Here is a 72,089-nt window from a genome sequence, read left to right as displayed (position 1 = left end):
CTTGTGTGTGAATGTTAAAGAGTCTGTGATGCATTTTGTAAGAGTATGGACTTTCCCTGATGTCATTGTACAAACAGATATGGAATTCTAACCTCCATTGTAGTTGTCTTATATATTTTAAGGATTAACATTTTTTGGGTAGTCAAGAGATCTCGGTGAAAAGTGGTTGGTTTTTGATGGCCCTGGTCAAAGAGTGGCTGCGTTCTTCTGAGTCTTTTGCAATTAATTACATTTTACATGTTGGGTTTAAGATGTTGGAGTTGAATTTCTGGCACTGTATATACCAGGCTACTTTCCTCCTTAAAATGTCAAGATATTCAGCTGTTGGAGTATGAGTCTTACAGGGTAAAGCAGATACTGATTGTATCCTTCCTTCTGTGTTCTTTGGCCTGTTAAATGCTTTTCTTCAAAGCTCAATCTACAGAATTTCTGAGTTTATCTTGTAAGGTATTGTAAGGGTCTGAAAGGCTGCTGGTCCCTTAGGCCTGGTCTACACTAGGAGTTTATGTTGAATTTAGCAGCATTAATTCTACTTAACCGTGCACCCGTCCACACCAGGAAGCTAATTAGTTCGACCTAGAGGGCTCTTTAGTTCGAATTCTGTACTCCTCCCCGACGAGGGGAGTAGCGCTAAATTCGACATCGCTATGTCGAATTAGGCTATGTGTGGACGGAAATCGACCTTAGTAGCTCCAGGAGCTATCCCACAATGCACCACTCTGTTGACGCTCTGGACAGCACTCCGAGCTTGGATGTTCTGACCAGCCACACAGGAAATGCCCAGGGAAAATTTGACATGCTCCGGCGCCTTGTGGATGTTCTGCAGGACCGCAGGCAGGAGGACAGAGCCCCACTGCACTGTATCTGCAACCGCCCTCCCCCGCCACAAAGTCCCAAACCCCCCTCACCCAAAGTAACAAGAAGGAGGGGCGACAGGGGCCGTGAAAACTGTCACTGCACCCCTGCAGAGTGCACAAATACAAGAAGGCTCTCATTCCCTAAATGTTGAGAAGTCCTTCCCTTCCTGGCTCACCGAAGCCCCAATCCCAGTTTCATCCCCTAACTGTGTAGTTGATTATTAAAAGTAGTTTGCTGTTAATTACTATTTCCGTCAAGTTTTTCTACAGAAGATGGTCTGTGAAGGGGGGGGGAGGGAAGGGGGTTGTTAATTGCATAGGACAGTCACCTTTACCAGGGTACAGACACAGGGGCAGGATCAACAGCAGGTCACACACACAGTGCAGTCAGTAGGCACCCTGGTCGGTCTGGGAGGTGTTTTCCATGTTCTGTGTGGGTGGGGGGTACGTGACTTTGTGGCATGGGAGGGCGGTTACAGAACTTATGCAGCGGTCCTTGTCCCGGACCACAGAGCCACGCAGCAGGGGAATCTGTAACCGTCCTCTCCCGCCACAAGTTCACATAGCTCCTGCACATAGAGTCCTGAAAAGGAGGGATGGCAGGCTCCATTGAAACAACCAGTCCGGCACTGCAGACTGCTCTAGGAGCAGGAGCCTATCATTCCTCGAGTGTGGAAGCAGTGTTAACATCACTGCACACCCTACCCACCACAGTCTGCGTCCCTGTTTCAACCCTTTAACGCGAATTCATTAATAAAGAAAACGTTGTTAATTAACAATGTTCCATTAACTTTATTTTTAAACGTGTGTTGGAAGGGGGGAAACGTGGTGAACGGGGTATGTAACCGCAGAAGAAAGTCAACAGTAACTGAAGCAGGGGCAGGTTCAGCTTCTCTGTAAAGAAACTGAACAGTCACAGGTTACCCTGCTCCCTGAGGAACCTAGCTTTCAAAGCCTCCCGGATGCACAGCGCTTCCCGCTGGGCTCTTCTAATTGCACGGCTGTCTGGCTGAGCATAATCAGCAGCAGCCTCCCATCCCGCCATAAAGGTCTCCCCCTTGCTCTCACAGAGATTGTGGAGTGCACAGCAAGCTGCAATAACAATGGGGATATTGGTTTCGCTGAGATCCGAGTGAGTCAGTAAGCTCCTCCATCTCCCCTTGAGACGTCCGAAAGCACATTGAATGATGACAGTTACCCAAGACCACCCTCGACACATTTTTCCCCCCAGCATGCATTATGGGGAAATCCCAGAATTCAAATGGGCAGCGGGGACTGCGGGAACTGTGGGATAGCTTCCCACAGTGCACCGCTTCCAATGTCGACGCTTGCCCCGTTAGTGTGGACTCACAAAGTCGAATTAGTGTCCTTAGTGTGGACACACAAATTCGACTTTGTAAGGTTGATTCCACAAATTCGAATTAAGTTATATCGAACTAATCTGGTAGTGTAGACATACCCTTAGATATTGAAGGGACCCCAGAATGACCCCACTTTGTGTCTGATTTTAAGTGCTTAATTTCAGAAGACTTACTTTGAACAGAGTACATTAATGGGATGCTATACTTTTGTATGTCCTTTGGAATTTAAATCTCTCATGGTGTGTTTTAGGTAAGGAGTCCATATCATCTCTGATGGATAGTTGCTGAATAAATTATTACTATGATTACTATTATTCAGCAGAGGATGACAAACATATAGAAGATTCTTCTTATGCAAAAGACAGCACAAGAGTCAGGTCAGAAGCTGAACAAAACAGGAGAACAGGTATCAGTGCCCAAGTAGGAAGAGCTGTATTTAGGGCCTGATCCAATGCACAGTGAAGTGAACAAAAAGTCTCCCATTAACTTTGATGTGCTTTGGATTCTGCTCATAGAGAGGAAAGATGGTTGTGTGGTTAACACTCTAAGTTGAAATATAGACGACCTGTATCAAATTCTGCCTGTATCATAGACTCCCTGTATCATCTTGGGGAAAATCATTGTAATTCTATTTCCTCATCTGGAAAATAGATATACCACCACTTCTTTATTAGATTACAATTTTTCATTCAAAATATATTTCAAAGATAAAAGGCTTTTTTCTCAAAATGGAAATTTTGGAGGGAAAAGTCTGATTCCAACAAAAGGTTTTCTGCTTTCGTTGAAACACTGAAAACCCCCCATCTTGTGCTGGGTCTTTAAAAAATAATTAATAATAATAGAATCATAGAAATGTAGGGTTGGAATGGACCTCAAGTGGTTATCTAATCCATCTCCCTGTGCTGAGGCAGGAATAAATCTACCCAGACCATCCCTGACAGATGTTTGTCTGATTTATTGTTAAAAATCTCCAGTGACACAGGTACCTTCTTAGGTAACCTGTCCCAGTGCACTAATGATGGCAATATATTAAACTTGATCTTCTGCTTCTACTTTAGTCTGTATAGTCCCATTAATATTGGAATAATTAAAAACAAACAAAAATGAAATGGGCCAGAAGATTTTATATGAGCTACAAACTAAAAATTGTAATATATAGGAGGTCTGAAAAAAAATCCATTACAACAATCCACCTGGAGATTGCTAGAATACGGACCAATATTTAGGCAGCGAACAGTCAAAAATGTCATTTATAGAAAGTTTTTAAAAAAATAGTCTTCTTGTTCTGGCATCAGAGAGTCCAATTCTACCATCCAACAGAGATATAATCTCTGTTGACTTCAGAGGATACTTTTGTGTTTGAGATATCAGTATATGAAGCAAAAGGAAAATCAGGATCAAGGGAAACACTAGAGTTTGATCCCTGAAAACAGAAACAGGTTCCAAGTGAAAAGATTTAGTCTCTTTTAAAATAAAGCATGCCAGAGGTGGAAAACTGGCGGGCAGGGTCAAGCAATAAATAAAACTTCAGTTTTGTCCATATTCAAGATCAAAAGTTGTTTACACATTGAGCAAGAGATCTGTCAGGCTTTGAAAATATGGTGTCAGACATCATCCAAAAGTATAGGGAAGGAAATATAACTCTGGACATCATCAGCATACAAATGACATGCCAAACTGTGGATTTCCAGCTCAGACTCTCTGTGCGCTTAGCAAAGCAGCCTGTTCAATACAGCACTTTAGCAATATTAGAGTACATGGTCATATTCTACATTGGGCTGGTATTTCATTTCACTGAATTTCAAGATATTTAAAACAAAACAAAAAAAACCCTATTTATTACCATTTCCCATGCAATTTGTCTATCCTGTTCTATAATTCAATAAAGTTTCATGTATATGAGCATTGCCAAAGGCGACTAGTTTAGAAAGATTTTTCATGTCAAGTCTCAGGCATAATGAAGACAGGAGACTCTTAAAGAGGGAAAGATGCAGGATAAAAAAAATGACAATAGTGTTTTCACTTTCTTAACTTCCATTGACAATTAAACAGTGTAGTTTAATGCTTTGCAATGACATAGCATCTTTCATCTCAGGATCTAACAGACATTAATTAATTAAATCTTATACCATTTCCATATAGCTATAGACATTTTTACAGATTGGTAAAATGAGACACACAAAGGTTAAAGGGAGTTTTCTAAGGCCACACAACAGCTTAACAGCAAGATCAGGACAGAATCCAGGATTACTGATTCCTGTCTCCTTCTTCAGCCATTAGATGATACAATCCCTTATTCCTTAGACAAGATGTTGATTATTAAAAACACTATTGTTATGGACTGGTCAATGTCACAGAGGAACTATCTAATAGCTCTACTCTTGAAAAACATCATCTATGTCCAGTACTAATTAGAGTAGGTGACTAGTACTATTAAACAATTCTGAAGGCTCTCCGCTCTTAGTTTTCAGCATCACCTTCCTGTAGTTTGGTGAAATACTAAAGCTAAAATCTTGTTCATTGAATTTTCTTTTATGTTATAGGTTACTGTAATATTCCCAGATATATGAAAAGTTCAATAATTGCATTAACTGTTAATAAATAATACAAAAAACTAAACCAATATCAATTGCTAAATCAAAACCTTGCAATAGGTATTGTGGTTATATGTAGAATTACTGAACATTATGGTGTTCTCTCTGCATCTCTAACTCTAGCTAACATTATGTCTTTCCTAGTTTGGAAGAAGCATGCATAATTAGAGAATGATTCAAAGTATGTACATTACATTAGAGTAACACTATACAGGACTTAACAGAGTGAGGAGAGGCTGGTATCTGAAGGGGTTGGAGTTAAGGTTACAGTGTGTGATCAGTGGTGCATGATAGTTGTGATACTGGTAGGGAATGGGCATGTGCAACTCTCATTAGGATGCTTAACATTTCATTTCCTGTTCTCATATGGCAAAGTGAGAGAAAGATTGTGGCTTGGGAGAAAACTCTGTGTTCCAGGCTCAGACCAGACAAATCAGAGATGACGGTGGTGGAAATAACTATAGGAAGTTACATAGTCAATATTGTCCCCTTCAGTTGGAGCAGTGTAGCTTATTAGATCCTTGGTTACTTCAGCACATGCAGATAGTAGTAGTGGCCAAGATTATTCTTTTTTTCCCCTGAATTTGACCAAGTTCTTTTGGTTGTAGACATTGCCATAGTTATGCATACCTCATTCACCAGATAGGATTAATGTAATGCATCTACTTGGGTTTAAACTTGAAGTCCATATAGAAACTTCACCTAGTCCAGAGTAAAGTGCCCATTTACTTAGGAGTGTTTATGCTGAGGGTGTATATCACATTTGCTCCAAATATTGCCTGGCTTCCAAGTCCTTTTGCAGCACATCATTGTGTTGATTTTGATGAATAAGGTGTATTGACACCTGGTATTTTAGAGACTACCGCTACCTTTGTGCCTTACCCCCAATAAATAAGATCAATTGGGACACTACAAATGACAGGCTCTAGAATTGACAAGGTTAGTGAAGTAATATCTTTTATTGGACTATTAGTGAGAGAGACAGAACAGAAGTTAGTCCAATAAAATATATTTCCTCAGCCACCTTATCTCTCTAATATCCTGGGACTGACAGGGCTACAACAACACTGCATAGGTTCTAGAATTGTGTGTCTTGAGCATGGACACAAGTTGTCTCAGCAGAGGACCTTGGGAAGTCACTGTGCCCCTTGTCCTGAAAGAGCCCACGTTTGTTCTTCCAAGGAGGAGGGATAGCTCAGTGGTTTGCACATTGGCCTGCTAAACCTAGGGTTCTGAGTTCAATCCTTGAGAAGGCCATTTGGGGATTGGTCCTGCTTTGAGCAGGAGGTTAGACTAGATCTCTTCAAAGAAGAAGTGGGTATTCACCCACAAAAGCTTATGCTGCAAAACATCTGTTAGTCTATAAGGTGCCACAATATTCTTTGCTGCTTCCAACCCTAATAATCTATGATTCTAAGAACACTTGTAGGCCACCCTATTTTCTAAGGACCTTTCTGAGAAGATGGCTTAAAATAATAGACATTAGAGATTATAAAGGCCTATCAGACCATCCAGCCCTTTCAGGGCAGGATTGTTCTGAAAAAAAGTGTTTGAAGGGCATTGATTTTCATATAAGATTGGTTTTAGTAATACTTTAGTATAGTGTTTGATTCTTTGCAAAATATGATTAAATTCTGATGTGTTTTCAACTGTCATTTAAAATTAAATTAAATATTGCTGTGCGCCTAGAATGAATAGGAAAAAATACCACATACACACACACGTGCACACACGTGTACAAATACACATACAAAGCATGCTCACAATGTGTAATTCTAGCATTATTAATTTTGAATAGATCTAGGGCCTATGCACTGAAAGTCTGGAATCAGCAACTGAACATTTTTATTAACACAAACTCCTTCTGTCTTTAGAAAACAATCCTACAAGGACCAAATTTTGTAAATACACACTTCTGCTCTTCCAGATTTCTGCTTAATTAACTTTTTCCCCTGCTGTTCAATGATAATTACCCTTATTTGCCTTCACAGATCCAAGAGATTTCTGGGAGTTGTAGTTCAAGATAACAGGCGTGATCATTTCTGTAGCAGCGTTTTAACAATTATTTAAGAAGAGGAAATGCATTAACAATATAAATGTGAGCAAATGCTTTGTGTGGACAATTTAGCTTTACTTACATGCTTATATACTTAAAAACATCTTTAATCTTTATTTTTGTTCTTTATTGGAGCCTTATAGTTGTATAATCCAGACAGGATCTTTAGACAGCCTTTGCCATCAGGATATCTTGCATCAGGATGTAGCAATGGAGCCTAGGAAGCATTTTCCAGATAATTAGTCTGTAAATGAAAGGGGGGAAAAAAACCTCTTCAGTATTTACTATCTTGGGTAGAACTCTTTTCTCTAGCCCTGTTAGGTGATTCAGAAATTGTTCAGACTGTAGTGCACACTGTGAGTAGTTCCTCCCAGCCATGTGTAGAGGTCAGTGGGCTGAACAACTCTTTTCCTTGGTTCCATGGAAATGTCTGGTAGTGGAATGTCACTAGTAGGATTCTATGGTCTCAGAGATTGCAATATGTTGAGACACCTTATGACAAAGTCCTGGGAGTTAGCTCCTATTGGGAATCTGGGGATGAGTGGGCACAAGCCTGTCCACAGCTAAAGGCTCTTGGGAGCTAGCAGATGAGTCAGCACTCTCATCGCTTAGGTATCAATCAGGTCCCCTGGAGAAGTCTGACTGGGGATGTGCAATCTAAGGGCTAGTCTACACTTACCTGCCAGTTCGACGCGGAGAGTTCGACTTTTCAGAGTTTCTAATATAGACGCGATAGTTCGAACTCCGGAAGCGCTCCGTTCGACTCCGGTACTCCACCACTGCAAACGGCAGTGGCGGAGTCGACCTTGGAGCCGCGGAGTTCGGTTCCACGGCGTCTGGACGGGTGAGTACTTCGAACTAGGGTACTTCGAATTCAGCTACGCTATTCACATAGCTGAATTTGCGTACCCTAGTTCGACCCCCGTTCTTAGTGTAGACCGGGCCTAATTGGCTGATCAGGTTGATAGACTGGATGAGCCAATTAGTCCATCAGCTGATGGGTATAAGAAGGACACAGGAAGGATGTACTGGGGGAGGAATTAGAATTAGTTGAGCTTAGTATGTGTTCAGAGATCTGAAGGAAATGATATCTCTGTTCCTCTCTGGCTCTGACGGAAAGGGCAAAAGATAGAGAAGCACTATAGATAATATTGCTGCATGGGACTACACTGGTGTTGGTGATGGGAATGTAAATAAATCTCAGGAAGCTGTCTTTCAGTGGACAGTGTCTGAGAGTTCCTGGGGCATATGAGGGTGGGGACAGAGCATGCCCCATTACACTCCTCTGACATATTAGATTTTACGATGAGTCCACATTGTCATAGATCCTTCAGTGCCACAGAAAGATCCACGAGACCCATCTTTGGAGTCTAGACAATGTGTTTGGAATCCCCAGAGTTTTTTTTTTTAAATGTAGGAAAATTGTCTATTTCCCAGTCAAATGATTTGAATCTTCTTGGTGATGGGCTATAATCTACTGATGTCTTCAGATATGTATCTGCTGGGTTGTTTTGGACCATTTCCCAAATCTGATTGAAATTAACATTGTAGTTTATTTCCAAGGACATACAGGGACTGGATAGTTGTTAGCCTTTCAGAAAGGCTCTCACTCTGTTTATATACTGAGTCTTCTATCGTGCTCACCAGTTTTGTTGATTCTATGTGCTCCTGAACACTTGTCATGGCATCTATGCCCCTTGGTTACATTTTTTTTTAACATGTAGATGTTCACTTTTTATAAATCTCTATTCTTCTAGTACAAGCCAATGTTTTTACCCAGAGTAGAAGTAACTAATGCACAAGTTCACTTGAATGCATTATGAAGAAAAAGTTTTTATCAATAGCATATCCACCTACTTGTGTGTTGTACATCTCGCATCTTGTGCCTTTGCTCCCCCCTGCTACCCATGTTTTTCTTCCCTCCTGATGGCTGTTATGTTCTCTTCAAATTACTTCAGTACTATCTTAAAAAGAAATAGCTATTTTGTCTCTTTTTGAATGAGCTACACTGAAAGGCATAAAAGAGTAACCTACATTGATAAGAAACACAGATGCATCTGTCAAGCATTTTCTGTTAAACTTTTTCAGTTTCAGCAAAGAAAAATAGTACCTAACACATACCTATCTTTTTTTCCCTTCACTTTTATAAAGAAGCAAATGACCAAAGGTAAGTAATATGTCTGCAAGGCAAGCTTTACAACTAAATTTGCTTCAAGTTTATTCCGAGTACATCAGGATGGGTGTGTGTGTGAAAGCAGTGATAGTTAGTGGAACCATAAGGGCTCTGAGTCCCTGGCATATTTGTGCATCTGTTGTATTTTAAAGGTTTTTATTAATTCTACTGCAGGTTCAAAAATATTGAAGCAAGTCAGCACTTCCTCCATTAAGACAATTAAAGGAAGCCTGTAAACAAGGAACTGTTATGGTGCTCTTGCCAGGATTATTCAAAATTCATAGTGCTGAGTATGTTCAGCTTCCTACCACAGTCATAAGTAATCATGCACTCCATCCTTTATTATTACTCTTTCTTCCCTGTTAAAAATCTCTCATTACTCCCTCCTGAATTTATGTGCCACTTCAGTACTACCTGTCTACAGGATGATCAGTTTTATTAGAATTACCATCTTACTTCCGCTCAACTATAGTGCACAATTTGGTCTCTAAATAGTTGTAACTTTCTTCTGGAAAATTTTCTCTTCAGATCCATTAACAGATTGATGACATAGTGCAGTTACTGCAGGAAAACCCAAGGCCCATAGCATATGTACAACAACATACTTGGGACTATTACCCATTTTTGTCCTGTTAAATAATTCCTCAGTGTTAACACAATCCATTGTAAGAATTGAGCTCAAATTGCATGTTATCTTGGGGCAAGGGTATTGTTCATGCAGGTCATCAACATAGTATTCCTTTATTTGCAGCTGTCTCCAAAATTGCTTATGACAATTTTCTCCTTCACTTCTTTGGTTGTAAACTTAGCAAGCATGAGTTCCTTAAAGTCCATTCTTTCTCTCATCCTGACTCTTTTCTAATTTATAATTCCTGTAGTAAGTGAATGTTCTGCTTGTAGCTGACATCTTTGGAAACAGAGGTTCTCTTTCACAAAACAGATACAGAATGGCCAGCGGCAGTGACAATGTGGTCCCTACATGGAGAGACTTCCTCAGGATTCATAGATTTCAAGGCCAGAAGGGACCATTGTAATCATCTAACCTGACCTCCTGCATAACAGGCCATAGAATTTTCCCAAAATAATTTCTAGGGCATACCTTTTAGAAAAATCATCTAATCTTGATTTAAAAATTTTCAGTGATGAAGAATCCACTACAACCCTTGGTAAATTGTTCCAATGGTTAATTATCCTCACTGTCAAAAATGTATGTCTTATTTCCAGTCTGAATTTGTCTCCCTTCAACTTCCTGGCTTTGAATCATGTTATACCTTTCTCTGCTAGATTGAAGAGCCCATTTATTAAATATTTGTTTCCCATATAGACACTTATAGATTGTAATCAAGTCACCCCTTAACCTTCTCTTTGCTAAGTCAAATAGATTGGGCTCTTTGAGTCTGTCCCTAGAAGGCATGTTTTATAATCGTTTAATCATTCTTTTGGCTCTTCTATGAACCTGCTCCAATTTATCAACATCAATTGTATTCCAGCAGTGGTTGCACTACTGCCAAATACATACGTCAAATAACCTGTCTACTCCTACTTGAGATCCCCCTGTTTAGCATCCCAGGTTCATATTAGCTCTTTTAGCCACACTGGGAGCTTATGTTCACCTAATTATCCACTATCAAATCTTTTACAGAGTCACTGGTTCCCAGGACAGAGTCCCCTATCTTCTAAGTATAGCCCACATTCTTTGTCCCTAGATGAGTACATTTACATTTAGCCATATTAAATCACATATTGTTTGCTTGCACCCAATTTACCAAGCAATCCAGAAGGTTCTGAATCAGTGGCATGTCCTCATCTGCAAACTTTATCAGTGATGATTTTGTTTTCTTCCAGGTCGTGATAAAAATGTTAAACAGTGTAGGGACAACAATTGATCTGTGCAGGATCCACACCTACTCAATAATGATTCCCCATTTACAATGACATTCTTAGATCTATCAGTTAGCTTGTTTTTAAACCATTTGACAGATGCCATGTTAATTTTATATCATTCTAGGTCAGGGATCAGCAACCTTTGGCACGCAGCCTGTCAGGGAAATCCGCTGGTAGGCCGGGACGGTTTATTTACTGGCAGTGTCCACAGGTTCAGCCGATCGCAGCTCCCACTGGCCACAGTTTGCCGTTCCAGTCGATGTGGGCTGCGGGGAGTGGCGTGGGTCGAGGGATGTGTTGGCTGCCGCTTTCCGCAGCCCCCATTGGCCTGGAAGGGCAAACCGCGGCCAATGGGAGCTGCGATCAGCCAAACCTGTGTACACTGCAGGTAAACAAACCATCTTTGCCCACCTGCAGATTTCCGTGATGGGTTCCGTGACAAAGGTTGCTAATCCCTGTTCTAGGTTTTTAATCAAAATGTCATGTGGTATCATGTCTAAGTATATTACATCAAAACTATTACCTTTATCAACCAAGCTTGTAATTTCATTAAAAAAAAAATCAAGTTAGTTTAACAGAATCTATTTTCCATAATCCCATCTTGATTTGCATTAAGAACATTACCCTCCTTTAATTCTTTTTAACTGAGTCCCATATCAGCCACTCCATTTGCTTGTCCGGGATTGATGTCAGGCTGACAGGTCTAAAAATTACTTAGATCATCCAGTTTACCCTTTTTAAATATTGGTACAACATTAGCCTTCTTCCAGTCTTTGGAACTTCCTTAGTGCTCCAAGACCTATTGAAAATCAGTATTAATGGTCCAGTAAGCTCTTCAACCAACACCTATGAAACTCTTGGATCCAAGTTATCTGGACCTGCTGATTTTAAAATGTCTAATTGTTAGTAGCTTCTATTTAACATTCTCCAGGAGTGCTAATGAATGGAAAGTGTGTTATCACCATCAGATGATAAGACCATATCATCTGGGGGCTTTTCCCCCACATATACAGAACAGAAATATGTGACAGGATAAAAGGGTAACTTGGTCTCTATACCATTGGCCATTATATAGTCTGTCAACTGGCAGTTTTTGTGATGATGGACACCTTTCTGCTATGAACTAGACTGAAGTCACCAACCACTTTTTTTTTTCAAATTGACCAAAATAGCCATAAAACTTTGAGTTATATTACTTTAGACTAGACTGGAACTGGTGACTTAAAACTATCAATTAATTCAACCATGCCCTTGCTTGCTGTGTATCAGGATTTGTGACCTCTCAATCTCGTCTTCAGTAATAAAAATCAACCCTTTAATCAATGCCACCTTTCAAGGAGAAGAACTATAAATGAACTCCCTGACTCACTCACTTTCTCATCAGTGTCCATAGCACCCTACTTACCGCAGCTGTAAGCAGTAACATTTCATTTAGCACACTTCCTCCTTGGCTATCTTCTGCAGTGCCTCAGTCCATGCTTGGTCTCCCAAACTGTCTGTACTTGTGTTACTAACCATTTCTTATTTATGGTTTTATTCAGTGCACACTCTTCTGTTGTTGCTGATTATTTTTATTTGTATTTTACTGTCATTATTAGTCTAAATCTACCAGCCATAGAAGGACAATGGCATTGTAGCTTGCAAGTGTTACTACTGGTATGACATACCTGAAAAAACAAAACAAAAAAAAACCAAGGTTCCATCCCCAGTCACTTTGTTAATGAATTGTTAATGTTTCCTTCCATTTTACCAGCACATCATACATTAAAACGTGATACAGTGTACTACAAATGGACACAGTAATATGGGCAGTAACCCATATCAATAAAACCATGCATAATACTTCCAGGGCAACTCCTATTTATCTTTTCTAATCCCTGCTGGCAATATACTTTCAACTTCTTAGCTCGATCACTGCAACAGAAGACATACTATGCCAGATCATGCACAGAATGTGCTTATTGCTAGTATGTTATGAAAATAGATTTGGTACCTATATATATAAACATATCCTGTGCATGATATGGCATAGATATGAATTCTGTTGCAGTGATCGATTAAAAAACACCCCTGTATCATAGTTGCACTGAAGATATATATATATTCAGTGCAGCTATGATACAGGGTTTTTTAAATGACTGTTCAGTAGATTTCTGCTTTAGAAGCAGGTAGGGGAGGGAGTAGTAGATTCATGGCAAATTATAGTTGCATTACAAAATAGATTGATCATACTGTAATATGATGATAGGGTTGCTCTCCCAGGCAAGTGAGTGGTCTGAATTTCTAACCCTTTCATTTCTAACTGATGTTTCTGGAGAGGACGAGCTATAAATGAGGGCTGTGTGGAGAGATGCACTGGAGATAGTTCCTGCCATTAGTAGTATTAATATTCTAAAGTCTGGCTTTTAGTTGTTGTTGGTTTTGTAGTAAAAGGAGGAGTGTAAATGCAGAAAGCTTTATACCACTTCCTGTTTCTGGAGTCTGTTTTTCTCATCATAACATATATGTGGCAAAACTCAAGGCCCAGATTGAGTTCTGTTCAGTGAAGGAAAGGTTTGGGGGTGGGGTGTGAGGGAGGAAGTTACACTTTTTGATGATTCTCATTGTATATCCATAGCAGCTCTGGACCATCAGCATAAGATAGCTACTCTCATTTATGCCAATTGGCTATATTTCCAGTGGGACCATATGCCTCTTGAGATTTGGTGAAGTAAAAGTGCTTTCTACCACCTCCATATTCCATATATTTTTTTTTCAAAAGACCTTCTTTCTTCTGTCCTATTTTCTATGTGGTCAGCCTTTCTGTTGTCTCTGAGAAGCTGACATACAGAATCTACCCCATATAAAACTACAGCCTCATTCTGACATCTGTTTCTATATTTTTTTTGTGCTTAAAACCTTAGCTGATTTTTTTCTTTCATTTATAATAAAGTCAGTAAATTTACTTGGCACACACTGGTAATACTTTTGGGCTTTTCCCTTTTTGACATCTTTTGTGGTACTATTTAATATAAAAGCAAGAGTTGATAGGATCATAGGTATTAGATCTGTAAGGGTCAGTTAGGTTATCTAGATCATTGCAGAATTGTTCTCCATAGCTCTTTATGAAATGTAGTTTTGAACTTCGGAAATGATAGGGCTTCCTTTGGAAGATTAGTCCTCAGTAATATAGATCTCACCTCTATATTTTTCTTGATATCAAAGTACCATTTTCCTTTTTTTTACTCTCTCTCTCGGCTCTTAACAGCCTTGATAGTGACTATCAATTTACTTAGGCCCAAATAAATGTGTTAGTCTCTAAGGTGCCACAAGAACTCCTCGTTGTTTTTGCTGATACAGACTAACACGGCTACCACTCTGAAACCTTCATTTGTTTTTGTTTTGATTTTCAAGCTACGCATATTCAGTTATTTTAACGTTTTTTTTTCATAAATCTCTCCCCTTCATCTTTTTCTTGCTTATTCTGCAGTCCCTCCAATGTGACCATATTGTTTTCTGATACTAGGATGCCCAGAATGAATGTAATATTCCAGGTGTAGCCTTATTGTCTGTGTGTGCAGCACAAAATTGCTTTGACTTTTTTAATTGCCACAATTCATTGAAAAAAATACACACACAAACACACACACATAAGGAAGTGCATCTTTGCACAATGCACAAACAACCTGTGGAACTCCTTGCCACCGGAGTTACAAAGGCCAAAAATATAACTGGGCTTTCAAAAGAATTAGTAAATTCATGGAGGATAGGTTCATCAATGGCTATTAGCCAAGATTGTCAGGGTTGCAACTCCATGCTTTGGGTGTCCCTAAACCTCTGTCTGAAGCTGAGACTGCATGATAGGATATGAAACAGTCAATAATCGTCCTGTTTTGTTCAATCCCTCTGAAGCATTGGGCACTGGCCACTGTTGAAAGACAGTATATTAGGCTAGATGGACCATTGGTTAGACACGGTATTGCTGTTCTTATGTTCTGTGGTTTCTAACAGCCTCTCACAGTTACTTAAATCATTCTGGTGAGGTACTCTAGGCATCTTTTAAAACTCTCTGAAATCTTTAATCATAGAATCATAGGATATCAGGGTTGGAAGGGATCTCAGGAGGTCATCTAGTCCAACCCCCTGCTCAAAGCAGGACCAATCCCCAACTAAATCATCCCAGCCAGGGCTTTGTCAGGCCTGACCTTAAAAACCTCTAAGGAAGGAGAGTCCACCACCTCCCTAGGTAACCCATTCCAGTGCTTCACCACCCTCCTAGAGGAAAAAGTTTTTCCTAATATCCAACCTAACCTCCCCCACTGCAACTTGAGACCATTACTCCTTGTTCTAATCTTTCAGGTATCTCAGTCAGGAGATATTTGCTTTGTGACTCCATCTTCTTGTAAGTTGTTCAGAATATCAGAGCACCACATACCTCTTCAATATGGGTTCCAGCTCTATACATGTACAGAAAGATAGAGCTCCAGACACCTGCTTGGTCTGGCTTGAAGGGTTTTATCAACTTAGACAGCTAGACTCAGAAAAACACTGAATGGAATGTGAATCCTTGTGTTGTTGAGATGATACCATAAGGACATTTCTGTAAGTTCCACAGTACCCCAGTGGAACATTCCTACACCACTTGCAATTTAGTGCCATCTGTAAATGTAATTAATTACTGAGTTACTGGTTAATAGTTGTTATGAAGAGATAGACTTACCTTCCTCATCACATTGAATAAGACAGTTGTAGAGAAAAATCACCTTTTTGACATGAATAGGGAAACAATGAGACACAGAGGCTATAATATGGTTAAATGTTGAGACCACAACTGTATTAGCAACTAATACCTCACAACCCAGCAGAGGTGTTCCAGTGCAGATCTCAACTAGTACCAGTGACCACTGATGTTCTATAAACCTGAGCATTAATGTGGAGACTATGACCTCTCTATACCCTGATCCTTCCAGAGAACCCAGACTGGAATCCAGAGTCCTCTCCTTCATGCCATTGGTGGATAAGATGAGAAGAGGGGAGCCACAACATACACCAGAGAAGCGTATCTCCTCGCCATGTCATGAGAATGTCCAGAAGCAATGACCAAGCAATGTACTGAGTTATCAGGATCCCATCTGGAGCCTTCCAAACTCACCATCTACACAGGAACATGCCTCCGGGTCTGACAGCAATACAATTGTCTTATTTGAACTTTGCCTTTTCCAACCTCTCAACAGTCATACATTAGTTTTATATTCACTAAACAGTTCCAAAATCCATGAACCTGAAGAAAAGTGTTTGAGTCATATTCATGTATGGTATATCTCTATAGCCTTCTACGGGCTTGCACTAAGGATAACTTTGGTGCATCATGGTTTTCCAGAACTGTTGATAAAAAGAGAGTTTGCTTTGGGTTAAAGTATTAATAGCAATGTTCCTTCTACAAAAAAGTGCATACTGATATATATTTACATTTCATGTGCAGATCTGTATTTGTGCACATAAGCAGGCTAGTTGTGCATCCAAACAGGTAATACCCATTACCATGTAAATTAACCTCCATGGTTGCTCATTTTTTCTCATTCTCTTAACTTTTGAAATTGTAGCACATTAAGTGCAAAATTCCTTATGCTTGTATTCCTAGTTTCTTGTATTAAGCCAACTCACTCAACATTTTTTGTTTATATATCTCTTAGGTAAACTGTTGACTTCAGGTCTTTGACTGGGGGTGGATCAAGGGAGATTGTTAAAACAGAAACCATTAGAAAGCTCAATTATGGTCCATTACTCATTTTTAGCACACAGGTTTTCTGATTTTTGATCACAGAGGGTTTGTAAAAAGAGAATAAAAGCCCTCTGAATAGGTTCCTTGGTGCTGTATTGTAAACTTCAGTTATACATTCTCTGATTTTTTTTAAATAGAAAGAGAAGTGCAAATCTCTTTTAAATGGAACATGATTCAGAAACTCCTACTAAAAAGGTATGAAATATTCCTTTGTTAATAACAATTATCTGTAGTTGCAGAGTGTACGGTCACTTTCAAACATAGATCTAAAGATTTATTTTTTCCCATAGTCCATCATTAGGCTGAAGTAATTTCATATCTACCGCATGCTATCAGCCACCTCTTCCTGAAAAGGAGGAAGGCAGCATGCTGTTAATGCGTAGTTGTCACTCAGAAACCTGGTTGCAAGGCAATTGAGAGAAGAGGAAGCATTAGTCTGTAATTCTCAAAATTTGCATCCCCTGTAATTTGCAGTGCAGCCTCTTACTTCTTTTTGGCTTTCAAAATAGAACAACCCACCACTAACAGTTCATGACATAGATGCAGTTCATGAAATAGATGAAGGCAACCCAGTCAGTTTTGTTTTCCATCTAAACTTTCCTTTACCATGTAAGTAACTAAATACAATAGTTCTCTCCAAAAACAATAGTTTTCTCAGCAAGGCAAAAGTTCACAGAGAAATTGCCTGGTCCCTCTCCCTGGCCGTCGTAGTTTGCAAAGTACAATCATCCATACGAGAAAAGGCTGAACTTCTGGCCTCAAAATATGGTTACATTTTTAATGTTTCGGTTTTATTTATTTTTTTAACAAGTGGATGGTCATACTTTTCACCGAGGAAGATGGCAGGAAAGTCAGAGAGAGAGAATCCATCAACTGCTTTGTTGACATTTTCTTATGTCTGCAATGAAACTATTCATGGCTAAATGTCATTCTTGATCATAAGCGATTTCTCCCATAAAAGAGCAAGTATTCGTTAAAAGGCACACACACTTCTGCAATCACAGGCACACACAAAATTAACTCCTACAAATGACTTATAAAACCTCGTACGCTTTTTACCATTTTCTTTCTACCACATGTGCCTCTCAATTTCTAGCTTCAGTGAAGACAGAGAGTGGGGAGAGAGAATGAGAATGGTGTGTGTGTGTGTGTGTCGGGGGGTGGAAGGGAGTGAATGGAACTTTAGTTTAAAATGCAGACAAATCTGCCTTTTCTGCTTGATGGCCTGTAACATTTCCATGTAGTGCACTTTGCATGGCGGAATAGCTACTAGTAATAGAATTCTCTCACAGTGGAGGTTAATTACTTTTCAGCTACAGCAAAATAAATTTCCTGTCAAGCCCAGTGACAGGAATATGCCACTGTCACCATTTTTACCTGCAGTTTTAATTCACTGTTAATATCTGACAGTAGCTTGTATTTAGTGGGCTAGTCTCCTGAACAGTAGGGTCCCCCAAAGGAAAAGGACAGATTGGCAGTAATGTAGTATCAAGATAAGTGCAAAAAGAGTGCACTTGCCTTTCCCCTAGTGCATTGTAAAGAAGATTAACTGACCTGTCTCTCACTTTAAAGAACAAAGGAAAACCTCACAGTGATGAAACATATACGACATGGTAAAGTGCATACCTTAAAACACAGGTGGGACATCAGAGGGACATACCTGCTTTATTCTGCTAAACAATCCTATGTAGCATCCCATCTCATTTGCCTTCACCATGAAACATTGGGGGGGGGAGCATCTGAGAGCAATTAAAAGGCAGTTCTCTAGTCTGGTATTTTTGCTTTAATAAATTGAGCCCACTGTTCAATGCCAAAATTGAACCTCATGTCATCTTGAATGATCTGAGGCAGTCCCCCTGATTTTCTTGATATTTTTCAAATTAATTATTTTCCCAAAAAGAATCTACTGCCAGTAACCAGAATAGTCTTGCTGATTAAGTGTTCCTGGGACAGACATTGGCAAAGTCACTTGATTAACCAATACAAAGCCCTGTATGTAGTCACATTAGCAATCCTGAGGGACAGATGGGAAAGAGTCATAACAAAAATGTGCCTGGGGCTGTCTAACCTCTCAAGCTAGTTGAGCTATCAGGGAAATTCCTTGCCTCACTCAGTCTGCAGCCCTTATTGCCAACATTTTAGTGATTAACATAATTCCCCATATAATTATATTGTCCAAAATTTGCTTGGATTGATTATGTGCATATGGTACAATAAATTAAACATTGTTTTCTGTGTGGGGCTTGATATCATCTTGAAAAAAAAGCTAAGGAAGAGGCTTCAAAATTTGGCTCTGCATAATCTCTTTATTTTTACTGAACATAAATTAAATTGATACAAACCTACCAAAGTTTAAATATGAAAAGACAATCATCATACAAGCCTGCACGCTCCCCTTCCATGCTTTAGAATGTCTCTGGGTTAGAATTTCTGAAATATGCTTCTCTCTATAGAGATGGTTTCTTGCAGTGCAGAACTGCTAGGGGGCCTAAAGAATGCATGGAGGCCAAGGATACATAGGAAAGCAGGGCTAAAATCAAGGATCATGTGGCCTCCATGAGCAGTTCCTAAAGTGAAGGAAGAGCTGGATAGGGTGGAGAAGAATGGTGGAAGAAATCATATTACTGATCTGTGGCCTAGGAAGATTGCTATGGCAAATAATAGGTATGTCTCTATCTGCATGAAACTACAGAGACAATAAATCAGGAAGGTGGGAGAGGGGTGGGTGTGTGTTTGAGAGAGAGAGAGAGAGAGAGCAGGTGGGAGAAAAGACTGGAAAGGGAGTGGGCCACAAGGACTGTGAAAATAGAACTGAAAAGCTTCATAAAAAATAAAAGTTAGGCCAAGATTTTAAAATACAGGAGCTTAGAGTTTGTCTATATTTAGGTTCCTAAATATATTATCTGATTTTTTCAAAACTGCTGAACACCCAGTAATAGGAATTCTGTAACTAATTCCCTTAGAAAATCCCAGCCTTTGCTTTCACTAGAAAAGATTTTCAAAAGCACCTGATTTAGGAGCACAAGTCCCAGTGAAAGTCTTTGATTGCAGTGGGAGCTGCTGGGTGCTCAGCACATTTGAAAATCAGTCAGCCTATAACACTTAAAACAGTGTAAGGAGTGGAGCTCCTTGCTCCATTTTAAGAGTTTATGATGTCATCAGCTACAGGGAAAAACAGAGTAAACTTAGGTCTTGTCAGGTAAAAGGTGATTCACTTTCACCATATTGGCTAGTTTTTACAAAGTGAGATTCTATTTGAGGCCTTAGATTAAATTGTTTTTCTTATTCTGTTTAAGAGGCTGGAAAGGATTTCCTGCTTTATGCCAACCAGGAGGCATCAGAGGTTTCCAAAACTATGAAAAAATCCAACTTTTGGCTGGAAATGTAGTTACAGCAGTTGGACCTAAAGGAATTGATTTTTCAGAGCATTAGGCTCAAATATGCCAGTTAAAGCAGGGTTGAACTTTTGGCTTAGAAGTAAAGCAGGCCCAGAAGGGTGCTATTCAACACAGTTTGAATTTCTGATTCAGTTTCTGAGCCATTTGAAACTGTTTTATGCTGCTTGAGTCATATTATTCATCTCCGTGAAAATCTGTGTTAGTGAAATGTCAGCTCCTTTGTGATATCATATGGTCTTTTTAAGGTATCTGTAACTTCATAACAATATTAAAACAGACACCTTTCTCTCAAATACAGTTCCCATGCTATAGTTTCAACCTTTCACAACAAAAGCCCTCGGTACCAGGATACAGCTCATATCTAGCACACCAACATGATCATTGTAGAATCATTCATTTGAAGACATTTCAGAACTTATTCTACCCTTTGATATTTGTTTAAAGATTCGTCACCAGCTCTTAACATTATGAAGAGACATTCTTTCTGTGTATTTTACATTTGCTATATTTCATTTCCCTATTCTTTATTACTGCCAACTTACATTACAACAAAAAAAAATATTTCTCAAGAGTTCATCAGGTTGTACTGCTCAAAGCCCATTGGTATTTCTAATCCTCTGTTTGGAGCATCCCATCTTGCTGCTGTTGAAACTACTAGGATGTCATAGACAGAAAAACACAACCTTCACATGGGAAATATGCAATGGGATCATATGAACTTTTAAGAAATCTAGTCCTTAACAATGAACATGTAATGAATATCACCAAACAAAGCAAAATAGATAATATATGAACTAGCTGCAGATTGCATCTTAAAAGATGTTTTTCAGATTTCCCCATGAAGCTCTTTCAGCTTTTGTCCAGAGGGAACCTCCTCACAAAGGATGACATCTGAATTAGTACTGAGGTAACATGAGTTGAGCCCATTCCAATGGGAAGTCTTATGCAATTTCCCTGGAGATCTTGCCATCATTGAAAATAATTGCCTATTGCTGAAATAATCTACTGTGAAACAAGTTAACTGCATCATGTTGTGACTATTTGGGAAACCTGTCTGTACAACATATGAATTTGGTGTGTGATGATGAACTCTATGTATCTCTATCAAGCTGCAAACTCCATTTTGAATATGCAGCCCTTTTAATTCTTCTTGTCCTTCTACCTCCATGCTGCACTGAAATCCCAAAGGGTAGTGGCCCCAGGCTAACAGAAAAGTGTTCTTAAATCTCGAAAAGCCTCTATTCAAAAAGAAATGCCTTGAGACAAAAGGCTGAATTGGTTTGTCAGGGAAAGGTTGCCTGGCAATGAAGTCACCCATTAGGAGTCTATGATCACCTGAAGGTGCTAATCAGGGGAGGTCACCTGACAGGAGACTGGAACTTTATAAAAGGGCAAAAGCTACTTTACTCTGGGTCTTCACCAGCTCAAACTGAGGGGAGTTGCTTTAGGAGCCTGAGCAGGCAGGAGGGACCTTGCTTACCTGGACACAAATGATCCCACGAGGACTCCCAAGGGAAGGGTGAGCTAGAGTGAGGGGCATTTGTATTCAGGATGTTTGTTGTTTTTGATATGATCCATGCTCTCATGTGCTTTATCTCTTATGTAGAGAGTAATGGTATTTTAGAATCCTGTTTAAAGTCTGTCTGTGTGTCTGTTTGCTCTCATTATTGCATGCCCCTGAGGAGGTAAAATTGTAAACCCAGAAGGCTCACACTTTTGATGGGATTCTGGGGAACATGCAAGAGCTGCTGGGGAGGCTTGTGGAGATTGAACTAGTTTCAGAACTGAGGCATTTCGGTCAAGGAGTCCCAACTGCCAAAAAGGGTGTCAGATATGAAGTGTGCACCTGGAGTGTGTATCTAGATGCTCAAAACCAGTGATGGTTCCTAACATGGCCCTGCCCCCAGCAAGACAAGGCCACATGCAATTCAGCATTTGGATACCCTCAAAGCAACTTGATGAGTGTCCAACAGCAGGAGCTCAACCAGATCTCCGATACATATTATCACATAATAACAACACAGCTTACATAGTCTCCACCATATTTTGTTATTTCCACAATGTTTTAATTAAGACTACAGTAAATATAGGCAGTCTCCATAAATGGATGAAATGGAGACACTAAATCCTTTATTTACCGCTCTGGGCATTTAAACCAATATGTATTTGCATATTTTATTTAGGAATAGTGGAAATAAGAGAGATGGGGAATTAGCTTTGGCACCTGGTTTATAGCTCTGGGACAATAATGAAGCAAAGGTAGGAAAAAAAAGTATGTGTAGCTTAGACAGTGGCTCTCAAAGCCAGTAAGACTTCTTTTGTCATTCCACCCATGTTCTGATTTCTTACATCTAATACAGCAGGCTACAAAATTATTAACGAGAAACTCTATCTTCTAATCTTGGCTGCCTTAAAAACATTAGCAGAGAGGCCATTTATCATATTTCTTATTAAAGCTTGGAAGAAACGGCACACAGCAGTGCACCTTGGAAGTTGGAGCTGTGAAGAAAAGCACTTTCTGTTATTTTCTCACTGATTGTGGCTAATGTTAAAATAATTACTGGTAGAGGCTCTCCCTGCTGCTTGATTGCCAAGGTCTACAGTTCTGATGGCTTCAGGTTCTTCCCCACCCTAAAACTTCGCTTGGCTTGGTTTTGCGTCTGTCTGTCTGCTTGCTTGCTTTCAAAAATCCCATAATTTCTCTACCGCCCTTTGTGACAAACTTGGCAAAATGAAGGCTCTAATGAAGATGCATTGTAGGGGACCTTTTGAATTCTAGCGAAAACATAAAAAATGTAAGAGATTGTTAGCCTTGGTTGAAAACAGAGGAGAAAATGTTAAGTACCGCTGGGGACTTTATTCACTGCTATTTTATCACAGTCATCCCTGTTACTGTGGGCACGCTGCGAACCACACCGCTTCAGCAAGGAGCAGCCCAGAGACTCTTTTGGTATACACTTCTTCGCTGTTCTCTGATTCTGACAATGTTTTATTTCATAGCTTGAGCTTTTGCATTCTGTACAGCAGTTGCTGGATTCCTGACCTAAGCATCAAGATCCTGCTCAGTTTTAAGAGAAATAAGGAAGAAAATTAGAAAGATCTTCAGCTGTTTTCTGATGCATTTCCCCAGTAATTGTCTTGAAGTAACACCTATAGGGAATGTCAACATGCATAAAAAATATTGAAGATGAGTTGAGAATGAAAATGTATGAATCATCAGGCATAAAACAAAGCAAAAGATTACATATACTATGTAAGCATTAAGATTTTCATAGATTTGATCCAGGCATATGATGCACAAATAAATTCTATGTTTCTCCATGTGTCATATGTCAGCCATACTTACTTAGTACACAACTCTTCTTTTAACTCAGCATGCATTTCCTTGGTTGAACATAGTCATAACCTTGGCCAGACATATACAGTTTATCAGTTTTTTCAACATAAAAATTGGTGCTTTACAATGATTGGCATGTACGATCACAAGAGATTTCTTTATAGTTTGAACTATAGCTGTGTAGACAGCTATGTATTTTGGAGCTGCTGTTATTTTTAGGTGAAACACCACCACCTATAGAATGTAATCAGGATTCCTGTTATAATGTAGAGTGGAAATATAAAGATGGTTGATTATTTTGTGTTAGACCCAACCATTTCATTCTATCATCTGTCTTTTTTCATCACCTCCAGTGTGATATTCTGGAATGGAGTTCCTTGGCACATAATAGAAAGCTATGGTGAAAACATTAATATATTCCTTAGTTCAAGCAGTCCATGTTTTCGTAAAAGTAAATGGAAAGTCTCCCAACCTTTTCATTTACTTCTGAGACAACATGCTTGAGAGGAAATATTTTGCCAGCTGTTTTAGTTTTAAATTACAGTGCCATGATTGGTTTCATTTCTGGGTCACCCATAGCAACCATTACTTGAAAGCACAAGATCAGTCCTGGTTGTATTTAAAACGCTTCAGAATTTAAGTTAAAATGTTATTTCTCTTACATATTTTTTTCCACAAAGTTCGCCCTCAAAAACTTCTCTTCATCTTTCTGTTTCCTTCATTTATTATAATATATTATATTATTATCTTGAAAACATTAGGTGCATGACATTAAGGGGATGTCTACATTGCAAAAAAAAAAATCCCTGCAGCAGGGAATCTCAAAGCCTGGGTCAATTGACTGAAGCTCATGCTAAAGGGCTTGTGCTATGCAGCTAAAAATAGCAGTGAGTCATTCCCACTCAGGCTGGAGCTCAGACTTTGAAACCTGGCAAGGGTGGATGATCCCAAAGCTTGGGTTCCAACCTGAGTGGAAATGGCTACACTGCTATTTGTAGCCCCATAGTTCAAGCCCCATAGCACGAGCCTGAGTCAATTGACCCAGACTCTGAGACTTGCTGCCCCAGGGTTGGTTGGTTTCTTCCTGTGTAGATAGCAATTTTTGTATAATTTTGTATATCTGGTAAGATATTGGTTTATACCTAAGACAGTAAGTAAGTGTATATGCTATGCATTCATTCAGTGGCCAGAATTGTGTCCTTACACACAAACAAAACTTTTGGGACAAATTCAGAACCCTAAGTTAGCTTTAAATTGGTGTGAATTAGATCTTACAATTTCCCCTGAATTTGGACTGATCTCTTGTCATAGATAGAGCAGAGGGCAAAAGTTAGACTCAGACTCTATTAGATTCAGTCTCACTCTCCAACATGTTACTTATGACTCATTACACACAACCTTCTACTTTGCATCTTCAAGCCTAATGGAATCTAAGGCCCTGTCTACAGTGCCACATTATGTCGGCAAAATTTATGTTGCTCAGGGGGTGTGAAAAAAAACACATCCCGAGCGACATAAGTTTCCTTGGCATAAGTGGTCATGTGCACGGCAGAGAGCTTCTCCCACCAACATAGCTACCGCTGCTCATTGAGGTGGTTTTATTATGTTGACAAGAGAGCTCTCACATAAGCGATCTTACGGTGGCGCAGCTGCATCGGTACAGCTGTGCTGCTGTAAGTTTGCTAGTGCAGGCATGGCCCAAATGAGTCTTGTTTTGGTAAGTGGCAAGCTGAAATTTCAATATTTCTGCTAAACTCCCTTCACTTTCATGCCTCGTGGTCCCACCTATATATTTTCATTCCTATAATGCCATTGGAGCTGCACTGTCAGAGACTGCCCTGGAGGCAAACGCTCTTCTTTAAATAGTGCTTCTCCACTGGAAGGCCTGGAACTGGCTGGCTGATTAGCCCTCACACTCTGCACCAGAGAAAGAGTTGGAACTTAATTAACTGACCCTTATAAAAAAAAGAGCGCAGTAGGAAATGGAGACCAGAAACTGCAACACCCTCCATAAAACCAAGGGGCCAATGGTGTTGTTCCCAATAGACAGATTCTGGAGTTACTGCAGAAAGGAACTACTCTAGAAAAACCAAATTGACAGGAGCAGGGGGGATTGTGTAAAGCCCTCTATTGCTGAGATTGTGAGGTAAGAGCCAGAAAATCCAGTTACTGGTATGAAGACAGACTTGAGTAGGGACTACTTTGCTTGCACAAACTTTGAGAGAAGAGTTTGCAGTGGTTTTATTATGTTTTGTTAAGAAGACTTAAATAAAGCAACTGTCCCCTGCTGAAAACAACTTTCCTGAATTTCTTGAGATCGCTCCCATGAAATTAACCTCAGGGAATGAGCAGACCCAGAAAGAACAAACTTGGTCTGATAGAAGGAGGATGCTATAAGATATGCCTAATTCTTTTATGGGGTCTTACTTCCTTTCTCTTTCTTCATTGCTGACAACTTATCTTGTATAAGCCGTTAAATGGCAGACTGAATTTGACTGCAGGGAAACCAGGAATATGGTAGTGGCTCTGCAGGTTCTGGTGTTATCTCTATAAACTCTGGGAGAGAACAGCTTATAGAACTGAAAAGCACTGGATAAAATGAGAAACATGGAGAGGAAGACAGTACAGGTCCCTTTGCTTATTATCCTATCAACAAATATCCCCCACTAGAACAGTGTTGTACCTGAAGCATTGGAATAGCAAACAGACAACATTGAATGTTATGCTGGCATGATCACAGAGAATGTTCACAATTATCTACTTGCCAACACTGTGTTTCCTTTATTTTAATTTTTGTTGTTTATTTCCAAATCTCCTAAATTAACTTTTAATAAAGTTAGCCCTGGCAGACTGTTCTGCTAATGCTTTAATTATTTCTCACAATAGGCACTAACTTCTGGGAATATTCTGATAAACATATTTCGTTCCAAAGGCCTTTATGTATTTCAGTGCCACTGAGTGATCTTTTGTGGTGTGACTGCACAAGTCAAGGTCAAGGTCTGCCAAGAGTAATTTGTTTCTTTATTGAAAAGTTGGATGTGTTTCAGTCTAATTGAAATTGTCCATTTCAAACTGTCCCCCCATGATAGAACATAAAGCTATTGTCACCTTTTTACTGCAGTAGAAAAGATTTTAATAATAACATAAAAATGGCAACTGATCAACAGACCTAAACTTAATGTTCCTTCTTACATCAGCTGCCACAACCTGACTGCCCTAAAGAACCCACTTCACTAAAAGCAGCAAAGAGTCCTGAGACTAACAGACATATTGGAGCATGAGCTTTCGTGGGTGAATACCCACTTGATCGGATGCATCAGGTGCCACAGGACTCTTTGCTGCTTTTACAGATCCAGAATAACACGGCTACCCCTCTGATACTTGCCACTTCACTAAGTCCACCATTGCAGCTACTGCTATATTTATAGCAGTCCTTTTTATGCTTTTGTAGATGTGTCAGTGCTTTAATTGTAAACAATTTTGCAAGATTTACTATTAAGCAGCAAAAATTCATCCTCAGCTGAAACTTTGGCAGGGAAGTGGTATAGTCTGCTCTCGAATGTACATTCATATTTGTTGTTATTAGTATGATGGGAGTTATGGATGTGATTCCAGAGAAGTTAATGGAAAGAGCCCAAAACCTTAGCATATTGGCAAAAATTATATATAATATAAAAAGGCAACAGTTGCTCCCTTACTAAAACTTCATGGTGGGGTTGTGTTGTTGTTGGTTTTTTTTTTTTTTGGTTGGCTGTCTCACCATACCAGGAGAGAAGGGAGGGTCCAAGGAGGAGTCACAATCCTGGGGCTGACAGGGCCTCTGGCCAATCAGAGATCTTCAGACCAGGACCTTGAGAAGGAACTAGCACCCCAAGTTAGTCTGGTTGATCAGGCTGCTTGGTCAGTCAGGGAGCCCGAGCCTTGGCCTCCATGTGTACTGGGGGAAGGGGTGACAGGGACAGCATCCCCAGGCAGGGTGATGGAGCTGGTGCAGGAAGCTAGGAGGAGAAAAGCAGCATGAGAGACTTGGAGAGGAGCTGCCCAAAGACACAACAATATGGATAAGAGAGAGCCAAGGAGCAAGGCCAAGGGGAGTTAGTGAGGGGAGCATGAACCACTGTAAAATAGCGAAGAACCAGCCAGGAGGGGGACGAGCTGTGGGAGCAAAGCAACCACCCCTATACTGCCCCGAGACCAGCCATCCAGGGAGCCATGACTAGTACCGGCCTGGTGAGTTCCTAGCAGCCCGAGTCCAGGGAAAAAGTGGCGACTCCTGTGGGGTAACGGCAGCTGGTACTGTGGAGGTTTCCCCAGTCCACTCCCAAGGCAAAGACCTGAATGAACTGTGCCCAGCCTTAGACAAAGGTGATCCCACCTTGCTGCAGGCATGGGAGTCTGGATGTCAGAGGAGGATGGGCTTTTTTTCTTCTTCTTCTTCTTCTCTCCTTTTTAGTTAATTCTTGACTACAGGAAGTAAGCAAACTACTCCCCTTAGTGAGTACTTGGCCAGTGCATTCATCTGTTTGGGAGGTGGGGCTTCTTCATTTGCTAAAGCCTACTGAGGAACAGCATCTAGTGACCTTTCAAACCAGGGTCTTTGTTGTAGGGGAAGAGTTTGGGCTTGCACAATAAAAGGGGGAAAATGGGGTCGGGACGCTGCTGTGTTAATTGGTGTGGAATTCTGAGTGATGTCATAACCTGGTGCGCAGAGCACTATCCTCATCACACACCCTGTCTGGAACTACCATACCAAAGAGCCAAGTTTCACCACACCACAGAAGAGACTGTTGCTGTTGAGTGTGTGTGTGTTTGTATGTATTTGGGAGCAGGAAGTAGTGTAAAGACTGCTTTAGTATATCTTAAATCCTTTCCACTGCTTAGTGTACTTTGAAACCTGCATTTGCAACCTCCCATTCGTAGGCTGTTGCTGAGACAGATGCATCTATTTTATTGTATTTGGTGTTTTGAATGTGTGCCCTGTTTAGCAGCTTATTTCAGGGTAGAGATACCACACCATTAGGGGATATGTTACTTACTGGGAATCTGTCTAGTAACTGGGGGGAAGGAGGGGAAGCATTCCCGCTCACCGATGGATCTGACACAGGTAAGAGCAGCAAGTGGGGAGGTGGTACCTGAGAAGAGGGTGAGGTGATTTGGAAGCTCCCTCGCCATTGTCTCCAGTGTTCAGGCTCAGTCCTGGTGTCTCACAAGCAGCTGTGATGTGCCTCAAAAGGGAGGGTAATTGGGCTGCAGCCTTAGACCCAATCCCAGAGTGTTCTGAGGACCCAATAGGTAAGGTCCTGCTGATGTAGCCTCCCTGGGTAGATCGGGGGGAAGGAAGTCCCCTGGAATTACTGGTGTCCCACCTTTTCCCACAGGCAGGGAACCACACCCAGTCTGTTCCTCTGGGTAATGCCAGGAGCGGTGAGAGACAGGTTGTTTCTTGTCACTCCAAGATAACCTGTAGTTGGATAGAGTCCCATTTTACAATACCCCTGCCCCTAACCCCATTATACATACATACACAACATATGTATAGTTCAAGTGCAAAAAAAGGGTTTGCCCTTATAAAATACCTCTGGCTTTCTGCTGTGACTTTTTAAATGAATGTACCTAGTAATAGTGTGGTCTGAAACATTCATATTAGTGATACATAGTAAAAAGTGGATATATGAAAACATTTAAGGAACATTTTGCTTCACAAACCATACCTTATTCTTATGAGCGTTTACCAGAACTTTCCCTACAAACTACATGTATTCAGCTTGCCCAGTATTCGGGAATGTGCCTTTTCAGGCCTGCACATTCCAATATACTTTTCTGTGGATATTTCTCTCTCTCTCCCTCTCTCTCTCTCTCTTTTGCCATGTGGAGCCATTTACTAGGCAAAAATAATATAAGAGCTGGTCTTCTAACTGTATTTATATTATTGAAGAACTGATATATCCAGGAGAAAATAAGATCTTTCATTATGTTATCCCCACAAATGCTCCGTGAAGCATTACAAAAGTCTATGAAAAGCATAAACATGAGTAGACACAAATACAAATGAATAAACACAAATACATGAATCTACATACCTCTTTTAAATGACCTGCCATTTATTTATACTAGAGCTGGTTGAATTATTCATTGAGAATAATTTATCTGACTAATTTTGACATTTTTTCTTCAATTAAGTCCCAGCCAATTTATCCCCCACTATCCATGCAGCACTACAATTTATTTCTTTGACTATTTTTTTCCTTCAATCATTGAATGATTTATTTACAAATAAGTTTTATTCAACCAGCTCTAATTTATATACTCTTTCTATGCTTTCAAGTACTAGTGTGTGTGTGTGTGTGTGTGTGTTTGTGTGTGTGTGTTTGTGTGTGTGTGTGTATATACACACACCTTAGGTAAATATCTTGCTGTTTTGTTTAATTACATGGGGCTATATCATTCCTCCATGAGCCAAACTTGAAGGTGGTCTCCATTGCACTATTCACCTGCTCCCAACCCCCCATGACTGTATTACTATGCAAAGGCCAAGTCACAACAGGCATTTCATTTAACAGGGTCCCAGCAGCTGCCAAACTCTGTGGGATTACTTGGTAGCATGGATCCATCTGAGCTCTCTGCAAAGTAATAAGGAGAAGGAACACGAGGGACACAGTGAAGAGGTGCAGGCTTTCTTTTTGAATGACTTTGCCCTTGTTTAGTTCCTCTGGTATCTGTGGATGGGCCATGGGGCTCATTTTCTGCCCTGCTCTCCTAGAATGCCATCCTAAAGGACAAACTTTATGAAAGTATCGTCACAGATTTTTTCTACCCAATCCTCTCCAATATCTGCTACTTTGAAAGGGGGTGATCTGGGCCATAGATACTTGGGTTTCTGGGGTAACTTCTAGGAAGCATTTCCAACCTTTTTGGTAAATAAGATCTAAACCAATGCCCAGTAAAATCAACAGAAAGATTTCAACAAGATTTTGCATCAGGCCAATAGGTAATATTTTATTGTCATGCCTGAAAATTATTCTCTCATGATTTTTTCAATATAACAAAAAATTGATACAGAAAATAAAAATCTAAATTTAAAACACTATTGTGGTTGTCACAGAAATTGACAAAAGCCACGAAGTCAAAGTTATAGTTGACACAGCATCCTCCACTTACATCATTGTGCTTTTCTCCTTCACATTAGCGTGTCTATGAGAATGATGCCAACTTTAGCTTTGAATTTCACAGCTTTTGTCACTTTGTGCCACAACATTAGTTATTTAAATGTAGTTATATATGTTTTTTCTATAACTTTATATACAAAGAAGTGTCTACAACTCACAAGACATTTTTAAGATAAATGGTTGCTGAGAACAATTAAAAGAAAATGAAAGAGACTTACAGAAAAAAGCCATTTGCAGAGGGTAAAATACTTAAATTTTAAATGCTACAGACTATTGGATCATTAGGATGATGGATTGTCTTTGCTATCTACAAATAATGCACCGATCTTCTTGTCCAAAACAGAGAGTTTGCTTTATTTAATCGGTAATACTGAAGAACACTAATCATGACCTCAATGCAAATTAGGTTTAATGAAAAATGTCTCTCAAAAAAAAAAGACACTTGACATAAAGGGAATAAGCTGAACATGGGATAAAAAGATGAAATCACAAGCTTTACTTGTGTTTCAGATGTGGCAAAAAGATGATCATATTTATTCTTGAGTGATGTCCCTTATCCAGCTTGGAACTTTTTAAAGGCAGTCATAGAGTGAGTTGAAGTTTTTAAAAAAGAGGACTTTAAAATGAACAGGGCTGTCAAAAAGAGGAAAGTGGTACTTGAAATATAGTGCCGTGTATATAGGGTGATCATACATCCAGTTTTGGCCAGGACAGTCCCTTTTTTAAGCCCTGTCCCAGCTTTTCTGACTTTTTTGGCAAAAGTGGGCATTTGTCCCATTTGCACTTGCCAACTTGATCATTTAGCAAGATCAAACTGGACAAATGCCAACTTATATCAAAAAAGTGGGATTTGGAGTAAAACTAGAGGAAATGATTCCTGGAATCTATGTAAGGTTCACCTAGGGCGACCAGACAGCAAGTGTGAAAAATCGGGATGGGGGTGGAGGGTAATAGGAGCCTATATAAGAAAAAGACCCAAAAATCGGGACTGTCCCTATAAAATCGGGACATCTGGTCACCCTAGCTTCACCCCTTTGAGTCTTTATTACATCCTTCTCTTCAAGGGGAACTGCTTATGTCCTCCTGTAAAGGAGAGAGGAGCTAGCCTGCAAGGCATGTAGATTGGGAGGATTCACAAGGAAAGGAGAGCACAACAGCATGGTTCCTGGGCCCCCTTTAGGGATGGCCAGTCTCTCTGAGTATCTACATTTGGTGCTGCAGTGTTTTGTGGCATGTGGCAGTGACATGCCTCTCACATGTAACTTTCTAGACTTCATGTCAGTTGAACTCTGGTAAGTCATAATTCAGATGGGATGCAGACACTAAAACCACAGCATGTGGCATACTTTTATCTTTAGTGAAAGCCATGCTGTAGTAATGCAGCAAAATAATTAATAATAACAAACCTCTTATATTCAGTATCATCAGTCTCCATTTTGTAGCGTCATCAGTGTTCAGAAGTAGTTTTTTAAGTGAAGAGTAGTCCCAACGTTAAGCCAACTCCTGCTCAGCTTGCTCTTCTGCTTAGACAGAGGGACAAACCACATGCCCAAGATGAGCGGGACTGGCCCATTATAGGTGTCAGAGATGGATCAGGACAAACCATTCTTTGATTTCTGGATGTAAAATTCTCCAAGGAAGCTATAAATTCACAGGGTGACTGTGAGTGCTGGGATTTACATTTGAATTCTGGATTTGTAAGAAATGAAGAAACAGCTCTTTATTGGCTACACATAGGAGGAGTCCCTAAAGCATATTTTTCTCTTGACCAATGACCCCTGACCTGCTCTTGAAGGGGCTATAGTTTTGAGTAAAATAATAATGGAAGTTATTGAAGTTGTAACAGCAAGTAGAAGAACCAAAATATATGTATTAAAATAGGCTTGACCATAGGCATTATGGTCTTAAGCATTAAGGGCTTAGAGTGAGGCCTAGAAGTTAATCACATGCATCTTGTGATAGTTTAGCAATGCATCTTGTGATAAATAGGTAAAACCAGAAATTAACAGATGGTATCATCTTAGGGGCCTATGGGGGGGGGGGGCGGAGAGGTGGGGTGGGGCATGGATCAGTGTTCAGGTTGCATTCCATCAGTAGCCGGCCCGGGAAGCTAAATATTCAAGCAGCAGACCAAATTTGTATCCTGGTCACATGACACCTGAGGCACATATGCTCAGAGGCGGAGATAACTGTTAGAAATGTAATTATGGTCAACCGGAATACCACATATACACAACTGGAACCTAAACATTGGTTTCCCAGAATGCCAAATAGGAATAGTGGGCTGAAACTTTATCACATATGGTACCAAATATATTGGGGCAGAATGTACAAAGGTGCATAATAAGTTGTCAAACCCCTCCCTAGGTGGAACACCAGGAATGACCAAATGGGAGAAGCCTGAGTTTAAATAAATATCCTTTTGGGTGATCTTCATTTACCATTTAATCTATCTTTGCTGTTCCCAGTCTCCATAAGGTTGTAAGTGTGTCAACATTGGGAAATTGCTTTACCTTTTACCAGCCTAACGCTGTAAGTATGCTCAAAGCAGGGGATATTTTGCTATACTTACCTTGCTTTATTTCACTTTTCTATTATCTCAATTATAGTTCTCTGTATTAAATAAAACTCATAAAATCTCTCATAAACTCATCCTCTGAATTAATTTTAAGCAGCTGCCTAAATAAAAGAAACTGTCACCTCTGATTGGAGGACTTTGGTACAGGTACAAGCTACATTCCTTATGGTGCATTGTAATTTATATTCATTAAGTTTCAGATCTGCTTCACATAGGCCTGATTCAGAAGAGCATTTAGGCATGTGCTGAAAGCTGAGAACACACTTGAGTGCTTTGCAGAATCAGGGCTATAGGGTTTTATTAATAGAAATTAAATGTTAAATATGCAGGAATGCTTATAAAATAAGACTTTCTTGGCAGTATTCAAGGTAAATATCCACATTGTTTTTGAAACTGCAGAGCTCAGTGGTAGATTTTATTTTTATCTCCTAATGAATTCTAAGGCAGAACAGTCATCAGCACCTAAGGCAACCTAACTACTGTCAACATATGCTGCTGACTTTGACAAGAATAAAATGATGAGATCTTAAGTAAAAGATATATTCTCTCTGAAGAACAGTTTATGCAACTTGGATGCCTTCCAAGGAAAAATCATATAGCATAGTTAACCAATGATACTGACATCTGCCTCTCACAAAGCGCCAAGGGAATCTTGTAAAGGTCACCATGGTGAGTAGCAGAGTAACTGATTAAGATAAGTCTACAAATCTTATTGCACGGTGTGTCAGTTTTCCTAAGATAGATATTTCACACAACAATATACTTGGAAGAGAAAATTAAAATGGAATCAAGCAGAAATTTCACTGCCCATGTAGCACACACATTTGCAGATCTCAGAAAGGGCAGAATCTAGCTCTTAATCTGAAATTGTGCACGTTCTGTGATATTTGCAAACTGAACTGATTTTGACTATTCTGATTTTCTTTGCCCCAAATTGTAATGTTTGAGCAACAAAATGTGAAGTTTCAGAATACGCACTTTTTATTTAAAAAAAAAAATCCTAAAACCTGCAGGTTCAGTGGGTTCTTTTAATTTCCTGATTTAATATGCCTAGTTTATTGTTAAATATTTTATTTGTAAATAACAATTATAGCAAATTATGGGTGCCTTCAGGCCAGTGGTGGGTGGGTGAGTGGGTGTGTGTGAAATAGGACACAGGTACTCTCCTGTGACAGTCCAGTTGGGGTTTGGGGTGCATTCCAGAACAATGAGGAGTTGTGTGACCACTTGTCCTGTAACCCTGAGTGCCTCACAATGCTTTGCTGCTGGAAATCCCAGCCTGTATTGCTCACAACTAATCTACAAGCATGCAAGTCACACTCTGAGTGTCTGTGTGCTTAGACAGTTTTGGTTCAGCAGCCTTTGACCCGAGAAGCCTGTCCACAGCTCCATTCTTGCTTCCACCAGCCTTAGTTACAACTGGTAAGAGGACCCTAACACACTCCCAGTCCCAATTTCCCCCAAAACTATGTGCTCTTCATTGTCCAGCCCTATCCTGGGCAGTTTAGAGAAATAATATGATTCTCTTGTTTCTCTAAAGACACGCAAACACATCACAAGTTATTAACTTAAGTGGGATAAATACACCTTTCAGTTTAAACACGGCACTGACAAAGGTTCTAGACTTTGGGGGATAGATCCTGACACAGGAGTTTGGTCAGTCATTTTGATAGAAACATGGTGAGGATTTGACCTAGAAACAAGTGTAGCTTGTGAAGTTCTAGTTACTAGAAAGCATTTTATCTTTATTTCTCTTGTAACCATTTCTGACTTTAATCCTTATACTTGTACTCACTTAACATATCTTTGTCATTAAATAAACTTTTTATTTTTAATCTAAATCAATCCTGGTCTGTGTTTAACCTGAACTGTTTGGTAACTCCAGTTAAAGTAACAAACTGTTGAATATTGACTCTTTAGAGGATGAATTGACCTTAATGTTCCTCTGATTGTCCCATGACTGGGCTGGACATTTCAGAACACACATTTTGGGGAAAATGTGGGGTTAGGAAGAGTGTGGCATCACCTTACCAGCTGCTGACCAAGGCTGGTGGAGACCAGTGGAAGTCTGTAGTATTGCAGGTCGGCTCCAGAACACAAACCATTGGATCAGGAATGCCCAATACATAGACATAGAGTGCATGCTTATTGCTTGCTGTGGGCATCCTAGGCAATGAGCCACAGTAGCAAAGCATTGTGAGGTTCTCGGGGTTATGGGTAAGAGATGACACTTGTTCACAGGTCTGGGTTTCATCCCAGAATGTGACACCTCTTCAATACTCCTACATGGCAGACAGATCTACTCCTACTTCCTCCTCTTCAAACACCCTGATCAATATCTTAATTTCTGTTCTTTTACACTAGGGTAACTCCACTAACTTCAATGGATGTAGTTCATTGGCAAAACTATCTGGGAAAGTAGGTGCACATTTCTCCTCCTCACATGGGAACCTATTATTTCTTATGTATGTTGTTGTAGTACCCTAACGAGTTAAGCTCATTTCCAAACACAAAGGAAGACACTGTCCCATCCCCAAAGAACAACCCATATGAAAAGTTATGTTACACAGGAGCCCTCAGTAGGAGCAAGATAAGATCTGACACATTTAGATTTTTTTCTCAATCTTTTGGCTTAATAAAGCTTAGACTTCTAAACATTTTAATATTATTTCCAGCAGTATGGGGCCTTCTCCATTAACTGCTTCTCCCAAGCAAAAATTGTTCTGTAGCTACATATTTTGTGTGGTTTTTTTATAATTGTATAGTCTGCTGGGAAAATAGTCTGAGCCTGGCACTTCTGTGCATAAAATTGTTTATTTTTGTAATTCTATATTGTATATAATAATACAACAAGGCTAAGGACTTCTAACCATTAGTTTTTCTGAGTCGTCAGACACATTGCAATTTGTAGTAGTCTGTGCTGCTTGACACAGTTAATAAGAGTGGTAGTTCAGCCAGTAGCGAAAGAAAGGATAAGACCTAGATATTTCAATTTGTTTTGACAAAAGTAAAGAATCATGTACAGGTTTGTTCATTTAAGTTTGACTATTATGCCTTTGGTTGGTGAGAGTGGGCAAGGGTTGAACGAAATAGCACAAAAGCTGGAAAAAATGCAGAGAAACCAGAGTAGTACACCTCTACCCCGATATAATGTGGTCTTCGGGAGCCAAAAAATCTCACCGCCTTATAGGTGAGACCGCATTATATCGGGTTTGGTCCAGCCTTGGTCCTCCCGGTACGCCGTGCCAGACTGGACCGGCTTCCCCGGTGGTGATTTAAAGGATCCAGTGCTCCAGCCGCTGCGGGGAGCTCCGGTCCCTTTAAATCACCACCGGAGCTCTGGCAGCGGGGCTCAGGCAGGGATTTAAAGGGCCTGGGGCTGCCTGCTGCTTTACCACGTTATAGCCGAATTCATGTTATATCGAGTCGCGTTCTATTGGGGTAGAGATGTAATTCATAGGAAAGAGTACAATATGTTCATCCACTCCTGTTTATGGCCTTCCAGGGTAAAGAAGTATGTAATTATCACCCACTAGTGCAGCAAATGGGATTAAAGCAAATTTTCCAGTCATAATAAGGGGAACATCCTGCTCAAAAGCAATACCGTTTCCCATTGTCCACCAATAGCAATGTGACAATTCAGTATTATTAGAAATAAGGGGCATGATCCTGCACCCACTGAAATCAGTAGAGTTGGTTCTCTGGATATAAGTCTCAGTTACTCCATTCCTGCATCTGTAGTAGGAAGGGGGGCGGGGACAGGGGAATAAAAGTAGCTTTAAGCCACCTTTGTTTTCATATAGTCTGGGTCTGTACGGGCCTCTGATGTAAATCAGAGAGACCTGAGCACTTAAGCTCTGCTTCCTTTGGCTTCTCTTAGAGTATGGCAAACAGAGAGTAGCTGCAGTTCACTATGGCCCTGCCTTCTCCCAGCCCTTGTCCACCTTCAGCGAGGCACCTACTGCAGAGGCTGGGAGCAGGACTGGCATAAGTTAAATTTAAGTTAAATTTGTAGTAACTTAAATTTCTTCTTAAATGGCTTTAAGCTCAACCAAAATAAGACACATTTAAACTGAAATACAGATGTCCACACAGCACCAGTTAAACTAAACTCAGTTTTTTGGTTAAACCAGTCTAATGTTCTCACGTGGACAAGCCCTGAGCCCACTTTCCATAATGGGCTTCAGAGAAAGGCTTTTATGATTTTTGTGGTTTTGCATGTTGGATGTTTTGCAGTAGAAATTGAGATGAATCCTAATTATATTTTCTCTGACCCCTCTTGGTTTCTTCTTTTCATACTGTCTCACAAAAAAAGGGCCCTACTTAGGTTCTCTCATTTTGGATTAATCTTTTCTCAAAATAAGAGACATTATTGTTCTCAGACTCACTGACATAATTTTTAAGTAGTTAGAACTATTTTTTTTTAATTTTGCCTCATTCCCTCCTGAGAATATCATGCTTTCTAGATGGAATTTTCTATTCTCCAAAATTTTAAGTCTTGATCCTGAAAAATAATCTGTGTAGATGGATCTTTATATCTACACAGTGTTGAATTAACTGTACTGGGTCTCCAAGCAGGTGTAAGGATCTATATACATGGATCTCTTAGAATGATCAAGAACCTTAGGGCAGATGTGGGCAAACATTTTGGCCTGAGGGATACATCAGGGAATAGAAATTGTATGGTGGGCCATGAATACTCACAATATTGGGGTTGGGCTGGAGGGAGGGTGCGGGCTCTGGGGTTGGGCTGGGGATGAGGGGTTCAGACTGTAGGAGGGTGCTCTGGGCTAGGACTGAGGGGTTCAGAGGGTGGGAGGGGGATCAGGTCTGGGGCTCGGGTGCAGGAAGGGGTGCAGGTTCTGACTGGGGGTGCAGGCTCTGGGGTGGGGCTGGAGATGAGAGTTTGGGGTGCAAGAGGGTGCTCTGGGCTGGGATTGAGGGATTTGGAGAGCAGGAGGGGGATAAGGGCTAGGACAGGGGGTTGGGACGTGAGGAGAGGCTATGGGGTGCAGTCTTCACGTGGTGCTTACCTCATGCGGCTCCTGGAAGCAGTGGCATGTCCCTTTTCCAGCTCCTACGTGGAGGTGCGGCCAGGCGGCTCTGCACGCTGCCCCATCCGCAGGCACTGCCCCTGAAGCTCCCATTGGAGTGCATAGGAGCCTGAGTGGGGCCATGCCATGGCTTCCAGGAACCGCGTGGTGCAGCCCCCAACCCTGCACCCCGGCCGTAGTGGGGCCGAGCCGCATGGTGCGGCCCCTGACCGAGAGCCCCAGCCGGAGCAGGGCTGAGCCACGTGGTGTGGCCCCAGACCCAGTGCCTTGGACGGAGCGGGGCAAGCCATGTGGTGCATCCCCAACCCAGCGCCCTGGCTGGAGCGGGGCTGAGCCGTGTGGTCCAGCCCCTGCTCCAGCGCCCCAAGCAGACAGCTGGAGCTGGGCTGAGCCACATGGTGCAGCTCGCTGGCTGGCTTAAAATGGCTCGTGGGCTAGATCCAGCACATGGGCCATGGTTTGCCCACCCCTGCCTGAGGGCCCTATTCAGAAAGATATTTAAGTATATGAAGTCAATGGGACCACTCACCTACTTATCGTTAGGCATTATCTTAAGTAACTTCCTGATTCAGAGCCTTGGTTTATTCCATTTTTGGCTCACAGGAGATTGGTGGCAATATATTCTCAGGAAGAAATGTTTGGGTTTTTTTGCAAATGAATTAATGGGAATCTAGATACTTCTGAAAAGAGGAGTCAAATGCAAGGTTTTCAGCAATACATATTTGAAGATATACAAAAATAACATTGTTTGAATGAGGACATAAATCTAATCCTCCCAAACTATGTACATTTTAAGACTGTGATGATATGTCAAATACATTAACGATTATATATGCCAAATAGCTCACCTGTTTATTTCAGATTATTTAATTCAGCATTTACAGGAGGTAGAGAGGGCCAAACACAGACACTCACTGAAATGCATAGTGACTTCATAGGCATATGCATTAGGAAAACATACAGGATTGGTCCTATAGTGTAAACTGATTATAGAGAAATAAAAATTAAAAGTAAAGTGTTCAATTTTGTATCAAAAAGAGCTGTATATTAAGCCATTAAGAAAAATTCTTTAGAGATGTCCTACTATTAAATTTGTCCAAATAATTGATTTGGCATCGGTAGGAGCAGTTTTGAGCCCATTTTCTCTTTAGCAGGCACTTAAATTTCTCTCCTTGTGAATCTGCAATGTAGAAGTGTTATTTTAGTCTCTTATATTACCATGCATTTTCATGAGGTCCAGGTTTGCTCTTTGTATTTTTTCACAGGTGGAGGGCATCTGAAAAGAATAATATTTTATCCTCCAGTGATGATTGGTCTTCAGCAATTGGAACAATTGTCGTCTGAACCTGACTAACACAATAGAACAGATTTCAGATTGATTCAGGAATGGCAATCCACACACCAGATTTTTGGGGAGACATATTAACATGAAACTACCAAAAATAAAAGATTCCCCATACTTTTTGAATGATCAGAACTTCTAGACATATTTCTAAAGACATTCTCAGGCATCTCAGAATTGTAGCGAAAGCTCTCATGTGACCTCACTGTAAAAAATAAAGGAACAGAAAGCTTACAAAGGAGACCATTTATTCTTCTAGTGTTTAAAGGTTATAGAGTTGTACATACTCCTGTTTGCATCTAAGATGGTACTGCAGGGACGGCCTGTCCCTGAAACAGAAGCATTTCTGTGTGAAGTAGCAACGTTCTAAAGTATCTGAGTCCTTTGTAAATCTCCAAAAAATTGTACTGTTTCTGAAAAGTCATGTGGAAGTCCCTAGTTTTGAAGGGCTCTATATACAACTCTTAATTAGGTGACCCAGCTCTAAGTGACACAGATTAGACAACCCGTACCTGTGGGGAATTTCAGTTTCTGTCTCACAGCAGCAAGCAATACACTGCCACTGATTGCAAACCTCCTTCAGAACAGAAGATGCACAGTTCCTATATATATATATATACTGTCCTAGAACTTTCCCAGTAAGGATTCAATCCAGTATATGGGAAAATGATTCAATAACCTCAATCATTAAGTACTGTTGATTTGTTTGTGACCTGACTGTTGTCAGAGTTCTACCGGTGTTGTGCTCTGCTTTCTCCAATGTTGATATCACTCGGCTGCGTGCGTGTGTTCCCTCTGTGTGCTGTCCCAGCTCTGCGCAGATAGCTGACACGGCAGACCCGACGAGAACCCCCAATAACCACAGAGTCTAGTAAGATGCAAAGTCACGTCGGCTAGGTTTATTGCGACCTCGTACATAGATTGCAGTTCCCCGTAGATTACTTAGTCTACCGGGCATACTACTAATAGGTGCCTCTTGGCAATGGACCCGGCTCAGTCAGTGGCGGGACTTTCCACTGCCTCCTCGGCCGGACAAAGACACAGCCCCAGGGATGCATTCTTAGACAGAGGTACAAACAACTTACACATCACACCTGACGTATGAGGTGCAACCCTTCTACGTAGCAAGGTACAACCCCTCTACGTAGTACATGTTAGTTCGAACAAAACAACTCTATCCATCATATTACCCTTTTTCCCCTGTCATTGGGATGGGCCAGCCTGTTCTTTGTTATCTGTGTGGAATGTGCAAGTATGTGAATGTTCTGATATCTAGTGTTCAGTACCTTTTAGGTACGTATCTTCTTGCAGCATCAGCCCTTTCCTTGCCAGCTTCTGTGAGCAGGGCCTGCCTCTGGCTCACAGCTTAACTTTGCTTTATGTTAGCAAAGTCTTGACCATTACTTTAGTTCAGGCCTCAGGCCTCATACCGGGCCTCTGATATCAAGGGCCTCCTCTTACTACACTGACCAATGGAGAGTCACAATCAGGTAGCTTCGCTTATTCCTCTTGAATAGATCTTAGAAAGCCATGATGATCACCTGCTTTTCTTCCCTGACTTGTCTTAGAGTCCCACAGTGCTCAATCCTGTTTCTGCTCCTATTCATCATACATGGCAGGCAACTTGTGCTACTGAGGTGCACTATGGGCTTCAGTGTCAACAATACAATCATGTCATAGTTCTACATCTCTTCAACATCATAGGCACACAGTGTCATTACCCAGCTGCCAGTAGGAATGGGGAACTAATTTGATGAATGAGCCCTTAATTGGTACGGGACTATTTATCTCAGAGATAACATCTCCAGATTATGTATCTGGTGTTCCAAAGTAAAAATCTCCTAAGCAGAAGACAGGATATTTTAGGCTTTGGAATTCCAGACTACTGGAGATGAAGATGAGCCTTAATTTTGTCACCTTTTAGACTTATTCTTTGTGCAAGCCTTCCCCTCAAGATGGGTTGAGTCAGAACAACCAAGCTGGAGATAATAATCAAGCACTGTTCCTGCTTAGAATTAATGAGGGAGGGAAGGGAAGTATGGACCTTGGAGACAGATATATCATTATATGGTGCCTAGATCCTCCAACAATGGGTGCATAAGCAATACATAGTGGATTCCATTGGCTGCAAGAACTATAGGATCTTCTTCAAAAGGTTTTATTTATTTTCATTGATCTGCAAAGAGCAAATAAATGAAGCTCTTTGTACCCAATCTAATGATGTTATAAAAATCGCTAAGAAGATTGAACAGACGTAATACATTATAGCTGGATTATTTGATACCAAGTTTATGCATAATATGCTTCCTAATAGTGTCAGGCTGTCGAAATATGAAAAGACTGCAAAGAGAAGCACTGCTAGCTGACAAAATGACATAGAGGAACCCCAAATGCAAATCCCTGCTTCTTCCAGACCTTCAGCAGGCCCCTCTCATCCTTTCAAATCATGTGAGAGCCATTACTATAGCACTGATATGTTGCAACAATATTTGCCATAAACTAGAAAAGCAGTTGTTTGCATTAGATACCTGTCCTTTGGGTGCTGTTGCCTTATCAGAAGTCAGACTCAAGCGGCTGCTAGTTTTTGGATTAAAATTTGAATCTGGAATATTAACTTTGATGTCTACATGCAGATCCTTCATGTACACCTTCTACACCTTCACTTTGGACCCTCTTCTGTTTCTTTTACTCCTTAGCACTCCACCTACAGATCTCTGAAAAGTTACAGCAGCACAATATTTACCTCTGTATAAACCTGGAACTATAATATCTTGAGCTTCTGGCCTTCAAGGGGAGTGTTGGCAATAAACAAACAGTATGCATAAATTCCTTTCTCAAATCTGTTGCCCCAGTTAGACACTGAAGAGTGAATCTTTAAAACAGAAAGAAAAGAAAATTTGCCTTATCTTAGTTCCCATTGACTAATAGAGTAGGGTGTAAGCTATGTAATACCCTGAAACATTATCCCCAAAGGGTCAATGTCCATATCTCACATGCATAGGAACAATTCACAGTGGCTAAAATTCATTTTTAATTTGTTCCTGTGGCTTGTAAAAACAGCTTGTTGTAAAACTGTGCTCTGTAATAAAAAGGCTTGTTTACATGCATAGTAGCTGATGTTACAAGATATGACAGATACACTCTCCTCCAACTGAGTTCAGAATTGGGTTCTAAATAAGCTAGAAAAATCTTGAGAGAATTGCTTTCTCTATACAGGGCTGGCTCCAGACCCCAGCACGCCAAGCGCGTGCTTGGGGCGGCATGCCGCGGGGGGCGCTCCGCCGGTCGCCAGGAGGGCGGCAGGTGGCTCCAGTGGACCTCCCGCAGGCGTGCCTGCGGAGGGTCCGCTGGTCCCGCGGCTCCGTCTGCAGGAGGTCCACCGGAGCTGCAGGACTGGCGACCGCCAGAGCGCCCCCCGCGACGTGCTGCCCTGCTTGGGGCGGTGAAATTGCTAGAGCCGCCCCTGTCTCCATATAAGCATTATATGCAATGTATGTATTTAAATATAATTTACATTATATGACATAATGGATGGCCAGCCAGATGTTGCGACAAAAAATAGACAACGAAGACCATTTCTAATGGTATAAAATACTAACATCTGTCATGTTTTGATAACGTTGTACTGGATGACTGTTTGATCTATGGCTGAAGCCCACACCTTGAATAAAAAGCAAACTATAGAGCCAATTTCCTTTGTATCACATCTAGAGCTGGGCAAAGGATTCAGAGCAACTAACTTATTCAATTTTTGCCCTGCTTTTCTCTTTGTACATTATGGCAAAGAGACTTTAATTTTTCACATCTAATTTTTCAAAGCTGTTCACACTTTGGGCCTGATTCTGCTCCCTGAGTTGTGAGGTAACTAAGGCACGACTCAGCATGAGGAAAGATTGCAAAATCAGGCTGTTAACATGAGCATATATCATTTGAAAACTATCTGCATCATCACTGACTTAGTTTACTCTGTGTTCATGCTGTGTAACTGTTCACCTGACTCACGTGGTATAGTGTCTCATCCTAGATTGGATGGCTGAAACTGCAGTGCCAATTCAGATATTTCTTGGGCAGGGGGCAATTTATGGTTCCTACCCTATGGCAAAGGTCCCTTTCTAGTCCTCGTTTGTCTTCCCTCCTCCTCCTGCAGGGGCCCCAGGTGTCCCTCGGCCAGGATGTCTCCTCTCTTTACCCACACAGTGCATGAGCTGATGCCTCAAGGAGTCAAGTTTTCAGAGGAATACCATGTGTTCTACCATATAGGAAAAGACTCCATGCATGCCAGGTTGCAGCACCATTTGGCCTGGTCACCCCTCCATCTGGACAGGGGTGATGCTGAGTCAGATTTCAGTGGCATTGCAACCACACAACCAGAGCAATGCTCCCGACCACTCCAGCAGCAGCTGTGTTGATTTACTATGGGACCGCTGCTTTAAAGGGGTCAGGCCAAGGCTCTCCCTGCCTCTGTGGCCTCTGGAACTTTGAGCAACTGCAAAAACCTTGGGGAGCATTCATGGTGCCACTGCTGAGAAAGCTGTCTACATTAGGGAAATTTGCACCCATGTAACCACATCACTGATGCAAAGCTTTGCTATAAATGTACTGCATCAGTGAAAATGTGGTTTGCCCTGGCATGACTTTGTCTTGTAATAGACTGGTGCCAATCAGACTAGGGCAAACTTTTGTTACAAAAGGAGGGAAATAAAAAAAAAAAAGGCTTACCAAATAGTCATGTTTTCACTTGCAGTGTAAATCTTCATGAAAGTGTAACTTACTGATAAGTGTGTGTTATGGGTCCTCCTCTGTGCCCAGTCCGCAAAGGGCATAAATCTGTTATTGTTCTCAATTTGAAAGCTTGGCTGTTTAACTCAAGCTGTTGAGATTCATGTTTATACCTGTGACGGTCCCTAATATGGCCACGAAGTTGGCTACCATTAGATAAAGGTGGCTTCTTGGGGATTTGCAGTGCTGGGGCCTCAGAAGCTTAAGGCATTCTTTTTTTCGATCCAGAGGAAGAATGTAACTCACTGTCCAGCTAGTGTTATGTATCCCCCGCTGTGTCAGAGACACAGAGATTATGGGTGGGGGTGTAGCACTCAGCTACAGAGCCAGTCTTTTTAGCTCAAGCTGTTGTCAGCCAAGATGGCAGCCATCACACAAGCCATGGATGGTCACATTGACATGGGTATTCATATAACTTTCACTTTCCACAAATTCTCGTGAACAAACCATTACATGGGCCATTGTTTGTCGGAAATAATTATTAAAAGGTCCTGCATACTGACAAGACAAATTCATCTTTATTCAGAGCAAGGTTCACAAATATTTTGTTGCAGTGTTCAACTCAACTCTAATCACATCCCTTCACTATGTGGAGCATCACATGAATTTGCAAATTATCTGAATTTTTACTCTATTCAGTCGACACAGTTAATGGGAAAAGCTGCTAGAACTGAAGAATTCACTTAATACCAAGAGAAACATCTAAAAAAAGCTGACTATTATTTATTGAAGAAAAATTGAGCTCATTTGCATGCATACTAATCAAGTATTTTAAAAAGCCTGTTGTCATATGCTAGTGAGACATAACGACACCAAAGTGCCATATAAAAGAAGGGGCAACAATTAAAAACTTCATATAAAACAGAAAAAATTCCATCTCTTGACTATTTCCACTCACAGATGTCTATAATTTAGTCTCTTTTTTTGTTGTTTTAAGATGTCATAAGTGACTTAAAATGACTGTAGTTGTAGAAAGTTACAGTTCTGCCTTTATTTTATATCTTTAAAAAAAGACTTGTATTTCTTCCTCTTTGAAGTCGAGATTTTGGGTCCAGTCTTAGTTTTATTGGCTTCAATGACAAAACATAAATAGACTTAAATGGCAGAGGGATCTTGCCTTTTATGTCATTGCTACTGTTGCAATACGAAGATTGTAATATAACTACAATCTCGTGGCCTTCCACTGTAGACTAAGATGAATTGGTCATAGGGCTCTATCTAGCCCTAACTCTCCTCTGCAGCTAGAGGGAAAAAAATAAATTTTCTTTCCTCCCTCTCCACTTATCCCTTTCCATTTATTGCCTCATCAGTCTCCCACCAACCAGATTTATAGCGTATATTGTGGGAGTGGTAATCAGAAAAGTATGCAGTGGCTCTTTCACATACTCATCAATAGACTAACCACCTATTTGCATTTTCTTTCATTCTCTAGTCTTGCTGTAAGAAGGAGGCAGTATAATCACATCCCAGCTTTATAACTGAAAACGTTCCAGTGGGAGTATACCATGTGCATTACGTGCATTTTTCCTTGCTAGTTTCTGTGTGTGAACTCTTTGAGCCTACCGGGGAATTATAGGAGTATGTGTTATCTCATTTTCTCTGTGTTTTCATTGTAGGAGTACGTGTTATTTTGTTTTCATAGCTTGGCAATTGTGCTCACATAAATGCAATTTCACTTGTGATGGTGCTGAAAGGTGCTGGAGGTTGACTGACTGATCTGATGTCTTCCAGCATTGCTGGAATTCAGCAGTATCCTTATTTTTACATTGTTATGACATTCTATTGTCTGCTTGGTTTTTAATTGAGTTCTGCAGAGGCTAAAAATAACTTTTTGTTCACCTTCAGAACTTAAATGAAAATAAGGAGGTGTGACAAGGTGGCCTGTCCTTACAGGAAGTAGTGCCTAGGGATCAGTCCCCTTCACTACCTTCCTGGGTCTTTAAGGATATTTGAAAAGACCAGTAAAGATATACAATGGCCTAAGGAGGTATAGTGATAGAGAAGAAGCTATCCCAGGAAAAAGTTGTGGTTGGGACCAGGAGCCTGGCAGAGTTGGCAGGGCAAGGCTTTCCTCTTCCCCAATTAGTTGTGGGGTGATTTGGGAGAAAGGGACCAACATAAAGGCTGCCTCCTCCCTCACAGGGAGCGCAGACACTGGCAGGACAAAGCTGGTCTGATGAACCCCTCTGTGATGCATGGCCAGAAACAGGTTAAACATCCTGCAAAATAAATAACCCTCAAAAGACATATGGGAAGATAATGTTTGTATTTTTATGTATTTACATATGTATAAGTAGGGTCGACAATGTAATCAACAGTCCCTGTGTATGCTGTATTCTAGCATACATCCTAGCAATTAAATGAATTGTAAACACAGGATATCTCAGTATTCATCTCTCTTTGAAATCTACTGTGAATGGTGGAGGAACAAGCAAATTGCCTTATGTTAATTCGTATAGCTAAATACCAGTGATGGACCTCCTTCAAATTCATCCTAATTACCTTTTCTTTCCTAAGGAACTCCAACTTGTCAAAAGACATGAAATTGTATAAAAGATCCTTGGGTCCTGATTCTCTCATCTCAGATCTGCTTAGGCTTCATCAGGAGAAGTTTGAGTCGCAAGACTGTGGTCCCAGTTATGCTGGTAAGCCCTGAATATGATATTTGGACATTGGACTATAAACTGTGAACTATTTCTGAAATAACTCATTGTAACTATGAAGCTAAGGTAATAAGGTAATAATTGGAGATATACCAATCTCCTAGAACTGGAAGGGACCTTGAAAGGTCATTGAGTCCAGCCCCCTGCCTTCACTAGCAGGACCAATTTTTGCCCCAGATCCCTAAGTGGTCTCCTCAAGGATTGAACTCACAGCCCTGGGTTTAGCAGGCCAATGCTCAAACCACTGAGCTATCCCTCCCCCCAGCTCACCATCTCTGCTATGAATTTGCACCAAATATCTGTATTTTGGGGGTGGTCTTCAAGAAAGCACCTTCACAGCTGGCTAAGGGGAAGCTGTGAGGAACTACAAATCCAGGTGGGGATTGCAGAGTCTGGAGACCTGGTGAAGATGTCAGCAAGAGGGGTTAAGGTAGGAGCAGCTCAGGGAAGTAATGGAGGGATCAAATAAATACTTCTTATCTACTCAAAACAGGGTCCCTGGGTTGGAACTTGGAAGAAAGGGCAGGTCTGGGTTCTCCTACCTCTCCATCAGATCAAGAGGTGCCTGGGTGTTAAAAGACTAAAAGAGGCCGAGAACAACGAGTTCTAGATATCAGGAGACATGGTTGAAGAACATTAGGTTCTGAGTTTCCTAGTTTGGGACATTTTTATTTGTGCAGGAAGGACAAACTCTTTTACTCTTCTTTTGCATAAACAATAGAAAAGTAACAAATGTGATAGTCTTGACCTGGATTGATACTGAGTTCAAGGATCATTATTCCCCCTTAGCCTTAGGGGGACCACAGGGTTTACCTGCCCTGTGGCAGCTTTCTGCTACTCAGGGAAGCATTTGCCTCCCCTGGCCCACTTTCTCTTACAGAAAATGGTCATGAATGAAGATTAGGAAAAGTATTGTAGGGATGGGAGATGGTTACATGCGCCATCAAAATCCAGTTCAGGAAGTGTTGGGATAAACAGGAAGGTGGGAGCAGGAAAGGGAAAGCATCGCCGATAATTTGTATGCTGCATTTATTTTTTATTGTTTGTTTTTTAATTGCAATTGCTGCTGTTTTCCTATTTTTATTCAAACCTTCCTGTCACCCAAGTCAGAGCCTCAGGCAGATGTGCAGGGCAATAATATAGTAGTAAAAAATTACAAGCGTGATTCATTTTAGGGCTGACATTTTTAGATGAAATACAGTCTTGTGTATTTACAGAAAATATGGTGTATAGATCTCGTTAGTAGGTGTAAAATGTGCTCTATCAGTTTTTCTTAAGAAAATATTGATGTTAGAATTTGGCCACCTCTGACAAAGTTATTACAGTGGTTAAAGCCATTATTGTAGAATATCTTTTTAATAAGAATGAGAGATTAAAAGAAAAAGATGTATTCGGTCAAATTTTGCTGTTGGCTGTATTTGTCCATGGTACTGATTATTTAGAATAGAGACTGAAAATGAAATAGATACAGGCATTTAACAATAGAATGACATAAAGCTGGTTGTATAGTAAAAGCATAATTTCTGAGTAAAAGGGCTGAGGTAGATGTGCTGCGACTTGTGGGTTCTTTTCTCCAACATGCTTGATGTTGCTGTCATTGGAAGTTTCATCACTTGGGTCAGCAACAATCCTGCTTGGCACCACTCTCGATCAAGACAAAGAACCTGCTTGTTCCTTGTCAGTCTAGGATTATGACTCATAGATGCGATACAAAGAAAAGAATCCTTGATACCGATCATTTCACCACGCCAGTCAAAGCAGTGCTCTCATCTCTTGGCTACCATCGAAAACCAAACACCATGGAGCTCCGAGCAAACTCGGTAGTGGACACCCACATTTGCCCATGGTCAGCTGATAGGAAAAGCTGCAAGCAATACGGAGAATGCAGTGAATTTGAATGCGCTGACCACTCCACATTGATGCTGATGTGTTAACATTCAATATACATTCACATCAAATTAGATTCCTGCTAGTTCTTTCAATTTGCCAGTTTAAATATTTTTTTTGCCTAAACATTAAAGAGTTTTTCTTAGTTTCTGAATGCATTTTGGGGGCAAAAGTCCCCCACAACACAATTAATGTAACTTTTTTTCCAACACTGGACGAAGATTAAGATAATTAAAATCTGCAATAAAAAGCTTTTTAAAAAAATAACCCAATATACAACAAATGGAAAAAAGGAAAGTTGATAGCAACTTTAAACACAGACAATTAATAATGGAAGATAAAGGTATCAATGAAAAATCTATGTCTAGTAAGATTTAGAACAATAGGAAACATATATGTATGAAGGATATATATATAATATTTCTAGGATTTCTTTAGTTCCTGATATTTGACATAATAAAAGTCAGGAATTAAAGAAATTGTATATACATATAAAACTTACAAATGGCTGGAAAATTTACTCCTAGATTTATATTGTGGACCAGTACCATTCCATTGCTATGTTGAATAGATATGATGCACAGCAATCTAACACAAGCAAACTTTTCCATGGGGAATGCCCCTACTTAGGTATTCAGGGTGTATTCAACACACTCTTTACCTACAGATTAACAAGTGTTTGATAGGTGACAATGTCAATAAATAAATGAAGGCCACTACATTAAACACACTTCTAGAGAATAGATGTCTTTGACTAATCCTTTATCGTGTCATGAACCATGAAAATGTTTCTATCTTCGAGCAATAATGGCATATAATTTTGGTGTCTATTTTGCGTAAGAAGGAGTGACTCTTCCTGAAAACTGAGCAGGATGGTCCCTTGATCTCCAACTACCTCCTCATTTTCCTCTTGCAATACCAGCAAAATGCCAGCTGCAAAACCTATTTTGCATCTAGTTGTGATTTTGGAATTAAATGCAATGTAATTAGTTCCTTTTATATGTTTGGTAATCTTGTTAAGACAACTCATTAGGTGTCTTGGCAATTGGAAATTACTAGGTTTCAGAACATGTGCATTTCCTTTGTGAATACCAATTATTCCTAAATGAGGCAATTGTTCTTTAAGGGAGGGGGAAGTTCTAAGAAGTTTTCTCATGTTTCCCATGTCCTGAACTTTAGGAAACCTATTGTGGGTGTTTCTGTTCTCTTTGGAAAACCACACATACGTATAAATGCTCTGATGCTGTTTTTCCTATGGAAATTCTATCTGATTATGTCAAGGGTGCAAAATGAGAATGTGTAAATTGTTTAGGTGAAGTGAAAAAGTTGATCTCTAATGTCTAAAAATGATTATGAGGTGTGTCGATAGCATTTTCAACTATTAATTATTACTATTTTATTTATTATTTATTTACTCATGATAAGCAGAAAAATGTCTCATTCCATTTATTTGCTTACTAGAAAATGTTTCAAAGGAAATCATTGATGGAAAACCATTTCATCTGCATTCCTCACAATAAGTAATTTTCTGAGACATCACTGCATCGGTTACACTTGGTTCACATTTTGAAACCATGTGGGCTAGAAACAAGCTGGGATTCTGATGTCTGACTCCAGGAGCCAAAACCCAAGGCATTTGTCTGTTGTGTATATGCTTTAATTTCAACCTGCCCACGGGATGTATCAATTCCATTGAGAAGAAACCAAGCCACCAAGAACCCTGCAGAGCCCACATGCTCATTTGAGCTAGTTGGAAAATGAGAAATACTGACATTTCAAAGTTTTGTTCTCAATTGGAATAAAAAGCTGAAATTTCAAAATTTCCCACAGAATGAAAATTCCATTTTTTAAATCCAGAACTATTGAAGCATATCATTTTGATAAATGAAAAACTTCATTTCAGTATATTGAAATATTATTACATAGTATAAAATATTAAATATTAGCTTATATTAACTATTAATTTTAATATAATATATAATCTAAACAACAAGTCTTGAAACGATAAACTCAAACTAAATGTTTTTAACTTATTGAAACAAATGTTGACATTATAAAAATAACAAAAGTTGAAACTATTTGTTTTAACTTTTTCCCATTTAAGGTATAATTGGAATTGACATGTTCCCACAAAACATCAGTTTTGACAAAACTGCATTTCTGACAGAAAATTGTTCTGTTGAACATATTTCAACTAGCGCTAGTGTTCAGACTTTGAACTTCCACAAGATTTGCTTTGGGTGGCATTTTATTATGGTATCTCAAGTAGCAGAGTTTGCTTGCTGGTGGCGGTTAAGAGAATACCCTTACTTTTTTTCCTCAAGTCAAGCCCCAGCCTTTTCCCTCCCATAATCCTCTGTTTATTTCCTTTTGTCGGTCTTCTTTAAGAATTTTATTTCCAAGTAATTCAATTCCAGTGATGCAAAATGTGCAGTATTCAAGATTCAACTGTGGTTATGAATCATATCTCACGTCACGAGCAGTACAGACACCGACAGGAGATCCAGGAGGCATTGTGCTTCACTGGTTCCTGGATTGCAACAGGACCATATCTGTAGTTCCATACAAGAGCTCATGTTGCATGCCTTCACCATGATGGGGCAGATCCACTGGCTCATGTGTGTAAGAGAGAGAGCAGGAGAACCAGGACCAATGCCCTTCCTGGTCCTTCCCCATCACCTTCCTTTGAGTTCCTTAGAGCCTCCGTGGAGTGGTGGGCTCACAGGGCCCGTGTATTCATCAGTGCAAGTACTTCAGTTGTTCCAGACCCCTGTAAAAGAATGAAGTGAAATATAACAGAGTGTGGGAATGCATAGCTGGGGAGAAGTGGTTAGTTAATTAAGAAGCTGCGTGGAGAAAACAAGAAGAAAGAACTGCTGCATGTATCGGTTGGGGAAGTGTTAACGGAAAGACTGCCTGAGAAAAAGTTTATCTCTAAGCTTCAAATACTCCTCCAGCAATCCATTTCTCATGCATCTATAATATTATAGCTAGTGATAACATTGTTTGTTCACAATCAAATCACACCCAAACGTCTTGTGCTGTTCGGAATTTTTTCTTCCCACTTGTTTGTTTGTTTAACACCTTCCGTTTTCTTATTCCTGGCAAGCATGTAGTAGCAATATGCTATGGCCAGGGAGTAGTACAATAATTTGTATTAGCGATGCTGGCCTCCTTCCATCTACGTATAACAGGTAATGAAGACTATAGTTCCTATGTGCTGAAAGCGTATGGTTTTTCACCACAACCACTGGCTTAGCTCCCAACTCTAGTGGCTTTCTAACAATGTCTGTTCCTCCAGTTCAGTTCAGAACGTTGCAGGATTTGTTAACAGCCCTGGCAGATTTTGTTTTCATAGGTACATTGTATCAGCCAGAGCTGCAGCAATAGCACACTTTGGCTCTTTTCTTTGTTATGAAATACATGGATGGGAGCCTCTATCTCCCAAATTCACAAACTTGTTTAACTGCACTTCAGCCTTGGGCATTTGCAATTCCTGGAGGTAGGTGAAATTATGTTTAAAAAAAAAAACAACTAACCCTGCAAATAAAAGTGGTGAATTCTGTCTAGAATCCAAATTTGGAGAGGATGCCTGATAAAATGTAATTCGGTAAAATTTTACACTTCAGAAAAGCCTAAGCTATACAGGATAAAAGGGTTGGTTTTGTTTGTGTGTTAATGTGAAATGTTTTGTTTGGCGGTGATACAGAGGTGCTTCCAGCTGAGACAAGCTTAGCATTTGGTTTAGCTAAAGGGAGGCAGTTTAGTGGATAAGATACTGGCAAGGGCCTCAGAAGACCTGGCTTCAATTCCTATCTCTGCTACTGATCTGCTGGGTGACCTTGGGCAAATCACTTATCTCCCTCTACTTTGGTATCTCCCATTTGTAAAATAGGGATACAGACCTCCTTTGTAAAGAGATTTGAGATAAAAAGTGCTATCTAACAGCAAGTCATTATTATTAAATGAAGTTTGCCTTTGACTCCTCTAAACATACTTGGGCCCAAATCATCCCTGAAGTTAATTGGATTATATCAAGGGTGAATTTAGTCCTCAATCTTTACCTCCACGTGCTATGGAAGAAAATGAGCTCAACCGCTCTGCTACCCTTCCTGATCATGATCTAATGAAACTAGGAATGTTCCTATAAAGTAGAAAATGCCTCTAAGAAGTGTTTTTACAAGGATCAAATGGACTTTTTACATGTGGATACTACCATGAAACCCAGGTGTCAATGACATTAGGAAATTCTACTTCGGCTTTAACAGTCTGATCCTTTGTGCTGCTGTGTATCTTTGACCATTAATGAAGTCAGTGGAAATGAAGACTGCTCAGTATCACTCAGTAAGAGTCCCCAAATGCTACCAGATTTTTGACATTCTCAGATTCAGGGTGTAAGTCTGATGAATACCTTAGAAAAGACAGAGAGAGAGCAATAGTAGTGTGGCTTCTCCAGAAGGTTAACAGATTGATGGACTTGATAGGATTTCCTAGAATATAGCACAAGGTTAATCTACCACTATCCTGAAGTCATCCATCATCTGTACGTGGCCCTCAGCAATAGGTGTGATGTTATCAGCTAGAGTTTGTTTTGTGCTGCAATGCATTTTGTGGTGTTAGAATTAGGGTACAGGATGTCTGTGGTTCAGCATGTTGTGAACATAAGTAATTAAAAAATGTTCTCTAGGAAAGGAACCAGAGCAGGTATCTACACTCTGTGTTCTTGTTCTATTTATTATTTTATAACCTTGTCTTTGATTTCATAAACTGCTGGATAAAGTAGCTTGCAGTGCTTGTGTTGGTGGGTGTGTATTATTCCTTCCCCAGTGAAACAGGGACTAACATCAGCAGGAGCAGCTCAGATAAGATCTGAAGTACCCAGACTGGCCAGTAAGGACATGTCAAGTAGACCCACAGCAGCACAAGTGGCGACTTGTGCCGAACTAAAGCCTCATAATGGATGTCTAGTCTTCAAATATCCTTTTTTTGTTATCTAGTATAAAGATTCTCTTAATACAGAGATTTCTCGGAGGCATAACCTTCACCATTCATGACTGCATGGGCCAACTTCATTCTTGTGGATGACTGAGTAACATTTTTATGTCAGCTACAGAATTTGTTTACATGGTAAAGTCATTAGTAAACTAGCTATGTATTTTTTTAACTTCTCTTGATGTGATTTAGCAGCTGGAAATATGGAGTGCTAGGACCATGTGGTCAGCCAGATCTTACAGCCAGCCAGCAAGTCCTCTGTGGGTTACTGGTGGGCCATGGACCAAAGTTTGTGGCTTCTGGTCTAACCTGTAAATATATCTTTCTCTAATGATATGCAAAGCTTTTTTTTTTGTGAGACAAAGACCCTGTACGGACCAAACTCATGTGGCCTCACACCTCTGAGATCCAAAGATGGGAGCACCCTTCTTAAAGATAATGAATCCATCAAAGAGCACTGGAAGGAACACTACCAAAAGCTTCTAAATCGAGAATCTACTGTGACTGACAACACCATCAACTCCATCCTTCAGCACCTAATCTGGGAAACTCTTGCCAGCCCAACAACACCTGAGGAGGTCTGAAAAGCAATTAAACAAATGAAGAATAATAAAGCACCAGGTGCTGATGGCATACCAGCTGTAGTACTGAAAGTGGGGGGAGAAACACAGACTAATAAACTTTGCTTGCTGCTTCTCAAAATCTGGCGCACCGAAGAAATCCCTGCTGACTTCCGTAATGCTAACATCGTCACCATTTTCAAAAAGAAAGACAGGGCTGACTGTAGCAACTATCGAGGCACCCATCATGGGGAAGATTCTTGCCAGAATCTTACTGAATCGCCGGTCCCTTCTTGCAGAGGAAATACTTCCAGAGTCCCAGTGAGGCTTCAGATCATCACGAGGCACAACCGACATGATTTCTGCAGCCAGGCAGATCTAGGAATAATGTCAAGAACAACACCAGGAGCTGTATATGGCCTTTATCGATCTGACCAAAGCCTTCAACTCTATCAACCGTGAGGCTCTGTGGAAAATCATGTCAAAGTTTGGCTGCCCAAGCAAATTTATCACCATTGTAAGTCTCCTCCATGACCAGATAACTGCCTCCATCCTGTGCAGTGGCTCTATCTCTGAGGCCTCTGTCATCCAAACTTTGCCTATCTTGGCAGCCATCTCTCACAGAGGGCAGACATAGACATCGGGATTCAGCACATAATTTGTTGTGCCAGCCTTGCCTTTGGCAGACTGTCTCACTGGGTGTTCAAGAATCACAACACATACTAAAATTTTAGTATACAAAGCGGTGGTAATCCCAGCTCTCCTCTATGGCTGTGAGAGTTGGGTGACCTACAGAAAACACCTGAAAAACCTGGAATGTTAGCACCAGCACTTTCTTTGGAAGATCTTCAATATAAAGTGGGAGGATCATCACACTAATGTCAGTGTCCTCACAGAAGCCAACATCTTCAACGCTGAGGCCCTGATTATCCAGCACCAGCTGAGATGGAGCAGGCACTGTGTGTGCATGCCTGATGTAAGCTTACCAAAACAACTGCTGTATGCCCAACTCACCAAAGGAGAAAGGAAACAAGGAGGCCAAAAGAAATGCTTTAAAGATACGCTCAAAATAAACATCAAGAGATATGGCATTGACACCACACACTGGGAGACAGCAGCCCAAGATAGAGATAACTGGCGAAGACTTGTCAGAGAGGGAACGTCCACTTTTGAGGAAAATTGCCTTGCTCTGGTCACAGAAAAACACCAGAAAAGAAGGGAAAGACAATGGTCATGGGGCAATCACGGCCCAAACCTGTCTTCCAACACCACCTGCAATATCTGCCAACAAGCCTGTGGCTCAAGAATCAGACTCTTCTGTCATCAAAGGACCCATGAAAAATAAAACCCGTGAAAGATCATCCTTGTCTGTGAGGGATCGCCGATGTATAAGATAATGTTCTAAGTAGTTACTTCATTATTTTACTACAGGGTAAGAACAGGGCATAGGAATTATATTCACACCACTCAAAAATTTCCATTCATCTGAAATAACAATTTAACATTTATTTTTCATTTATTATCAATTTGAATGTAGTGCAAAAAAAAAAGTTTTCAGTCTGGAAATTTTTTGTGGGGGGAGGATTTGTTTACTGTCCCTCCCCCACAAAAAAGCTTTCATTTCTAATGTTTCCATCATAAAATTGGAAAATATCAGGGAATTTTTTGAATAAAATGGCAACATTTATTTTCATTCTAAATTTTAATCGAAAAGAATTACCATTTTCTGACCAGCCCTAAGTCTCTGTCCCAGGTCTGCCACTAGAATTCTGTGTGACCTTGCGAAAGTCACTTAGATCAAAAACACACACAGATTTTTTTGTGTCTCAATTTTTGGGTGCTTAACTTCTGGGTGTCTTGATGAATCTTGAAATTTATTCATTCTATATAGTCTATCATTTTGTTTTACCGGTTGAGTAATGGCTATTTTTATTTTCATGTCTGCGTTCTGTTTGCTGCTGCTGCTATTACCAAAAAATGATTTACAATATAAAAAAATATTACTTCTCAGTAAGATGTTTTTAAAGCTACTAATAAAGCCTTTTGTGATCTGCCACTTTCACTGGCCTACAGCTTGTTGTTTTAATATTGTTAGCTTCTGGTTGTTGTTGATGACTCTCCCTGCATTCACGCTAACCTGGAATCCTAATGCAGTTAATCTGTTTTAAGTGTCTGTTTGTGAGTCTAGACTTGAAGAAAGCCGTGAAAAATTCTTGTGCCAATGTAATTGGCCTGAATGCCTCATGCACCACTGGCTGATTAAATCAGTTTGCGGTGCTACTGGAGTTAAAAATAATGGCCAAGAAAATTAGAAATGAGCCTCAAATTTACTGATAATTCTGGAAAATATCGGAAGCCAGTTTGTATGCCGCTTCACTTACTATGCTCCACTGACTTTTAATATGCACTGATTTTTTTCCCCAGTCCAAAATTATCTGCTTTGCCTTCACTGAGTCTGTCCTCTCAGTATAGGATCAGATTAAATAAAATAATAAGCATGATGCTTATAAATTTAGACGAACAATGTGCAGACTAAACATTTTTAAAATATATCTTCAGATTTTGCATCTATACCTTAGAATATGCATTTGTGATATTAAATGTGCTCAGTAATCTAAGCAATGTGTTATATAATTAATAAACATTTAATGGCATTGATTTTTATTGCTTGGTTCATTGAACTCCTTATCAGTATTGAGCAGATGGGACACAACTATGAAAAAATATATTTTAAACATGACTACTGTACTTGAATTATATTTTTAAAATGTGCTTTAGTGAAGCACTTACAAATATAATTTAAGTTGCAGACCAAGCCTCCAAAGTTAAGGTATTTCTTCTGTGCTGAGTACAATGATATTTAAACGATGACTCAAAAGCATATTATAAGATAGAAAAAAAAATTAAATGACAAAAAATCCTGTGTGTCAGAAGAAAGCATTGCTTAAGATGTCATTGCACAATAAAATGTTTGAATTCTTTTTTCAGTATTTAGCAAATCCTTTTTTTAATACCATCTTTAATAATGTTGTATCAAGGATGATTTTTGATTGAAATTTAGGATTACAACACAGTTTGTCCATTGAAATATGTATACTTAAAGCATAATCTTCTCATATAAAATATAGATTGTTTGTAGTCTCTGAAATTAAGTCTAAAAAAACTGAGGTCAAACTTTCATTATAATCCACTACTGCAACCAATTTCTGAGCAGGAAATGGGTTGACATTTCAGGGAGGGAGACCTTCTGAAAATGAGCTCATCGAGGATTGGGGTGTATGAGAGAAAGAGATTAAGGTGCTGTATTATCAGTAACTCCTGCTTTTAGTACTTCTTATGGCCTGGCCCTGTTCCCTTTGAAATCTCTAGGCAAGACTCCTGTTGACTTCAACGGAAACTGAATCAACACATAGCAAGAGTATTTAGAAGAAATAAGATTATTAATGCACCATGACATGTTTTGCAATATGGCTTCCCCGGTATCCTTAACTCAACCTACTCACCTGTGTGAAAATAACAGCTGCCTTGTCTTCATTAGGACCTTCTGTTAACTTGAGTTAAAAATCCACCATTTTCCTAGTGAAGACATCCCTTCAGAGGCATCCACTATGCTCCATAGCTGCTTAACACATTTCTCTCAGTCTTTCTTGCATCCTCCTGTGATTAGGGTGACCAGATGTCCCTATTTTATTGGGAAAGTCCCAATATTTGGGGCGTTTTCTTCTATAGGCTCCTATTACCTCCCACCCCCGTCCCAATTTTTCACACTTGCTGCTCTGGTCACCCTACCTGTGATGTAAACCTAAACACTAAAGGTCTGATTAGTCATAGTTTGACTCCTTGTGTACCCATCGACACCAGAGCAAAGTGGGTGTAAAGTGCTACCAAGTCAGACTGGTAGTGATTTACATCACCTTTTCACTGATGTCAACAGCTAAACAAGCTGCAGAGCAAAAAAGAATCGAGCCCTAGTAAAAACAATTGCATAGTATTCATCATTCCTGTCATTGTTTATGTAAGGAACAGGATCTACCATCACAAAGGACCAAATCTTGGAATCCCTATTTGAATAACACTAGATAATGAGAGTTATGCCAGAGTAAAAACTTCAGGATTTGACCTACAGACACTGAATGCCTTTCTGGTTTCTTGAAAAAATTTCAAACAGATGAAGGAAAGGAAAAAAGAAATCATAGCAGCTTATTTTATTTCTCCTTCACAGAAGGCAATTCCTAAACCCTAATTTATATTCATTTTCTTTAGAGAGTGTTAATCATGATTAAGGTTATGTAGATGGCCACTGAGGACTGCTGCTATTTATTTACACATTAAATAAATAAATAAAAAGATTTAGAACCATTAGGTTATGCAGAAAGCTAGTCTATTTCACGATGCATTCTTATTACTGTTATCTTCCTCATTTCTCCTCTATTTACCTATTATAATTCATCTCAAATTGGGCCTTGATGTTGTGTCCAGAACTGGTAGCACAGACCTTTGTTCCCTTGCAGACTTCTATAGTTTGAAGTGAGCATCCACATGGGTACAAGCGTCCATGCTTGTGGATCCTGATCATGGAGGAGAGCCTTGGGAACCAAAGTTGTAAACCTTTGTATGGTGCTTAACTTTATGCATGTGAGAAATTCAATTGACTTGACTGGGACTATTCATGCAGGTAAATTTAAAGAATGTGTAGTGAGTTCAGTGGAACTCTACTCACATGTGTAAATTTAAGCACATATGCAAGTTTTCGCCAGTTCAGAGCCTTAGACTGGAAATTCTTTGTGGCAGGGACTGTGTCCTCCCAGGCATTTTTAGAGTATCTAACACAGTGGGGGCCTTGAGGATTAAATCCATGAGCAAGGGGTAGTGCACAGTGGGGCTATCCTGTAAGCAGAACAGGGACTGAAATTTTAATTTGATTCAGCTTCAAGTCCCTGATTTGCCTGATTTAGAACAAATTCAGAATTAGTGAGTGCACTAACTGCCAGACTACTGAGGTGTGAGAATCTCTCATGTTGGAGCCATTACACTTTGTATAGTCATTGAGCCAGAGAGAGACTGATGTCATAGCCCAGTTGGAGCAACTTGCCTGGGCTGTGGGAGACACATGGACTCTGACTCTAGCAGAGCAACAACTTCCCCATTTTCTCAGACAGCCTTGAATGCTGCCATGTGAAATTCTGGAAGACTAAGTGAAAGCACAAACCCTTATTGCAGAGCTAGTAGCTGAGCACGCAGTCATGGGCAGGAGACTCTACAGAAGACTGGATTTATCTAGTTTTAGGGGGAGAGGAAGTCAAAGCTTCCACAGAGGGTTTGAGAAGTTTGCATGCAGCACTGATGCTGCCTTTGCACATGCAAAGGGAGGTAAGTAGTACTGAAGAAGACACAGTAGTTATTCTCCTCAGCCATCCCTTTTGTTCTGCAGCTGCAATCCTGAACACTCAGGAGCCAGGAGAGAAATTTTGAATGGTATGAGTTAAACATTCATAGAATCACAGAAATGTAGGGCTGGAAGGAACATCAAGAGGTCTTCTAGCGTATCCTCAGTACTTACAAAGGCCCAAGTATAGTTTAACCTTCCCTAGCAAGTTTTTGCCCAACCTGTTCTTAAAAGCCTCCAATGACAAGGATTCCACAGGATTCCCTTTTCTAACTTATTACAGTACTTATCTATCCATATAGTTAGAAAGTTTTTCCTAGAATCTAACCTAAATCTCCCTTACTGTAGATTACGTCAATAACTGCTTGTCCTTCCTTCTTTAGACATGGAGAATAATCAATGACCATTGTGATGGGGCAAGGCCGGATGGCTACAGTAAAGTACTGAGGAACAGGTATGTTAGCCCCAGGCTAAACAAATCCCTAGTACCGTGGTAACCAAATGGCAGTTGCTCCAGGTTAATCAAGGCACCCGGGGCCAATTAAGATCTTTCTAGAAGGCAGTGGAGATAGCTACATTGATTAGAACACCTGCAGCCAATCAAGGCAGGCTAATCAGGGCCCCTGGTTTAAAAAGGAGCTCACTCCAGTCAGGAGAGGAGGAGCCAGAGGAGAGAAGTGCGTGTGAGGAGCTGGGAGCCAGAGACACAAGGAGTGCTACTGGAGGATTGAGGAATTATCATACAATCAAGCATTATCAGACACCAGGAGGAAGGTCCTGTGGTGAGGATAAAGAAGGTGTTTGGAGGAGGCCATGGGGAAGTAGCCCAGGGAGTTGTAGCTGTCATGCAGCTGTTACAAGAGGCACTATAGACTGCTGCAATCCACAGGGCCCTGGGCTGGAACCCGGAGTAGAGGGTTCCACCAGAGGGGAAGATCACTGAGGTGAGCAAATCCGCCAATAAGCGCAGGACCCACCAAGGTAGAGGAGGAACTTTGTCACAACATCCACTTTATAACAGCCCTTATTTGAAGGCTTTCATCAGGTTCTCCCTCAGTCTTCTTTTCCCAAGACTAAACATCCCAGGGTTTTTTTAAAAACATGTTCTCATAGCTCAGGTTTACTAAACCTTTTATCATTTTTAATGTTTGCCCTTCTCCAATGCACTGGAACCTCACCTGTCCTCCAGGAGTTCTCAAAGACAATTGCTAATGGTTCCAAGATTGATTCAGCTAGTTCCTTAAGTACCTTAGGATGAATTTCATCAGACCTTGCTGACTTAAATACATCTAACTTATCTAAATATTCTTTTACCTGTTTAATATTAGTGGTTTTAAATATCTAGTCCCCATTAACCTTTCCAGTGAAGCAAAATAGGCATTAGACACCTCATCCCTTCTCATGTCATCCACTATTAGTTCTTCTCTGCTAAGTAATGGACCTACAATTTCCTTCATCATTCTCCTGCTACTAATATATTTATGGAACTACTTATTGCCTTTTATGCCCCTTGCTAGATTAAATTTATTTTGTGCCTTAGATTTTCTGATTTTGTCCCTACATGCTTGTGCTATTCTTTTATATCCCTCTGTAGCAAGTTATCCATCTTTCCATTGTTTGGAGGATTCCTTTTTTATTTTCAGGTTATTAAAGAGTTCCTGATGCAGCCATATTGGCTTCTTCCTATTTTTTTCACAGCAGGATAGTGCATTGTTGTGCCTTTTATATTCTCATTGACAATTCTCCTGAACTCCTTTTTCTTCCCAGGGGACCTTATCTACCAGTTTGCTGAGTTCGTTAAAGTCTGCTTCTTTGAAGTCCATTTTCCTTGTTCTGCTGCTCTCACTCTTTCCTTTCTTAGCATAATTAAATCTCTCATTTCTTGATCACTTTCACCCAATAATCTTCAACCTTCAAATTTGCAAACAATTCCTTCCTATTAGTCAGAATCAAGTCTAAAATGGCAATCTCTCTGGTTACTCCCTCCGCCTTCTGAAATAGAAAGGTATCCCCTGTACAGTCCAAGAACTTATTGGACATTCTGTCTTTTGCCATATTACTTTTCCAACAGATGTCTGGGTAGTTAAAGACCGCTATTACTACCAGACCTTGTGTTCTGGATATTTCTGATATTTGTTCTAGAAATCCCTCATCTACCTCCTCCTCCTAATTTGGTGATCTATAGTAGACCGCATCAGAACATCACCCCTATTTTTTATTCCTTTTATCTTTACCCAAATAATTTCAAGTGGTCAGCGTCTTACCTCATTCTGGAATTCAGAACAAGTGTATATATGCTTGCTTTACAGTAAAATGCATCACCTCATCACTTTTTTTACCTGCTTGTCCTTCCTAAACAAAGTATACCCCTCTATACTAATATTTGTCATGAGATTTATCCCACCAATTTTCAGTGATGACAATTAAGTAATAATTTAGCTTTATGTATAATGCATCTAGTTCCTCCTGTTTATTCCCCATACTCCTTGCATTCATGTATTGACATTTAAGATAGCGAGCAGATTTTCCCATTGTTTTCCCTCTTGTTGTAGCTATGATGTTAAAGTAATTTTTCATTCCTATCCCTCTGGTAAGGCTGCTTATCTAACACACACCACTACCTGCCTGTAGGTTTTTGTCACTTGTTCCATTTGAACCTAATTTAGATCCCTCCTCACTTGAAGAAAAACAGACTAAACCTGAAAAGTTGATACTTATACAGAATTCATTTTGTGACTTTTGTGTGGTTTCTTTCAACTTCAGGAAGCTGGTGTATGGCTTGAACCCAAAACTACTTTGATAAGGTTAGAAAGTGTTGTATATTTACTTCTCTTTTTTAAACGTTTCTGACTTTAATGAGTCATATTTGTACTCACTTAAAACCTATCTCCTTGACGTTAAACTTGTTTTATTCTTTAGTTAAACTAATGCATTGCTGTGAATTGTATGGGTGACTTTATTTAAGGTAGCAGACTGTTATGTTGATCCCCTTAGAGGACAACAGACCTAATATATCTGGACTGTCCAGGAGAGGGCTAGACTGTGCAGGATACATATTTTGGGGGAAAATCCCAGGACTGGGATCACCTTGAAAATGATAAACAAGGCAGGTGGAAGCCAGAGTGTGATTGATGTGTAGCTGGCAGGCAGCAGCTATAGACAGACTCTCGGGGTGTTACCTGCATCCTGAAAGGCTGTTTTGTGAGTAGCCTAGGTGATCTACAGCCTCAAAGCATTGTGAGGCATCTGAGGTTTCAGGGTAGGGGTGATGCAACCTCACTGAACTGGACTGCACCACACAATGTCATAATTAGCTGGTGTTTTCTTGGGAAGGCTGACTAACATCAGATTTTCTAGCTGGCGAGAGGTTACTTATTTGTATCTGTTGAATCTTAGCTGTTGCTGGACTTCTATCCCTTGGTGGCCAGCTGGGAGGCTGGAAGAAGCAAAGGCATGGTGCTTGGCTAGTGGGCAGCAGCTAAACATTAGCAACTACCACAACTGCAGACGTTGCCATAGCTATGAGCAAGCAAGCAAGCAATGCCTCCTTTTTTTCCTTCAGTTTTTGAAGATAGTGGCCTGGTTTGTTCCATGCCCTTGGAACTCCTACTCAGAGGTTTCTTAGCAATCAAAATGAGGCATTCCACTTCTAAAGCGATGGCATCACCCAGCAGGGTTTAATTACATCATGCAATTCATTATGCAAATGAACCACTCCTTTTTAGTATATTGGGCTTGGATAGCCCACTTATCCAGAAACATAGCTAGCCAGCCCCTAGGTGTTTTGAGATGTCCCTGCCTTGCTGCAGGACTCCAGCCCTGCTACTGAGCTGAGTAGCACTCTGACCCCAAAGGAGACTGACTGCGGAGAGGAGCTGTTGGACAGCCATCTGCTGTTTATCCAGAGGAGACTGAGGAATCACAGACAATGGAGCCATGCCAATGGTCTGTGGTAGGAAGTAGCCCAGGGAAACCAGACATTAGTCTGGTTGTTCTGTTGCAAAACGTGTCAGAGTGCTGCGGTAAAATCCCCATTGACCCAGTGATGGGACCACCTGTCACTGTTAGGGCCATGGGCTGGGACCTGGTGGAGGATCCTCCTACCCCCTGCTGCAAACCCTACTCCGGGGTGGTGGCCTTCTTGTCTGAGGCCTGAAGGCCTGTGGCTGACTGTGTTTGCTCTCTGCCCTAGCCAGGAGGTTTTGGGCTAAAGACTGCTCATTCCTCTACCTGCCAAGAGTAGTCAGATCTCTAGTCTGTGTAAATTACTGTCTGTCCCACCAGTAGGCTTGGACTATATACTGAGTGGTGCTTGGCCCCACCCAGGGGACCAGATCCCTATCCTAATAATTGACCAGCTGCTATGTGACGTAGTGCGGCAGTGGCCTCCCTCTGAGCTTGGCAGGGCAGGATGACCACAGGTCACTACAGTTGTTATAAAGAAATTTGTGTTAAAGAGGTTTTACAAATTGTAGTTGTATTTCATGTAGCCACTAAATAATTTCTTTGCACTTTTATATCAGCCGTCCTTTTAAAAGTCTAATGAGTTGCCAAATGTCACAGTGCACAGAATCAGGATCTGATAGCAGTTTTAAAGTATCTATCACTGTACTTATGAACAAATTTGGAATACAGCTTATTTGCATGCATACATTTCAACTACTGTTCAGTTACCAGCTGTCTAATCACTCAGGCAGTAGCTACTGCACTTGAAGTTTATGGTTGAAAAAATCTGATTTTTTTTTTTCCTTTTATGGTCCACCACTTTTCTAACCATTTGAAAATCAATTCCTTTTTATTTACCTGTCATGTCCTGAGTTCAGGATGCTGGACTCTGCCTTCAGCTGTAGTTGAGCTGCACTTGGCACAACTGAGGACGGGGGAGGGCCAGAAGTGTCTCATTAAGCCACTTTTAGGCTCTCTCCTTCCTGCCATGCTGGTCTGTGGCTGATCAGGTGTATTCCACAAGCAGGGATCACCAGAACAATGTCTGACCACAGTCCTTTTCTGGCCAAATGATCCCTAACACGCAGCATTATGCCTGGGGTAGGGAGGGGGGGTTGATGTACAAGTAAACTTTACAATCACTCATCAGGAAATCTTATCTTCCCCCCCCACACACACACACTTTTTTTCAAGAGATAGGGTAATTAGAACTGAACTCTATATTCCAGTTGAGGGCATACAACTAATTTAGACCATGATGTCATTTAATATTTTCTCTCCCAGAGCTTTTTCCTACATATACGTGCACTGTTTTTGATCATTAACTTTTGCAGAAGGAACAGAGAATTCCAAATTCAGTTTCTTGCAGAGAAGTAAAGGAAGAACTGCTGTTCAAACACTGTTTTATAATGGAAAAGTATTGTACTCTGTGGGTCTGCATGACTATGTTGATAGTGATATCTATTCAAACTATTTACTAAAGCTTTTCTGTTCAACTTTAGCAGGCTACGATATTGTTGGTAAAACACATTTAGCACATTGTCAAGTTTTGATAAGATTTTTTTAAAGATCGCACAATGCTTAACATGTTTTCTTTCATTGCTTTAAGTGCTAATTTAAATAAAATGTTTCTTGTCTAGTGTCTCCAATGACATAACTTTCTGTGGTGCTATATCTGTCATTGCTCTAATTAGCAAAGCCCTGAAGCTTTAGTATAGAATTGCTTTGTTATATATCTTATGCTTTAACAAGGAACAATTGATGTATTCCATTGATAATATACAAAGTAACTTATTAATTAAAAGAAATGTTTGTTGATGTTTTTAAAGGTTATAGGTGAAATCCTTCTTTCTGGGTGACCTGCCGATTTCCTACAAAATTGGTGGTGAAATCTCATCTGGAGGGTGGTCTATGCACTGCACTATTGTGAGAGGGATGTAGAGTTGTAGGCCCCATTCAACAGAACCATCACATGTTTAACTTTAAACCCCTGCTCAATCCATCTCTATACAGTTACACTGAAATTTTTGTTAAGTTAAGCACATGCTTAAATGCTTTGCAAAAGCAGGGCTTTGTGTGCTCTCATTGTGTGCTCTCAGAATCAGAGCCTCCATTCTTATCCTTGGTGTGCTAGGTGAAGGAAGAAGACACTCTAGTTTCTTCTAAGGCAGGGGTAGGCAACCTATGGCACATGTGCCAAAGGTGGCACACAGGCTGATTTTCAGTGGCACTCACACTGCCCAGGTCCTGGCCACCAGTCCTGGGGACTCTGCATTTTAATTTAATTTTAAATGAAGCTTCTTAAACATTTTAAAAGCCTTATTTACTTTACATACAACAATAGTTTAGTTATATATTATAGACTTATAGAAAGAGACCTTCTAAAAACGTTAAAATGTATTACTGGCACGCGAAACCTTAAATTAGAGTCAATAAATGAAGACTCGGCACAGCACTTCTGAAAGGTTGCCGACCCCTGTTCTAAGGGAACATGCATAAAATTAGAAGTTAGAACCCAATCTGTCGTCTTTCCTTCAAACACAATTACTACTTCAGCTTTGGTCAGAATCTACCCCTTTCGCAGTCTCCTTAGATAATTTTAAATGATAGAGGGATAATAATTTTGTTATTAAAAATTCATGACATTGTCAGACTTCTGTAAAACTGTGATAATCATTTTTAAAAGTCGAATGGGGCAGACTGAAGCAGTTTGGGGGAATATGTTAAATTTTCCTTCAGGGTACTGACAATGACAGATCAGGAAAGGCACCTGCAGTTCACCCAGGGAACCAGAGGTAGCTAGTATCTGTGTTCACATCCACTAGATCAAGAATGGCCACCATGGAGTCTGCATGACTGTTATTCTTTATTGCAAACCAAAAAACATAAAATAAAGGATCTCATCTGGTACCCTAATACTGACAGCAAGATGGACACATTGGCCTGGACTTAGGGTGTCTCTGGGCTTTCTGATGATCATCTTACACAAAGACTTTTTATAGAAATAGATCCCGTGACCCATTAGGAGTCAGTGGGGCCAGCGCTCATTCAAAAGCCATTAACCAATCTTTCACCACGTGGTAGCCAAATGACCGATTCTGGTGAATGCCAGTCATATGGGGAACTGGCCTACGTAATTGATGGGTATCACCACACAGAGAAGTATTAAAGATTTTAAGCTGGCAATGAGCTCTGCAGGTCTAGCTTGTAGAAATGCCCCAGAGAAGCTGGCCACCTCTAACACCAAGAAACACTGGGAGACAATAAAATGTGCCACCAACTTTGAGGACATCATAAATGGGTACTAGCATGATATAACACCACCATTTATTGGGTCTTCTTGCCCTCACTTACTAACTGACTCTCCTTTCTTGCCTCCTTCTCTGAGAGCCTAATTGCATGCCTGCCAAATGTTCTTCCTTTAAAAAAAATCTTCTGATCATATGGATGACAATGGGAATCTTGTCTTTGATTTTAAATGGGACCAGGAATAGGCAATTGGTGTGACAAAACACATTTGCTCTTGCTAGCACTCAAGTTACTTAAGACTAGATTGTGACAACTTCTGGTACCTTACTCCTGGAATAGACCCATTAACTTTCATATCAATGTCACAGATCATTGGAACTACGAGGGGGGAAATCTCCTCATCTGCTGGCCACTGAGGGTCATTCTCAGGTTATTAACAACTTAGTCTGGAAAAAAGAGGGGGAGAAGTATTTTTTTTTAAAACTACTTATTCAAAATTGCAGATGAGTAATATGGATGAGTCAAGTAACAAGAGCAGGAGATGGACCAAGAACAAGTGATAGCAAAAATGTAGGTGAAAGAGATTAGGATAGCTGGGGGGAGGGGGGGATTTCATCCTTATGAAAGCACCTCCAGAATATAATAAAGATTACATAAATAGGATTCTGTAGATGTTATTGGGTTTTATAAACATATAGGATTTAATAGAGAATGATCTCCTTTCTCTAGGTGTTTGAACCATCCCCAACAGATTTTTATAGAAGCTCTATAATTCTCTACTGAATTCAGAAAAACCTCACATTCGTGAAGTGTCACTCAAAGAACTTGACAGCTATGTTATTCCCAACCTACCTAGCTATGATCACAATAATTACAGTTATCTTGTCACTAGACACTATAACAAGGGAACCAAGTTGGGGCTTGAATTAGCCTCCTGCACAAGACATTAACCCCTTTATCACAGATCTTTAGTGACCCATCCAAGGACTTTTCTACACAGGGGGTTCACTATTCAGTGAGTTGTAGCACACTGGCTGGTGCATAGTAGGTAACCCGTAGTGACAGCATACGTTTGGACAGCTGTTTCCTGTTCAAGCCATATCACTGTGTACACACAGTAAGGACTGTGTGGAATAAGCTCTCAGTATTCTGGGCGATATCCTATGGTCCTTTGCCTTGCTTCTGGGCTCTGTGCAAATGATTGAGGAGCAGTATTGTTCAGCCTTTGTCAGCTTTGCTGTAAGAAAAGTTGGCACAATATGATGCTGAGTTAGGAGGGCAGGACAAGGGCAAAATAATAATAATCAAATTGTTGTGGAGAGCAGGGGTCAGATGATAGTTGGAAAAAGCTTATGTTTTGAATGAGAAAAATGCAGCTCATAAATGTTTCCAAATTCCAAATATATATACTTTTGTATATTTCATTGTTCCTCACAAACAAAACCCCCAGTCAAACAAACAAAATACTTGAAATCTAATTGAAACAGAATACCTTGGGTTAGTGGAGAAAGCACAAACAGCATTTCTAGTTCAACTTTGTCTCAGAATCTGTTAAATAACTTGGAACCAAAAATTAAGCAACTGACAGTGGTTTGTATTTTTCTGCCTAGCCAATAATACCTAAGTGTTAAATACCCCCTAATGTAGACAAAATGATCTAGCTGGTAGTACTTTAACTGTGAAACATGCACCATCAACAAAGTGCATTGCTGTACAGAGAATGAAGAATAACTTTCAGATTGACACTAGGAAAAAGTATGCTCTTAAAATATATATAGAAAGCTTTTGGTATCATTATCAAAAGTTTAGTAGTGTGTGTATATCACATGGTTAGTGTGTGTACTTTCACACCCATGGCCTTTATTTTTGTACTTGTACATTAGCAGCACAACTTTTCCTCTGAAATTATTTTCACCTCTAATTTAAGTCATTTAGATACCAATCAGATACTCAGCTGTTTAGATTAACTAAACTGAGTCTACAAATTGCATGCACAGGTAAGGTTGGTTGACAATTTGTGTGTGTATGTATTTGTGTATCCTCCACTAGCAGCACAGATGCCTCTCTCCACCTGTGTACAAGTCATAAAGCCAGAAGGGACCATTAGATCATCTTGTCTGAAGTCCAATATATCATAGACAATTTCATGCTGTATAGAGCCCGATAACTACTTTGGCTAAAGCATATCTTCCAGAAAAGCATCCAGTCCTGATCTGATGAAATCAGGTGATGGAGAATCCACCACTTCCCTTAGTTGTTTTTTCCAATAATTAATCACCCCAGTTAAAAGTTTGCGAGTAGTGTTCAACTTGAATTTGTTTGTCTTCAGCTTCCAAACATTTGTTCTTGTTATGCCTTTCTCCACTAGATGAAAGAGCCCTTTAGTGCCTGGTATTTTCTTCTTGTGAAAGTCCTTCTACACCAGGGGTTGGCAACCTCTAGCACGCGGCTCGCCAGGGTAAGCACCCTGGCAGGCCGGGCCAGTTTGTTTACCTGCTGTGTTGGCAGGTTTGGTGGATCACAGCTCCCACTGGCCGTGGTTCACCGTCCCAGGCCAATGGGGGTGGCAGGAAGCACCGCAGGCCGAGAGATGTGCTGGCCACGGCTTCCCGCCACCCCCCATTGGCCTGGGACGGCAAACCGTGGCCAATGGGAGCCGTGATACACCGAACCTGCCAACGTGGCAGGTAAACAAACTGGCCCGGCCTGCCAGGGTGCTTACCCTGGCTAGTCGCGTGCCAGAGATTGCCGATCCCTGTTCTACACTGTAATCAAGTCCTCTCTGTCTTCTCATTCTGTTAAGCTTATCACAAAGCTCTTTACCACTCTCATTGTACGGCTTTTCCCTCCAGTCTTCAAATAATTTGTGTGACTGTTTTTCGCACCATCTCCCCATTATGAACACATTTTTAAAAAATGTAGATACCAGTACTGTATTTAGTGTTCTATTATGTATCACCAATGACACAGTGGTAAAAATCACTCCCTACTCCTACTGCCTCCTCCCTTGCTTATACATCTGAAGAAAGCATTAAACTGGTGATTGCATGCAGTGAATAAAGTTTTTTTTAAGTCAGTATACTGTTATAGACAATGCTGATGAAATTTTTAATAGATTTTCATTTCCTATATTAACCCTTCAAACAGCACCGTTTTTCAAAATAAATGATTTTACTTAAGTTGAAAACTCAGACGTTGTCACATAATGTAACAATGTGCATAGACTAAGAAGAAAGGTGGTATGGCCTTTAGGGAAAAGGAGGAATCCCTGTAACATTGGTTACAATCAAAAGTTGGACCATTAATCATAGATCATGTAATCATCTATATAATATACACAGTTACCCTCCCACCAACAGCACAAAAAGAAGAACTCCACATGGACTCCTCCTGAGGGTCGAAATGACAGTCTGGACCTATACATTGAATGCTTCCGCCGACGTGCACAGGCAGAAATTGTGGAAAAACATCGCTTGCCTCATAACCTAAGTCGTGCAGAACGCAATGCCATCCACAGCCTCAGAAACCATCCTGACATTATAATCAAAGAAGCTGATAAAGGAGGTGCTGTTGTCATCATGAACAGGTCTGACTACCAAAAGGAGGCCGCCAGACAACTCTCCAACACCAAATTCTACAGGCCACTTCCCTCAGATCCCACTGAGGAATACACTAAGAAACTGCACCATCTACTCAGGACACTCCCTACACTAACACCGGAACAAATCAACATACCCTTAGAGCCCCGACCAGGGCTATTCTATCTACTGCTCAAAATCCACAAACCTGGAAATCCTGGATGCCCCATCATCTCGGGCATTGGAACTCTCACTGAAGGACTGTCTGGATATGTAGACTCTCTACTCAGACCCTATGCCACCAGCACTCCCAGCTATCTCCGTGACACCACTGATTTCCTGAGGAAACTACAATGCATTGGTGACCTTCCAGAAAACACCATCCTGGCCACCATGGATGTAGAGGCTCTCTACACAAATATCCCACACACTGATGGAATACAAGCTGTCAGGAACAGTATCCCTGATGATGCCACAGCACAACTGGTTGCTGAGCTCTGTGCCTTTATCCTCACACACAACTATTTCAAATTTGATGACAATATATATCTCCAGATCAGTGGCACCGCTATGGGCACCCGTATGGCCCCACAATATGCCAATATTTTTATGGCTGACCTGGAACAACGCTTCCTCAGCTCCCGTCCACTCACGCCCCTTCTCTACCTACGCTACATTGATGACATTTTCATCATCTGGACCCATGGGAAAGAGACTCTGGAAAAATTCCACCACAATTTCAACGGCTTCCACCCCACCATCAACCTCAGCCTGGACCAATCTACACAGGAGGTCCACTTCCTAGACACTATGGTGCAAATAACTGATGGTCACATTAACACCACCCTATACCGAAAACCTACTGACCGCTATGCCTACCTTCATGCCTCCAGCTTCCATCCCGGGCACACCACAAGATCCATTGTCAACAGCCAAGCACTGAGGTACAACCGCATCTGCTCTAACCCCACAGACAGAGACCAACACCTACAAAATCTCCACCAAGCATTCTCAAAACTACAGTACCCGCACGAGGAAATAAGGAAACAGATCAACAGAGCCAGACGTGTACCCAGAAGCCTCCTACTGCAAGACAAACCCAAGAAAGAAACCAACAGGACTCCCCTGGCCATCACATACAGTCCCCAGCTAAAACCCCTCCAGCACATCATCAGGGATCTACAACCCATCCTGGACAATGACCCCACACTTTCACAGGCCTTGGGTGGCAGGCCAATCCTCGCCCACAGACAACCTGCCAACCTGAAGCATATTCTCACCAGTAACTGCACACCGCACCATAGTAACTCTAGCTCAGGAACCAATCCATGCAACAAACCTCGATGCCAACTCTGCCCACATATCTACACCAGCGACACCATCACAGGACCTAACCAGATCAGCCACACCATCACCAGTTCATTCACCTGCACGTCCACCAATGTAATATATGCCATCATATGCCAGCAATGCCCCTCTGCTATGTACA

Source organism: Mauremys mutica, chromosome 2, assembly GCF_020497125.1.
Source record: "Mauremys mutica isolate MM-2020 ecotype Southern chromosome 2, ASM2049712v1, whole genome shotgun sequence".
Lineage (NCBI taxonomy): Eukaryota > Metazoa > Chordata > Testudines > Geoemydidae > Mauremys > Mauremys mutica.
Note: the sequence above shows the minus strand (reverse complement) of the source record.